The sequence below is a fragment of the Cheilinus undulatus genome, linkage group 16, assembly GCF_018320785.1.
Source record: "Cheilinus undulatus linkage group 16, ASM1832078v1, whole genome shotgun sequence".
Taxonomy (NCBI): domain Eukaryota; kingdom Metazoa; phylum Chordata; class Actinopteri; order Labriformes; family Labridae; genus Cheilinus; species Cheilinus undulatus.
The window spans coordinates 29,652,866-29,724,954 of NC_054880.1; the positions used below are offsets into that span (position 1 = coordinate 29,652,866).

The 72,089-nt window shown below is 39.7% G+C and overlaps 1 long non-coding RNA gene across 1 annotated transcript; it reads left to right on the plus strand.

Moving 5' to 3' along the window:
* The first annotated feature begins 28,848 nt into the window (after positions 1-28,848).
* On the plus strand, positions 28,849-37,360 carry LOC121524528. Its single transcript, XR_005993126.1, has 3 exons — positions 28,849-28,912; positions 29,096-29,169; positions 37,019-37,360. It is a non-coding gene; the product is annotated as an uncharacterized LOC121524528 (long non-coding RNA).
* Positions 37,361-72,089: the final 34,729 nt, after the last annotated feature.

Genomic DNA, 72,089 nt, shown 5'->3' on the forward strand with positions numbered 1-72,089 from the left:
GATGCCCATGCCATCACAGTGCTTGACTGGCCAGCCAACTCACCGGACCGAAACCCCATTAAGAATCTATGGGGTATTCTCAAGAGAGGGGCACCAGACCCAACAACAAAGAAGAGCTGACAGCAAGCATCAAGGAAATCTGGGCTTCCATAACTCCCAGGCAATGCCACGTGCTGATTGCCTCAATGCCATGTCGCATCGAGGCAGTGATTAAGGCAAAGGGATTCCCAACCAAGTATTGAAGATTGACATATCGTTTTGAAAGTACCATATTTTGATTGATTTGATGTGATCCTAATTTCTTTCTTTTTTTTCTGCAAAAACTGAGAAGTAAATGGTGATATCTTCACAGTATTCTAATTTTTTGAAATCCTGTTTTCGTGGGTTTTATGAGCTGGAAGCCCAAATTATGTAAAAATAAACAAATAAATACTTGAAATCGTTTAAATTGTGGGCCCTGAATCTATAATCTATGAAAGTTTAACTTTTTGAATGGAATTGTGGAACTTAAACAACTTTTCTACGATATTCTAATTTTTTGGAATGGGTCTGTATATAGCGTTAGATTAGGTCATAACGTAATGGATTGTCCCGTGGAAGAGCCATAACTACTAGCAAGCTGACTATAAGCGCTGAAGGTGCTAATGTTATCACTGACTTCACTGCACTGTTTGTTAAAATCAGAAGTTTGGATTTATGAAAATCCTGTGGGGACACTGTTGTTTAACCCTCTGAGGCAGACATTGTCATATACAACAATAAGAGACAGAGGTAAAAAAAAAAAGTTGAATAACTTTTGAACCAAAATCATAGCCAGCCTGGAACCTGGGTTGCTTTCAGGGCATTTAAAGATTAAATCCACACCAGTCACTTCAATATTGAACATCTTTTTGATCATTTCTTTGATCATCACTGCTGATGGCCTAGCATTAGCCACCATCTTGAGTTCCCAAAACATACATCACATGGGCTGTGACAACCAATAGCAGGCTGTGGTCACGCCATGCTTTTCCAAACAGCTCTTGTGTGTACACACAGAAACTGAAGAGGGCCTAACTGTAACACAATAAGGAGAAAAAGACACAGAGGTCCTGACATGTGTCTCTGCAGACAGAAACAACCTTGAATAATCAGCCAATACAAAAAAAGCACAAGCAAATGTTTTGAAAATATGTGAATATCTTTAAGACTTTTTGTCACAGAATTATTTTTTTTTTTTCACTTTTTGGTCCCCAAGAGATGGAAAAACAAATTTGTGTCAAAAAAGTCATTATTGTTTACTGTGTGTCACACATATCTTAGTTATAGATTCCATTTAGGGTTGTTTTTTTTTTTCTTTATAGACCTATAACTTTTTAAAAAGTCAAGTGAAATTACTGTGGCACACATATTCTTAAAGCCCTGGTTGTCCTGAATAAAAGGGTGTTTAGAGCTTGACTGTGCACCACAGTGTTGATGTTTTACAAGCTTTATAAGACAGTAAGTCCAAGCCAGACAAAATGGCTAAACACACACACACACCCACCCACACACACACACACACACATATATATATGTATATAATTGTACTAAAAATGTTTAGATTTGGACCCTAACTGATAAGCAATACTACTTAAAACACAAATACACCCGTGTAAAGACCAAAAACATGGTTTTAGGGTTTAGTTACTCATTAAGCAGCAACAGAAAACACAAGACTTATCTTTACCTGCAGCTGGGTTACTCGTTACATTACAAGCTATTATAAAGTAACTCAACATTCTGAGATAAGTCATGAGTAAGAGGGCTTTATCTTAACCTAAAAAGAAAAAGCAGTTGTCATCACAGCCTTGAGCAGGCTCCTACTGATCACTTTACTTATATTGCACTATACATCACTTACAGGACAATAGATGGTAAATGCAGGAAAGAAAGCCGTTTAAAAAGGCTGGTGTTGGATGGTATCACATGGAGTGCTTCCTGGAGGGAAACATCTGCTGTAGCAGCTGATCTGTGTCAGTGAGATGTGGAGTGATTTCATATGCTGTGTTATGTGTTTACTCTAAATGGAAAGATATTTGTGGCCTCAGCACACTTTGTATTTGGTGACAAAATTCTGAAGAAATTAGAAGCATGTTTTTGTGATCACAGCCCTGCAGGAGGATTCCTGTGAACAGTCTTTGTTTCCCTCTGATGTCAGAGCGGTGTATCTTTTACACACTTAAAGAGCACAGAGGCCATTTACTGAGAACAAACACTGTTTCTGCTGATGCCTCTGAAAGCTGCTGAGCTCCATTTCAGTCTTTGCTGGCTATCTGTTTGCAGATTTATTGTGAATTCCTTTGTATGAGAAAAATGAACCTGAAGTGCATCTTTAGCATGATGAATTTTTCAGTCGTAGGGAGAAAATGATACTGACATAGATCCATTGTCAGGTTAGCTGAGAATAAAAGAACTAATGAAACCAAGCCATGCATGTTGCACATTGAGGCCTGATCTATGATCACTCATCTATGAAAAATGATCATGCAGACAGTAACACATGTTGATCTTCCCATAAACCAGTAGTTTCCTAACTTGTTCTGCAGGACAATTGGTGATTTTATGATCAGACTTTAATGGCCTTTTCATACTGGATTTGTACTGGCTGTGTGACTGGAGTGTAGTGTGTTAGCTCCAGCTCATGCCATCATGACTTTCATACCAGGGATGTAGGTGCTGCAGGTTGGCTGTGTCTTCCTGTTGTCACAACCCTGTCTTGCTTAAAGCTCTTCTTTTTTTCTATTTTTTCGTTCACACTACAGTCATTTCTGTGCTTTAAAGTTTTAGTCTACAGCCCCTATTCCAAAAAAGTTGGGGCACTTTGTGAAATGTCAATTAAAAAAAGAATGCAATGACTTGTAAATCTCATAAACCTATATTTTATACACAACAGAACATAAACTACATATCACATGTTGAAACTGAGACACGTTACCATCTCATGAAAAATACTACGTCATTTTGAATTTGACAGCAGCAACACATCTCAAAAAAGGAGGGATGGGGCAACAAAAAGCTGGAAAAGTGAGTTTACAAATAAAAAACAGCTTGAGGAGTATTATAACTGATAAATTAACTGGCATCAGACCACTAACATGACTGGGATAAAAGCAGCCTTTAGAGAGAAGTAAAGATAGGCATAGATTCACCAGTCTGTGAAAAACTATATCTACATATTGTGGAACAATGTCAGAAAAATGTTCCTCAACATAACATGGCAAAGACATTGGATATCCCACCATCTACTAACCTTGCAAAGCAGATGGATTCGCCCATTTCCGTGTTTCTCACTGGCGAATCCATCTTGCAAAGCTCCCGTCTGAATGGTTTGGGCTCAGTTAAAAAGTGACAGGACCAATCACCGTCAAGGGGCAGTACTTGTGGGCACGGCGGAGTCATGATGTAAGCAAGCAACAACAAGAGGCTGGTGCCGTTATGGCAGAAGATTTTAGCGTAGATGCTGCTAACGCCAGTTTTATCAGAGCTTGACAACATTTCTTGGTTAAAAGAAGAACAGAGAACAGAACTGAGTTGTTTTCTTTTCAAAAAAGACAAAAGTCATGTACTGGCATGTCTACAGTCGCTATTATGCAGTTCTATATGGAGTTTACTCCTCGGTAGCGGCTACATCACGTGTTTTGTTTCTCTGGTTGGCCTGTAAAAATGGGACAGACAGAACGTTCATCCAATCACCCTCCAAGTGTTTTTTCAAAGGCTCTGCCCTTTGTCAAACGCTGTCTATGGAAGGTTTTCCAGACGGATGTGTGAAACAAATCCATCTGGCATGTCAGGTTACTACAGTACATAATGTCATCCAAAGATTCTGAGAATCTGGAGAAATCGCTGTGAGCAAGGGACAAGGCCAGTGGTCGAGTTTGGCTGCTGGATTCTCAGGTGTCACTGCATTAAGAACAGGCATGATTCTGTACAGGAAATCACTGCATAAGCTCAGGAGCACTTCCAGAAATTGTTGTCTGTCAACACAGTTCGTTATGCCAGCTGCAAACACAAGTTACGGTTGTATGATGCAAAAAAGAGGCCATATGTGAAAATGATCCAGAAACTCCACAGCCTTCTCTGGGCCAAAGCTTATTAAAATGGACTGAGGCAAAATGGAAAACTGTTCTGTGGTCAGATGACTCCATATTTTAAATTCTTTTTGGAAACCACAGACACTTTGTCCTGCAGATTCAAGAGGAGAGGGACCATCCAGCTTAATATGAGCGTGCAGTTCAAAAGCCTGCATCTCTGATGGTATGGGGTTGCATTCATGCCTATGGTGTGGGCAGCTTACACATCTGGAAAGACTCTATCAATGCTAAAAGTATATATAAAGGTTTTTAGAGCAACATGTGCTCTCATCAAGTCAACATCTCTGCCAGGGAAGGCCTTGCATATTTCAGCAAGATAATGCAAAACCACATACCACATCCATCACAACATCATGGCTTCACAGTAGAGGAGTCCGGTGCTGAACCAGGCAGCCTTCAGTCTAGACCTTTCACCAATAGAAAAATGTAGTGCATCACAAAATGAAAAATCCAGTAAAGAAGACCCAGGACTTTTGAGTGGCTTGAATCACACATAAGACAAGAATAGGACCACATTCCTCTTCCAAAACTCCAGCAACTGGTCTCTTTACTTCCCAGACATTTAGAGAGTGCTGAACATCCCTACAAAGAGAATAAAAACCATAGGGACTTTAAGGACAGTAACAATTAATGATATAATTGTAAAGGTACCTTTCTGTAGTACTTTTATCACTGAGTGCTGTGTGGTGCAAAAACAAAAACATTCGACTCTCTAGACAGCTAATCATGCCAAAGTATTACAGGACTTAAAATCTAAATCCAAAGGCGGAAATTTTGATATCCAGTTTAATTCAAAAGGAGATGAGTGCCATACTGTAGTTTCTGATTCGAACCTGGACCATCTTTGTCCAGCATAAACCTGCCTCTATAGAAATATAAGACCTGAAAACCCAACACTGAGGCTTCACTGGCTGTTACTGCAGATCATCAGAGGAATATTTTACCACGATTTAAAATCATTTATTACTTTGCAAAGCCAACCTAAAGTATATGTATATGTATGCCCCACTGTGAGGGTTACTGCTGAAATCTTTTAACTGTTCTCCTCACCGTCAGACAGCCTTTTTCTTTTAAACTGGTTTTCTTACCAAACTTGCACATTCCTGCACAAAGGCACAGCTGTGCTGCACACTGAACTCCAATCCATATCAGCTGTTTGTTCCAGCGTTTTTCAAAACCAGAGAGAAACAAACAACTACAAGTCTGAGGTCTAAGATGCTGCATATGCACAAAACATGGGCGTTTTCATTAGGGCAGAAGTCAACTGAAGGAAAAATGTGATCAGCTTAAATAGCACTCATACAGCAACTGATTGGTTGGTTGTTTAATAAATCAATTAATTAATAAATAAAAGAAGATAACAAAACTTGCATGCCATCTCTAGATGGTAGATGAACTTGATTAGTGACAGTACCCTGGTAGTTTAAACAAACCTATAAATAAACATTAAGAAATTATTTTAACCTCTCTCCTACATCCCAGCATCTATGTATGAGGAAGTTACACTTTGAGTTCCTGACACCACTGCTCTTAATTTTCTTGAACTTAGACCTGTTAGCCTCCTGGACATGTCTTCTGCCATCATGTAGTCACAAAAGCTCATTACAATTATCAGTGTCCATTCAGGATGGCTGCCATTCTAACCAAAATGTGTTGTAGCCTCTCTCAACACAGAACTGTTCAAGGTACAAAATGCTCAGATTTTACAATTAAAACTTGTGGTTCGTAACGTTTGCAGTTTGATATGACTGCAAATTTGACAAGTTTTACAGTAAAAAGCTTCAACACTGCTAAACAGGAAATACTCATATGAAGACATCTGGTCTATTAAATGGTGTACAAGCAAGGAAATACATAGCTTAGGCACATTTTGGAAAGAAACAAACAGTTTACAAGTAAAGAAGTTTACTGCATGTGGTACAAACTAATGTGAACTGATTATTTTTTTTGTGCAGGGTTCATTTCCAGGGCAGATTTCTTTATCAGGGGCAGAAAAATAGATGAATGCAATAAGAGGAGAAAGTCTGAGGTGTCTCATTCAGGAGACTTTATGTTGAATTGCATGCCATTTTATTTTTACACAGCCATGTTCAAAAGCATGTTCCTGCAGACAATACTAACATTCAGAAGATATGATGTTTTATTTCCAATTTATTTTGTGGCACAGCCTTGATTATTTTAATAAAGTTGTAAATCGGCCATTCTACCAAAATGGTGTAATCTGTGGTCCAATAACTGCCTCAATGCATAAAACAATTTTTAATGAAACATATAAATATATTTCAGATGATTTTCAGCCAAATTTATATGAAATACTCCTTTATAGGATAGTCTGTAGGTGTCCTGAGCTCGAATCTCTAAATGTAATTTCATTAGAATAAAACTGTCACATTTTTGCATTTTTTTTTCTGTCCTGGTTGTCAAAAATACCACTTAGACATATTTAGAAAAGTAGTGAGAAAAACACTTTTTTAAACTGCTGTCTCCACCAAATGAGTTGATTAAAGCTATGAGTCATTAACTTTGAAACCAGTTCAAATAAATGTATTCCTTTTACAACAAAAAATATGATGCTCAATCAGAACCACAGTATTTAAAAACATGTTTCAGGCTTTAAAAAGGCAGCACTACCCTTTAAAGTCTCTCTGCTATCACTGCATCTTAAGCTAATCCTGGTCTACGTTTGCAGGATTCAGGAAGCTCCAGCCCTGTTTGGTGTAAGCCAGAGGAGAGGAGATGGAGCTGTGTCACTGTGTTAATACCTTCTTGTTCTCCTTTCCCAAGACCACTAATCTGACCCTGAGGGGGAAACAGACCCTGATCCAGCTCACTGGCTGAGAGGAGCCTTGTACTTTCTCCTCTCTGCTTGTCATCTTTTCTCCAGTCCACCTTTTTCTTCTTGTTTAATCAGGAAGAACTGATAGTTTTAAGTATGTAAAGTCTATTTGCATGATCTGCTCAGATAATCATTTAGCCTATTTTTGTTGAAGCTCATCATGGATTTAGATAATGCTAATAAAAAGGTTGAATACAGAAACCAACAACAAAGTGGCACAGCAGTGAAAACGGATACAGATTAGGCTAGACACCAGCGTGAACATGGATTACAGGCTGAGGATAAAGTCTTTCTATGTCTGCATGAATGAGGCGTGAATCTTAAGGGTCTAAGGAGACCACTTAAGCTCAGGCAGACCACTACAAGTCACCCAGCATGTCCTCCAGACAGTACAAACAGTTTGTACATTTTGTAAAAGTTTTCGAGCTGCTGGCCTACAAAAGAAAATAATGGATAATGAAGACTTTAGTGGTATTTACTTAATAGTTTAAGTTAAATTTATTAATTGTTATTTAAATGCAGACCAGCCTCATTCAGACGGACATTTCAAGTTTTGATAAACTGCTGCTGTGGCTACATTTGAGCTAATCGCTCCACTAGCAGCCATTGTATGTACAGTGCAGTACATTACAACTAAACCCTGCCTGTATTTATCGCAAATTCATGCTAAAGCAGGTCGGTAGAAGGTTGAAAAAATCTTTTCTTTCACAAAAAGCTTTTTGTGTAGTTCTTTGCTCTTGTTTGAATGAAAATATGTGGCCCAGTTCTGATAAAACTGCCACTATAGCTACATTTTTGCTAATTCCTACACAGGGTCAGCCATTATACCAAGCTTCCAGTAGGACTAAACCCTGCTTGTAGGTACCGCATCGCTCTCCTCAAAGGACCCTGATTGGTCTGGCCTGTTCTTGGACCGGGAACAATCATTTCAGATTGGAGCTTTGTAAGATAGCTTGATCACAGACAGGGTATCTGGCTTAAACATCTGCTTCGCAAGGCTCTAAAAATAGTACACGTCTGTAAAATTAAACACACTTAAAGACCCTGTAAAGTAAAAATAAATCTGTATTTACGTTTGTGGTATGATAGATCACTGTGTTATGAACCCCCAGGTCAAATTTCAGTCAAATAAAGCATCTCCAAGTTTATAAAATTAAGCTTCAAAACATGAAAAATGAGGCAGTAAAATCTGCTCCAGGATGGTGTGGGCGTATCTGTTGAATCACCCACTCAGGAGGAGTATGATCCTCTCAGGTTTTAAAAATGTTATAATCTGAAGGGATTGACTGGCGACCAGTCCAGGGTGTACCCCGCCTCTCGCCCAACGACAGCTGGGATAGGCTTCAGCCCACCCCCGACCCGGAATGGAATAAGGGGTATAGAAAATGGATGGATGGATAATCTGAATGGAGGAAAGCACTTATGCCATTAGCTTGTCTCTTGAACTTAGAATAAGGGACAAAGTATGTTCAAATCTCTGCTATGATGTTTTAAATGATCCATAGACCACTGTAACAACAGACTGTACTGAGATGAACTGCTCTGTGATTTTAGATTGTGGCAAACTGTGATGAGGAGTGGCTCATAGATAAGTTGAATGAGTTTAACAAACCCTCACGCAGTTAGCATGGGCAGCTATCTTTAATCTAGAATCACCGATAAAGACGCATACAGGCAGGGTAATCTGCAGCATTAACCCCCTCACTCATGGTGTCATACTTGGAAAAATACTTTCCCCTAAAAACATGAACCAATAAACAAAACATGCACAACTATAACTTTGCAATGAAACATGAACATTATAGAACGGTACAAGAGTGAATTCCTTTGCACAAAATGAACCCAGAAGTCCCTGCTCCAGGTGACTGCTTTCTTCCACATTATTGTAGTGTTAGAGGGGTGGGGTCATTCCCTACTGTGGGCTCATGACATCGTGAGCCCACATATTGGCCCCGCCCACATGAAACCAAGCCAACATATCTAGAGTGTTAAGACAAAAACTTTGGATTTCACTTCACAGGGTTTTTAAGAGGACAACTTTTAGCAGTTTTCAACACACAGCAGCAGAACTTAATTAAGTTGTATCACTAACAATAGCAGATATTTATAACACATTTTGTCCTTGATTAAAGACCACTGAGGTCTAAAACAGGAAGTTCATCTCCAGGCTATAGATTGTTCTATCATGTCAATCAGGCTCTTCTTTAAATGTAAACATATTGCCAATTACCACACTGGCTGGCCTAATCACAGCCTTATGCTGGCAGGCGTGACAGACATAACCACTGGTACAGCCAATAAAAGCTAACCCCCTCTATCATTAGCATACGATGGTGTTCTGTTCTCTGACTCAACACCAGAGACTGAAATCCCCTTTTCATTTTCACATATGATCCCAAATCGAAGCTGACACTTTATATTTGGTCCGTATTAATCCAGGAAACCAATGAGCAGGAATTTTCCACCATAGTATAACCCCATGTCCCTGTCGTGTGGTGCCAAAGCAGTAAATAAAAGGACTCAGACTGTGAGGTTGTCTTTTGTGGGCTTCCATGCGCTGGCGTATGTAAGCACAGTGACTTCATGCTGGTGTGTAAAAAGGAGCTTAAATCTACATTAACTTAAAAATACTCATGTTTTATTTTCCATGTTCCTGTAATGCTGTTTCCTTCATGTCTCGCTACAGGCCGTCTACAATAAATGGATCATATCAAGTGGAGCATCTTTACCATCTTCATACCACCATCAGCCAGCTGTGCCTAATCAGGGAAAATACAAGAAAAGCTGCTCGGCTAACACGCCTCACGAGAAGTGTGAGAAAAACATCCGGCGGTTTATCCTCATGGCACAGTGTACCATGAGAGAAACTATGATCTGTCATTTTTCTAAGTGCAGCATAGCAGGAAGCGTTAATGTGTTCTCTGGTGTAGAGTCAAGAGAAACAAGCGGATGTATTAAGTTAGACCACCACAGCTCACATATTTCATTTAATGTCACCACAAAGTAAAAACAGAGTAATATCAGTGGGTGATTTGGTTCAAAATAAGCCAATATTTAAGTCTGAGCCTTTGTTTAACCAAGTGAAATATCAAAATATGTGATAATCTGTTCTTACTGTAATGAAACGTTAAAACTGAAAAGGGATGTGTATCTAAGGACAGGTTAAAAAGGGGTAAAATGTTTTGTAATGTGTTTCAAGTTGTCTTTATTGGCTAGAGATACTAGACTGAGCCTGTAGAGCAGGGGTCATTAACTCTATTTTCACAACAGTCAGCTTTTTCTTGACTGAAGCTGGGCCAGACACTGAAATAAACTATAACAAAAATCATTGTTTTTTTTAAATTAACATATTCTTTTAAAACATTTTTTCCTTCCAAAATTGATGGAACTTTAAGACTTCAACAGCGAGTTCAGTCCCTATCACCTTCACTGCAGCCAGCCAAAAGGGGGCAATTAAGATATTTAAGCTCCATACTTCTGAAGCCCTCCTGATGTCTCTCACTAAACTTGATGCTAATATGTTGTGTCGTGACTAGCTAAAACTAGTGAGTAGTAACAGTGCCAAATTACAAAAATAAACCTATAAATGAATAAGCAAATAAAAGTGGAAATATAAAGATGAATAAATATAATTAAAAAAAATAATAATAATGTTGCTATATAACCCATATTAATCAAAAAATAAATCCATAAAGGAAAGGGCTAATAAAAGTAGAAATTTAAGGACAAATAAATACAATTGTTTAAAAATGAAGAAGAAATGTGCTTATAAATAAAATAAAAAATAAATAATGTGGCTATATAAAGCAACGTTAACCAAAAAATGAATCCATAAAAGAAAAGGCTAATAAAAGTAGAAATATAAAGACAAATAAATAAAATAATAAAAAATAAGAAGAAGAAATGTGCTTTTATAAAAATAATTAATTTAATGTTGTGATCAGTACATTGCCATTGCTTTTAAGATGCACTTTATCGTTGGTTTTACTGTGCACATTAAACGCCACATTGTCGTTGCTTTAACTGCGTACATTAAAGGCCACATTACAAGGCACATTATGTTATAATGTCACTTTAAAAGCAAGGGAAATATGCACAGAAACATGAGCACAGCGGGAATTAGCTACATTGGCTTATGTATTAATATTTGATAGTATTATGTTGACCTATGTTAGTTAAAGCTTACATAGCTTATGCTTTGTTAGCTTTAGCTAAAGCTAACAAAGGCATAAAAAGCCACTGTTAGCATAGCTACTTCTCAAACAGGCCCATCCAGGTCTAAACACTTAACTCAGGTGCTTCCCATTTCTCTTACTTGTTGCTGAGATGTGTCTACATTTTGATTGGACTCCACCTGTGGCAAATTGAATTTATTGGACATTATTGGGAAAGACACACTCCTCTTTATAGAAGGATTCACAGCTGACAATGCATACCAGTGCAAAAACCAAGACATGTCGTCAAAGGAACTGCCTGCAGAGCTCAAACTCAGGATTGTTGCAAGGCTCAGACCTGGGGAAGGCCAGAAAAAATTCTACTGCACCGAAGGTTCCCAAGAGTGCAGTGGTTTTATGTGGCCTTATGTTGGTACCAACTGATATTGTTTTTTCCTTGCTCATGTAAAACAGCTGGAAAAAGGACAGTGATGTATAGAGCGATGAAAGAGTGGAATTCACTCCCAAACTATAACGCAAATGACTAATATCACAGCTTTCAAAAGGAAACTTAAAGAGTACTATCTAAAGAAGAATTTCATTACCTAACTTTTCTAAGGTCATTAGTGTCATTGTTAGAACAATTCAGGAGATATAAGCTGATTCAATAATGGAGCTTTGATTTTTTTTTTTTTATGTTTATTTGTCGTGATGTTATTTATACTTATGTGCAGAGATTAACTCAAAATAGAGTAGATACACGTATATTTGCATCTGTAGGCATGTACTGTATGTTTTTTTGCATGTAGTTAGGATGTGTGTGATGTATTTGTACTTAATCATTGTACTGTGTTAATTTATGTGTATATATGTAATATATGTGTTTATACATGTTTGTATGTTTCTGTTTATCTGCTTATATGTATTGTCACATTGAGACTGAGTGGACCCCAGGAATAATAGCTGCTGCTATGCAAAAGCCAATGGGGATCTAAATAAACTAAACTTAACTAAATGTGCTTCTGTGTACGTGATGTTTGCCCAAGGTTTCTGGTAAATGAAAAATTACAATGTTTTGTGATATTGGATAATACTTCTCAAGTTTTAAGGAAAACTAAACAGCATTACAAATTGTTCTACAAAGTGTTGAAAATAATACACCTACTCTGTCCTGTTCCAGATGGATTTCCTTCTGCTAATTATGAATCCAGTGAAGGATAGCATTTGTTTTTTTTTATCTTAAATCCTTTCGAGGAAAACCCTGTTTTTCTGGCATGTGTTCATGAAATTAACCTGACTGTTTTCTTTAGAGAGCGGAAATATTGAAGCGTGTTGAGAGTGAGGTCTGTGGATTATCGTGAAAACCACCACATCTTCTCTGGAAAGTTATCCCAGCGTTTCCAAAGGTCTAAGCACCACATATACAATATTCCATTCACCTCCATTATCAGGGTTCTGGAGAAATCTCTGCGGCTGATATCTAAAACCTGGAAAAACAATCTATACACCACTTTTACAGTAGGAATAAAGAGGGAAAATATGTGTTTTTGTGATTTAGGTGAACTGCCCTTTAAAGTCTGTCAGTCATTTCACCTCGCAATAGTTAGCAGACTGGCAGGAGGGAGCAATAAACGATAACACACGGTGCATATTTCTGCAACGTGACTTGAGTAGCCATCATCTGTTATAAATCATGTCATCAGATCAGATTTACAGCTGTGAGAGAGGAGAGGGAGTCTTTGTAGCTCTATGCTACTCCTTCTCTTCATGGACATAAATGTGACGTACGTGACTCTGACACCAGTGGCTGTTGGTGGCACATATCAGTTAGACACTTTATCTGACTACTGTTCTTGTCCTGATTTAAGAACACCACATGAGAGTTGATCTTTGACTAAAGCATGTTTAACTACTGGACCTTCTTCTGGTTAATCTTTAATATCAGGTACCAATTTGCCATTTTGTGTTTTGCTTTTATCCATTTGTCTCAATAGCCTCAGCTGACATAGCACTGAGGATTGGATTGAGTCTCATCTCTAGGAATTAATATTTCTCGCTCTAGCACTTGATAGTGTTGTTTTTTTTTCCTCATGAACTTTAAATTTATTCACTTCAACTTCCATGTCAAACCTGGCATGGGAATTCTGGACCATAATTTAAGCATCTGCTTTGTGGAAAACTGTTAGACAATGACCCGAGTTTAGTTCGGCTTGCCAGCATCTTATGTTTTATTCAGTCCTAATATGAACATCTGGAAGTCCTGTCTTCTCCTCCTTGAACTAGCAAAATATAAGGCTGCCCACATACTGAATGATTTTCAATTTTCAAACCACTTACAGATAAGGGAGACCACAGACATAAGGACACTTTTAAATGATTTTCACCACATAATCCTCAAAATGCACACACTAGACAGCTTGTACACATTTTACAGTGAAGATCCCCCACACACGAGATATAGCAGAAACCTGTGTGATCAGATGTAACTGATCATAAAAGACCTGTAGGTGGAAATAAACATGGAGGACAATGAAATCCTCAGCTGGCTGTCCTGGCATTCATGATAGACGCAGGTCAAATCCTGGCAGAGTTAAAGATCGAGTTCCAGAGATGCTGACTGGACTCCTTTGTAGGGTTATCAGGTCTGGGTAACAAACCTAGCCCAATGGCGAATAAAAAAACAGCCCCAAACCAAGCCCAATGCTGAAATTCAATATAAGCCAGTAAAACCTCTGCCACACCACTCTCTGCATGCAGGTGTGCTACTTCTGTGTGTTCTATGCTTTCTTGCTTCTTTACTGGTTGATCAAGCTGTACTTGAGGGTAAATAAAGTAGTTCACTCTGCTTTGGATATTAAATCCACACACACAAGACATCAAAATGGGTCCACTCAACCTGCGGACAAAAAAAAAAAAAAAAAAAAACCTAGCTGCGCCAGTACGTAAAAAGTAGCCCAATTCTGCAGGAAAACCACAAGCCTGGCAACCCTGCTCCTTTGTCATGACTTCTCTGGCACCTCTATACTCAAAGATCTTGATGTGCTCAGGAGAACAGGGTTCGGGTCAGCTGCTTGATACGGGAATGGTTGCTGGTGCACTTTCCTAGGCCTAATCCTGACCATTTTCACCACTTTTCCACCAGCTTTTACCCTTTCTATATAATTTTTGCCACTATTAAACACTTTTGACTTCTTCAATGCCTGTTTTTCCCACCCAAACCCTTTTTTCCACTTTCTCCCTATTTTGTTTACCTATGTTAACCCCAGCCTCTTTTGATTCACGTTTGCCACTATTGAATCCTATGTTACCATCTTCATTGCCATTTGTTGCCACTTCATACCAGTTTTTTCTCTTTCCACCAATGTTTTTAGCCTCTCTAAATCCATTTTGCCTCTTGTCAACAATTTTTGCCCCCTTGTAATTTTGTTTTGAGAAAAGAGGTTTACATTTTTAATAAGGCTATATATTACTTCATAAATAAATGTATTTGTTGCTTTGATAAGAGTGGTTAATAGTCAGGTTTAAAAAAACAAAATATGGTAATCACATCTACATTTTACAATTGACCATGATTTTGTTGACCTCCGTGGGCCCCTAGTATGACTGGGCCCTTATAAAGCTCCTTCCTTTATTGCCCCTTATTGTCAACTTTATCCACCTGCTCTACTACCACAATGGATTTCTGTAATTGGTATAACACCAAATGGCGCTCAGCCTTGTGTTATATTTACTGCAGAGGAGCTCAGAATGTGCTAAGTGGCTGACCGTATTCACCTTAGGAAACCACTTCCATGACTGCCTCTAATGTCATCCATATAAGTGTTTTTCCTGTCAGCTGGAGTAAAAGCTTCCAACTTTGGCTCACGTCAAAAAATCCATGGAATGTTAATGAAAGGGCTGCTGGATGAAGGCGAATGGGGAAATACAAAAATGATGGAAACAGTGAGACGTTAATGACGGGTCAGGAGCGTATTTGAGAGGTCACACAGCAGGTGCCATCTTTTTTTTTTCCTTCATTTCAGTCAACCACTTAACAATTACTGTGCATGGCTTAACTTTCTTTTCATGACTGACAGCAAGAATATTAAAGTTTATTTAAGCTGTGGTCATATGGTGATAAAACAGTGCAAGATCTGACCTGTTGTGAAGATATTGCTCATATTTAACATTAAAATGTCAAAGATTTTAAAGAAATTAATAACTAAAATCAGTTATTTGAAAACCTGCCTGCTTAAAAACCTGCTAACCACTCTGGTGCATCTGAGTGACAGAGCAGTGCGTATGCAGACATGAATTATTTCAAAAAACATATGAGATCCAGATGACATTAAGAAGGATCCAGAAATACTCAGAGGATCCTGCTAAGGAGTTTGAAGACAGCTCCTACCAGTCTGAGCACCTTTAACACTTAAAGAGGAGATGAAAAATGCACTTATTCAGTACTTTTGCACATATATTTGGGTAAAGGTGGCATCACGATCTCGCAGTGTTTCACTCACAGCATGAAGGCGCCTTGTTCAAATCCTTGTTGGACAGGGCCTTTCTGTTTGGAGTTTGCATTTTCTCTAGCACAACTATTTCTCTCTGTGTGAAAAAAGCCACCAAAACCTACCTGGTCCTATGTAAAAAAAAAATATATATATATATATATATATATATATATATATTGTCGCCCCTTATTAAATCATGAATTAACTGTGACCAACTACAGTTTTTGGAAAGCTGAGTTGAATTTCATAAGCCATACCCAGGCCTGATTACTGCCAGACCTGTTGAATCAAGAAATCACTTAAATAGAACCATCTCTGACAAAGTGAAATAGTCAAAAGGACTCAAAAGGCAACACATCATGCCCTGAAATTAATAACTTCAAGAACAGATGAGAAAGACTCATTGACATCTATTAGTCTGGAAACGATTACAAAGCCATTTCCAAGGCTTTGTGACTCCAGAGAAACATGATGAGAGCCATTATCCGCAAATGGAATAAACTTGGAACAATGATGAATCTTCCTAGGATTGGCTAACCAATCAAAATTACTCAAAGAGTGCATTGCTGACTCATCCAGGAGGCCAAAACAGAACCCAGATCAACATTTACTGTTTCTGATTCAACAGTATGAAAGAGACTGGGCAAAAATCCCCTTTTTGAAAGAGTTCCAAGGCCAAAACCACTGCTGACCACAAAGATCACAAAGGCTCTTCTCACAAGTGCCAAAAACATCTTGATGACCCCCAAGACGTTTTGAAAAATATTCCGTGGACTGATGAGAAAAAAGCTGAACTTTTTAGAGGGTGTACGCCCCGTCATATCTGGCCTAAAACTACAACATTATCTCATAGAAAGAACATCATACTAACAGACAAATATGGTGGTTTTAGTGTGATGGTCTGGGGTCGACTTGCCATATTTGATGGAACCATGAATTCTGCTCTTTACCAGAAAATCTTGAAGGAGAATGTCCAGCCATCAAGCTCAAACACACACTTGGTTTATTCAGCAGGACAGTGATATTAAACAACACCAGAAGGCTCACTTCTGAATAGCTAAAATAAAGAACCCAAAATGAAAGTTTTGGACTGACCTAGACAAGGTCTGGACTTCATCCAATTGAGATGCTGTGGCATGACCTTATACGAGATGTTCATGCTTCAGAACCTTCCACTGTGGCTGCATTAAAACAATTCGGCAAAGAGGAGTGGGCCAGAATTCCTCCACATGCATGAGAAAGACTCATCACCAGTTATCGCAGATGCTTCTTGCAGTTGCCGACAACAATGGTGGCACAAGCAGTTACTGGGTTTAAAAGGGTAATTTCCAAATCCACATAGGGCCTCGTAGTTTTTTTTTCCCCCCATAAACAAAGTCATCATTTTCAAAAATGCATTTTGTATTAGTCTAATATAATGTGATGATCAGAAACATTTAAGTGTGGTGAATATGCATTAAAAAAGAAATCAGGAAGGGGGCAAATTATAACCTGACATTCCAGATGGATTTGTTTCACACATCCATCTGGGAAAGGTTCAACAGGAAATTTTTGAGAAAAGGCAGAGGATTTGAAAAAAACTCGGAGTGTGATTGGATGAAAGTTCTGTCTGTCACATCTCTACGGGCCAATAAGAGCAGCAAAACGTGACGTAGCTGCTATCGAGCTGCGTGTGCGCAGCTACTGAGGAATAACGCAAAACATGGCAACTATAGACATGTAAGTACTCGACTTCTGTCATTTTTGAAAAGAAAACAACTCACTGCTGTTCTTTGTTCTTTTAAACGAAGAAATGTTGTCAAGTTCTGATAAAACTGGCACTTTAGCAGCATCCACACTAATCTCTTCCTCCATAACTGCACCAGCTCTTGCTGCTACTTATGTCACGACTCTGCTGTGCCTGAAAGTACTGCCCCTTGTCGCTGATTGGTCCTGTCACTTTCTAACCGGGCCACAACGGTTCAGGTGGGTGCTTTGCAAGATGGATTCGCCAGTGAAAAACAAAGGAACAGGCCTATCCATCTGCTTTGCAAGGTTAGGCAAATTAGTGGTGTAAAGATAATCTGATACAGATCGGTTAATTGCGGTGACATCAGCAGTCCGAGTGTATCTCGTACGATCTGCAGTGACCTTTTACCTTTAAACGAGAGTTCCGTTTACCGCAGGTTCCTGCTAGATAGCTGGATGTGTTTCACCGGTCGTTGCCTAACCGTCTTTCAGTTACAGCTTTGCACCTCAGGAAAAGTCATGTGGACTTATGAAGGAAGGACAACTTTTGAAATGTCTGCCCATCTGTATGCTTTGGAGAAAAGCGATTAATTACTATGGCAGCCAATAAATCTCACCTGTTGAGATGGCGGAGCTAAAGTTTAGCTAAGATGCTAACTCTAAACACAGCACAAACAGACCTGAACATAAACACTTTCCTGAGTTAAAACTCAGAGAAGTCTTCAGTTATCATCGTAACTACAGGCCCTTTATTCACAGGGTTTACAACCGTAACGTGTTGTTAGGAGTGATTGATTTTGTCACATAATCAATACATCTGAGCCCATTGATATTAAACAGTGAGGACTTCACTGAGCTGGAGATCAGCTGTTCTCCAGTGTATTAATTCAAGAATGAAAACAATCAGGAGCATTTAGATACACAGAGAAAGGAAATAACAATGTTTTTGCAACATGTAGACTGAATAATCACATTTAGAGGAATTATGAAAGGAAAAAAATGTATAGAAAGCTGTTTTAATTTGACTGTTTTCAATATTATTTTAACCCCTTGTTCTCCTGTACTAGCAGACACACACAGCTCAGTCTATCCAAATCTTCCTGTGACTTTAAATTCGTTTTAATGTGTGCTTTTGGGAAAATTTGATGTTCAGTTTGTACTGTTATTGGGATTAATAATGCTAAGGAAGTTACAAGTACAGAAGTATGAACATGTACTGGTAAAAACTCATTCTGATATTTATCTCCCAATTTCATGTCAAAGTAAGACACCTGGGCAGCTGGGTGTGATGAAAACTTTCTTAAACATAATTACAGGTCTTGTATTAAGTCTGTTTTAAAAATAAAATCAATTAAACTAAGATTATTATGAAATTATCTTGTTTTTTCCTTTTTTTTTTTTTTTTTTGCTAATTTTTGTTAAAGCAAAAAGTTATTTTGATTCAATAATCAGATTGTACTGGATCGAATTGGACCGGATCGGATCGAATCGTTCTGCATTTTAATCGTCAGTGAATCGAATAGTAGTCTGTGAACTGAGATTTGAATCAAATCATCTTGAGAAAGAGAGATTCACACCCCTAGGGCAAATACTTTCACAGCACTGTATGCCACCTTTGGAAGTATAATTTACAAACGTAACATTTAACATGCATCTTAAAAAAATTAAGGCTAACGGCAACCTAATTCATATCACCTTTTACCCAGAGACAGCCCCATCCCCACCTCCAGACCCACAGCTACAATAGGTTAATGATGTTAGCAGGGATTACACTGTATACATTCAGTGTTAAGGTGTACCTATATTCAGTGGCTATGAGCACTGCAGGCTAATCTGTCCTGTACCATGGCTTACTACTAATGCGCTACTTATACACATAAGAGCATTTAGGAGGAGAAATGTAGGCACTACCAACACAAGTGAGAGGTCTAGTGACTGATGGCAAACAGCTAGCAGGTTGAAAGAAAATAAGTGTGTTTTGGGAAAGGGAGATAAAACCAGGGAAGTAAAAGAAAAATGAAAATTAGATTAAGTCCAACCTTGATAAAGGCAGACCACCTCTGTATGCACACACTGAGCTATAGGGTATCAAACAGTTTGCAGGGCACACTGGGAGGCTTCCACACAAAGCATTAAGGATTACCACTTGGTATCCAAATGTTATGTCATTTAGCAGACGCTTTAGTCCAAACATACATCTGGGTGTAACAGGTGTTCCTGGACCTTACTATTAATAACAATTGGGCTTTGAATGTGTTTCCATTGAAAGAAGTTTTGGGCAAGAGCCTCGCAATTCTCGTAAAATCTCATCTGACAAGACTGTCACATGGAATCTGGACGCTCAAAACCTGTTGTGTGTTGTACGGTTATGATTACATCTACCACAGTTGCTTTGGTTATTTCGAACAAAAGACGAAGGCAACAGATGATAGTTCAGAGGCAAAGTCTGTATGTATGGCAAAAGCCATAGATAAGGGTGTAAGTATAATGTTAAGAAAAGTGTCGGTCTCCTTGTCTGTCCACAGTTACCGCATGTACGTACTTCTGTTGTCTTCTTCACATGACCAGTTCTTCAAGTGAACTGGTCATGTGACACTGTACGTCTCGTCCTGTGGCTTGTAATGCTGAAAAAGTGTTTTGATAGCACATTTACAATATATTTCTATATCGAAATATGTGAAAATCCTCCTCATGAGAGTGTAAAAACCTTTTAGCAATATTTGAGAGTTTTTTCAAAACTCAGGTGTTTCCATTACCAATTTTTTGTTGCGCTATTTAGATTCTTACGCATTTCTGAAGGTAATTGAAACACAGCTATTATCTTATTATTTTTTCCTATTGACACCATATGAAAACCATCTGTGAAAACCTGAAAGGGATTTTTGATGTATCTTTTTTAATTTTGACAACCGGACAGAGACCCTGTGGTGAGAGACCGTTTACCTCAGTTGCTTAGCTTGGCTTAAGTGAAGCTTTCTTCAATTTTCCAAGACTTTGAAAACTGATGGATGCTTTTATTACGTCTCACTTGAACTCCTGCAGCCTGTACCTCGGGGTCAGTCAGTTCTTCGCCTCATGTCTGCAGCATGTGCTGAGTCCTGCTGCAGGTTTTTAACAGGTACCTAAAGTATGTTCGCTGTACAATTGTTTCCCATCACTGGCTCCTGGTTGGGTTTAAGCTATATTTGGCTTTATTTTTAAACTCAAATGATATTTTGTTTTATCTTCATCTGCTCTTTCACTTGCCTAAATGGAAAAGAACATGTTTGTCAAAATGTTCTGAAAGTGCGATGTGAAGGAATTTGAGTCAACTTGGCATCAGAGACACTCCTAGACAGATTTTTTTTTTTTTTTTTTTTTTTTAACATTAGAGAAGCCAGTACTTCATGTTTTTAAATATGGTGACCATATTTTCTTCTAAATAGGGACGCTGAAGTTTTAGCTCAAACCCACATGTGAAAGTTCAGGGTCCAGTTGGATTTTTCAACACCATTGAAAGTGCCTCAGCAGATTAAATATGTTGTCCAACATTTTAAAAACTGTGTATAAAAAGGTAACCGAATTCTTACTTACAACCTGTATCCACTTTTGTGTTTTCTAGTGTTAATATGACTCTGTATGTCTGCAGTTCCATCATGGATAACTAAAAGTATACTCTTTTAGTGTGTGCCAAATGTGATGTGCTCTCTGTAGGAAGCTCTACCTCTGCTAAAGCTGTCTGGGGCCAGTGGTCTTAAATGGTCCTCAGTGCTGGAGTTAATTGATGGTGTTCATCCAGTGTCAAGGCCTTGCACAATGGGTCCGATTGTTTCGTCCAAGTCCAAGTCATGTCAATGGGTGAGTGACGATTCAAAACCATAGTTCAAAACAGTGCCTGCTGCTTCCTCTCACTTGCTCAGCCCCATCGGACTCCTCCTCCCTCTCTCTCGCCCTGAAACCTCACTTTAAACACAAAAGTTTGCTCATTTATTATGTGGGTATCAACTATGGAAATATAACAGACAGATGGGTGAATGATGATTCAGATCAGCACCTGTTGCTTTTTTCTCTCTCGCTCACTCACCTCCATCCAAGTCCTCCCTCTCTCCCACTCCCGAAACCTCACTTAAAACACTGAACGCCAGTTTGCAGGTGCGTAATGTGGATATCAGCTATGGAAATATAACAGAAAGGCATACATTTGTAGCTTACACACAGCTCATAACAGAGACAGAATTAATAGTTGCTCTCTATCTCTCCAACTTGGCTCAGCGCTATGACGCCTGAATGGGTGCTGAATGAAGCTCTCTGTCAGGATGGATCTAGAGGGATTTTAAAAGGTCCGAGGGCATGACATTTTTTCAGATTACGGATCTGAAAAAAAACGCATCCGAAAGTAACGGACCCAGTGTGTAAAGACCTTTAGCCATTAATCGTTATTAACTGCACTCTACAATAAGTGCACTAACATTTTTAGTAATGATTAATCACATGCTTTATTTTCCCTTTCAATAAACTTTGGTTAAGCCACTGCAGCATCTCCCTGCAGCCACAGTGATGTAAAATAAGCCTTTTCGATCAACAATAAGTGCCTTGGAAACTCATGGAATGAGTTTGACAAATGACAGAATTCTGTTTACAGGGATCTTTAGTGATCCCTAGCCAACCAAACCTACCCAAAGGTAACCAAGTTAAAGTTTCTGACAAAGTTTCTGCTTAGTATCAGTGTCTAATATCTGGTTTACACTGACTGGCATTATTATCAATAATATTATTAGGTGTTATATTGTGTCTTATTGTACACATCAATATCCTGCTCAAAGTTTAATTTTGTTTTTTTTTTATGTCAGCTTTCTCTCCATACAAACAACATAACCATTCACCAAATAGGGAAGTGTGGGATGCTCTATAGCCAATATATTATTGATAAGTTTATTTTTGCAGCATTTATTTCTGCATTATTAGGGAGCTTTCACAGCCCAGTTTCTTAAGAATTTGGTTTGGTTACAGCTTTAATCTGCTCACGTCAAGTCCATAATCCTCACACACACCTCCCCCAGCTTGTAGACAGTCTCTCCTCCTCTTTCTCTACCTGTGATCTTAAATCTGTTACAGCAGCAGTATGGTTGATCAGCTTCTTCATTAACCACTCGTTACATGTTTCTTACATGCTCTTTGTGATCTGCTTGAGGACGAGCCTCGCTCGCAAGTACAACATGCACGAGAAAAGCACGGAGAAAAGGGAGATTGTGGATGAGTTAACTGATCGCAGAAGGTGGATGTTTCACCTGTATGGGCTAGGTAGCAGCTCACTGCCATCTGTGATAGAAATACTAATCCTATGTTGTCAACCGCTGTTTGCTCACACAACTGCCCAAACCCATGTGTGTGTTTATGTGAATGAGGGAGGGATAGAGCCAGCAGCTGCTCTTATGTTCAAGACTGCTATTGCTCATTGTGCTGTGCCCTGATATCATTTCCTTCATCATTCATCACATTTGCTTTTGTGACATAACGGGGCACTAAAAAATCATTCTAGGTTTATGAATTACGCAGGAGAAATGAACCTAATAAGTGCTTTCAAATCCTCTTCAGGAGGGGGGGACAAAGCAGCTTCCTCATGGGGGAGTAAGGAATCGATAAGTGAATTGTTAAGATTTAATGTAAATTATGTTGATGGACTGAACCAAATGGAGCCAGTTCTCAATTTCCATCACAACTGCTTAGATTCCTTTGATCATGTGTCTGATGCATGACTGTAGAAAGAATTGGACAAACCTCATGTGACGTCAGTCGTCTGCTTACAATAGGCAGACTGAAACGGCTCTTGAAGCCAATCCGTGGAGGTTTCCGTATTGGACTCGCGATCTCAACCGAACTTTGGATCAACCTAACAGCCCGCCCACTAAGCGCGACTTCCTGTCAGCCTGCTAGCAAGCATTCTGGTTGACAGAAATGGAGCCTCTGCCTGCCGAGCTATCTGTCAATCAAATGAGACGCGCCAATCAGCTTTCATCCTAAATATAATCCAAACGATCGTGGTACAAAAAAATTCACCCCTGTACAGTGGGAGCACAATACGACGCTAGCTAATGTGACACATTTGGTGTTTTGAACCAGGCTGTAAACCAGTTTATTCCTAGTGTCAAAACCAGCTGTTTAACAGGTGTCCAGACGGGACTTCCAGTGTTCCTGCAGCCAGCCTCAAGTGGACACCTACGGTATTGCAATTTTTTGTACTTCGGCATTAGCTTCATTTTTCAGGACCGGAGGTTGCTGCTTGGTCTGATGGCTTCTTGTTGTTGTGGTTGTTTCTGTTGTTGTTGTTTTGGATTTTAAAAACTTTTGCGCCATGAGTGGAGCGGTTCACCAAGTTAGTCACTCTCCACCTATGGAATTTAAAGGGTCAATTTACAGACTTGTTCTATATAAATGATCACTTTCTGGCATTGAGATTGGTTCTCTGCCTCATTCTGACATACAGATAGTGAAGCTTACTCTAGTTACCTTTCAAATAAGATAATATGAGGGAAGTATTCAGGGTGCACTGAAATCAATGACAAGTAATGTAAAAGATTCAAATTAACACCTTCACTTCGTATTGTCCTTTATCTTTGTTCTATAACGTTTTGTTCCACCTAAGGTCAAAACTGCAACATTTTCATCTAATAATTTGAGGATTTAACTTTTTTTTCTTAAACTTTGGATCACAATTTCTCATTATGGAGGAAGTGGTGAGTCCTTATCCCCGACCAGCTGAGAACCGCTGCTTTATGTGTTACTTTAGCACTGGAAAACTGTGTGTCACTGAAAAAAAACTCATATTTGCTTCCTCTTTTGTGTCCACACTAAAAAACAGATATTAGCACATAGATGCAATTCTAGCTCATTGAGCTGGTTAGATGACAGAGAGGACTGCATTCAACTGTGGAATTGCCCCCATTTTGTATTTTTGGATGAAAGGGACAAATACATCATTATGGTCAAATCATCATCAGTGCAGCCATTCTGATTACTCACAGTTACTATGCTCAGTCATGTGTATACTGCATGCCTCTGCCCTGTTCTTTGTCAGATTTGAAAGAGATGTAAAGATTTTTTTACATCAGTTATGTTATTATGCTGCAGAGTTAGAATTAATGGGTCATAAACTAGACTGTGGAATGACAGTTAAGTCATTCAAAGACAGATCTGCTGCAGGCTATGTCTGGTTCTAAAAAATGATGAACAGAAGAGATAGTTAAAGGGTTTTAGTTACTGTGAACCCTAACACTTTAGATTTCCCTGTAGTTAATGCAGTTACATAAGTTACTTTTCTCAGTATGTAACACATTCATCTAACAAGTTAGTTTTAAAAGTAAAGCTACCCATCACTGTTTGGAAGCATAAAAAATCCAGATATTTTTACTGTTGCGTGTCTCAAAGGCTGGTCCCTGGAACATTATTGTTAGCACAATGACATTAGTGTGTATGGTTATACTGTAGCCATGAGGCTGGCGCCAATGCCACTGATCCAATATGCTCACATATTAATAGCATTGATATTATTAGCAATGATACCACTGAAAGACATCTGGGGAGTGAGGTATTTCAGGCGCCCAGCCACTTCTGTGGCCTGGACACATGTACAGACAGATCTGAAATTTGAACATTAAACTTTGACACAATGAATTGCTTCCCCCAGGCCAAAATCTCCCATCTCCAAAATCACCACTTCTCACAAAAATGTAAAAAAAATAAATAAAAAGAAAAAAAAAAGTGTTTTTCAAGTAATTTCAACACTGAATAGTGATAATCAGCATCATTTTGACACTTTTATTGTTTCAACCAAGTGACAGGTGTAAAGGGTTACTAGTAGATTTATGAAAAATAAAATTAAAATCATGAAAAATGATCTGAGGTTTTTGCCCAATGCCATGAATATGTCAAGTCTTGGAACCTGGAGCTTGTAAACAAGATGGTCCTGGTCACATCAGGACTTGTAGTTGGCCTACAGTGCCCATAAAAATTATTCATTCCCTTCAATGTTTTACTCTTTTTTTTAAATTTACAGATCAATCATGTCCATATAACTTGGCTTTTTTGACACAAAATAAATCTTTAATGAGCGATTACAGATTTCTGCAAAGTACTGTCAATTAAATAAAATCTGTAATGTAAAATAAGTAACCGCATAAATATGTATCCTCTTTAAAGTGATTGGCCTAATTCAATAGACTCCCAGACAATTGATGCTAGTAGTCTCGAAATTAGTGAAAAGGGGATCACCTGAGAGCAATGAATGTGCCTCAGGTGGTTGAAGTATAACACCTGTGTCTAGAAGGTCCTGTCACTGGTTAATCAGTATTCCTGGCCACCATTACACCATGAAAACAAAAGAGCACTCTGTATAGGTCAGGGGATGGATACGAACTGTTTTCTGAGGCAATGAACATCCTCCAGAGTTTGGATGAATCCATCATCAAGAAATGGAAGAAATATGGCATATACCTAGATTAGGCTGTCCTCACAAACTCCTCAAAAAGGAGACCAGTGAGAGAGGTCACCAAGACATCTGTGACTACTCTGAAGGAGTTACAAGCTTCAGCAGCAGAGATAGGAGGGGCCCTGTATACAACTGTTACCTGGGTTCATCAACAATCAACACTTTATGGGAGAGTGGCAAAGGAGAAAGCCACTGTTGAAGAAATCTCAATAAATGTGGACTACAATTTACCAAAAGGCATGTAGGAGATGTCATTTTCAGATGGAATAAAGTTCTTTGGTCTGATGGCCATAGGACAAGGTTCTATGTTTGGTGGACACCAAACACTGTACATCACAACAAACACACCATCCACTGTGAAGCATCATGCTGTGGGGATGCTTCTCCACATTGGTAAAATGAATTAGAAATATAGAAAAATCCTGGAGGGCAATCTCATTTAATCTGAAAGAGAACTACAGTTTGGAGATTTTTTTCTGAAAACATGACAAGACAACAAGGTGAACGGTCTGGAGTGGCTGATTCAAAGCCCAGACCTCAATCCAATAAAGAATTTCTTGGTGGGGTTTAAAGGGGCTGTTCAGACCCTATCACTGTGAAATCTGACAGAGCTTGAGCAGTTTTGCAAAGAAGACTGGAGTAAAATTGCAGTGTCCACATGTGCAAGCAGGACTGAGACCTATCCACACAGACTCAGTGCTGTGACTGCAGCCAAAGATGCAACTACCAAATACTGTCTTGAAGGTGATGAATGTCAGTGCAGTCACTGATGCAGCCACTGAATGCTTGATGCTTATCTTTAAGCTGAACAAAGTTAGTAGCTTCTTAACTTAAGACTTTGCAGAGGTATAAAAGTGGTACAAGTCATCCCCTTTCAATAACTGTAAACAAGTAAAGTATCTTAAATATAGAGCATCATGAACTTCCAAGGTGCATGGAGGATGAAAGACAGTCTTGAAGAAAACAGATCCAGCAACACCAGAAAGACATAAAACATATAAATAGATATTACAGTATATTTAATCCATCAAATGACTACAGGCCAGTGTGAACAAACATCTCCATCTGTTTTATGTCAGTGGCTCTTCAAAGATCTAATGGGGGAAGCGATTGGTCCCAGTACATCCAGCCTTCTAAAGCTTCAGTGAAGATGACCGGTGTGTACACAGTGTTGATGTGTTTAGAGTTGTTACTCATGCAGATGAATCACAGGTTTCCCTTTGAAAACCATAAAATGGGAAAGACGAGGATATGTTAAACTATTCAGTAGCAGACATAAAGCTTTCAGTCTAACAGGTTTTTTGGACTTCTGCTTCATTTGGCAACATTCAACCTAGATGGAGGAACTTCAGTTTTTTTACAGAAGAACTTTGTAAATTCAACGCCAGAACTGCATTTGTTTTCTTCTAGCCTGGCTGCAAGGACCATTTCAGCCACACTCACAAAGGATTCTGTGTTTCTCATTTTCCAAAAGGATATTTATCATAGCTTTTAAAGGCCAAAGCATTTGCTCCATTAAAGGTTCTCTATGTCCAGAGTGACTGCTTTCTCTCTGTGAAAGCACAGCTTTTCTCCACTCTGTTATAAATAAAAGGAGTCAATATTTAAATAAGGTCTGGGTTGAGTTCCTGGCTGACAATTAAGATAGAAATGGTAAGAAGGAATGAGGTGTATGCAACCTTCCAGGAGCTGATGATGAGATGCTGTCAGGGAAGTTCATTTCTACCCTGCACTTACAGTTCAATAAGACTTCTATGTCCATCAATCATTCTCTGTCACAAATAAAAGTTATCTGCATAGAACAAGGTTGTACACAATCCTGTGCCTCAAACAAAGTTAGAAATCTGATGATTTACTGACGCTGTACAAATCTAAGAGACAGGCTTGTAACCATGCCTGTGGCCTGTTCAAGGCCGGCCAATCAAGGCCATTTTTTAGCTTGCTCCTCCACTGGAATATCTGAATAACTACTGAATGGAACCTCGGTCCAGACATGGATGATAACCTAAAGTACTATTTCCACCAGACTAATGTAACCTTGGGACCTAATGGGATTTGAAATGAGTGTAATTGGAAGGGATAAGTGAAGTCTGTATTTGGATTTACTGACATTATCCCACAGACATTAAATCAGGACCAGACCTAACATTCACTCTCTTATGTTAAAAAAGCCACCACATGGCAACTGTTGAGTCTGTACAGAGAGAAAATGTTCCTCACTGCCATGAGAGTCATCTATGTCATTCCAGCTATGCTTAAGTTTGAATCTAGTTTGAATGTAATTTCTCTCTACAGATTAAAAAAAATGCTCAAATTATCACTACAGTCAAGCAATTTCTGTAACTCTCAATGAGACTTAATCCCCTGTTGGCCGGTATTTTGGCCCTCTCTTTATGAGCAGGGTGTCTTCTTCAGATTGCATGTTTCAGCTCCTTTCACAGATGTTCAAAACGATTTAGATCAGGGTTCATAGAAGTCAATAGTTCAATATTTTGTTCTTAGCCACCCTTGGGTGTTTTTAGCTGTCTTTTTGGTCATTATATAGTTGGAGGATCCATAACCTCCAACTGAGACCAAGCTTTCTGACACTGGGCAGCACATTTGGCTCCACAATCTCATGTACCGGTTTTTGATTTATTATGTCCTGAGTCTTTCAGTGTTTTCCTGTGTTTATTCTGTGTATGTCATGTTTCTAGTTTTATTTGTTATTTTTTTAGTTAGTTTTTCTCCCCCTGTGTTTGCATTTGTTCTTTGTCCCCTGTGTTTCATGTCTAGTTTAACTCCTGTGTTGGTATTTGTTTCCTTGCTCCGCTCCTAGTGTTTCTTATGTTTAGGATATCTTCCCCCTAGTCCAGTGTTCTTGTGCATTGTGAAGTTTCCTGTTTTATTGTGTAGTTTCATTCTTGTGTGTGTGTTTCCAGTTTTCTTCCTGCCTCAGTTTCCCTCCACGTTGATTACCCTATCTAGTTTCACCTGGGTCTTGTTAGTCACACCTGTCTGTCTGTCTGCAATCATTCCCTGTGTATTTAGGTTCTTTGTTTCTCCCTGTCTTTGTCAGTTCATTGTTTGCTGTTTGCTGTCGCTGCCTGTGAAGTCTTCCTAGTGTTCTCCTGGATTTTTGTAACCTGGTTTGTTATTTTTGTGGACTAAAATAAATTTTTTGTTAGAGATTCTCTTGGATTTCTGTTACTTACATTTAAGTTGTTTAATCTGCACTTGGGTCCTCCTTTTGAGTTTTTTTTTGTTTTGTTTTGTTTTGTTTTGTTTTTTGCAACAACAACAGTCTTAAGATTTCATTGTCCCCTGCACAGATTCAAGACACCCTGTGCCAGATGCAGTAAAGCAGCCCCAGGAAAAAACAAGCCTCCTCCATGTTGCACAGTAGGTAAAGTGTTCTTTTCTTTGTATGCTTCAGTTTTGCTTCTATGGACAAACAGCTGATGTGACTTGACTAAAAGCTCCAGTTTTATCTCATCCATACAAAGGACATTCTCCCTGAAGCTTTGTGGCTTGTCAGTATGCTTCATGGCAAACTCCGGTCTTGCTTTTTATGATTCACTTTCAACATAGTCTTCCACAGTCATTTTCCATTAAGTCCACTCTGACTCATACTGTGACAGATGGTGTGTTCTGACTCTGATGTACCTTGACGTTGGAGTTCACCTCTAAACTCTTTGGAAGTTGTCTGGGCTCTTTGGTAACCATTCATATTATCCATCACTTTAATTTGCCATCAGTTTTCCTCTTCAAACCACATCCAGAGAGGTTGAGTACAGTCCTGTGGACCTTAGACTTCTGATTAATATGTGCAGCTGTAGTCACAGGAACATCAAGCTGCTTAGAGATGGTCTTATAGCCTTCCTTTTAACATGCTTGGCAATAATTTTCTTTCTAAACTCCTGGGACAGCTCTCTCCGTAGCTTTCTCTGGTCCATGTTCAGTTTGGTACACACCATGATTCCAAATGTCACAGGGACAACTTTTCCCCCTTTAAACAGGCAGACTGACTAATTACAAGTTTGAAGAAACCTGAGATTCTAATTACAGAACAACACCTTAGTTTAACATGTCCCTGTGGTCAATTTATTTTATACTTTTCCAGGGGTAACGTCAATCAGTTTCATAAGTTTGTATTTTTTTAATGATTCTGTTGAACCACAATTCAAAAGCAATGTCTGATTTTAATTTGTTAAAGATCAATAAATTGTGATTGACTATTACTTTTGTAAGCGTCAAGTTACTTCAGTGACCATTGTGGGGTTTTTTTCCTTGTCTTTAAAGGAAGGATTCCAAAAATTTTGTCCAAGTGTCTATCTTTCTTTCTTTCTTTCTTTATTAGGATCCCCATTAGCACTAGCAGAAGCATTGGCTATTCTTCCTGGGGTCCAACACACATAAGGTCATACACATCAACACACAATAAAACATAAACAAACATGGTCAAAAACAAAAAACAAAAAACAAAACAAAAACAGAAACAGCTCCTCAAAAGTATAAAACATATACATGCAGAAGAGAAACAAAATGGCCATCTATTTAACAAACATGATGCAGAACAATGAGTCATAATCACATTTTAACTCATCAAACTCAATGTCTTTCTACCATCAGATATTACATGCATGCACACACGTAGATTTACATGCCACATTGTAATAATCACATAACTGGATGACCTATCACAGATATGGCCCAATTATCCTGTGATTACACACAATAATTCCAAGGAAAAAAGAGGTAAAAATACATTTCATACCATGCCGACATTCTGAAAGTGCTTGTTTACTCAATAAAATTTATTACTGTTAATTAAATATTATGAGATACTGTTTCAACACAAATTTAAACATCTCTTTGTTATTTTCTTGAATATTATACACTGGCAATGAATTCCAGCCTACCATGGCTCTGTACAGGACTGTTCTTTGTGTTATACCTGTTTTCACTATCGGTAGTATGAACCTTCTTTCATTGCACTTCTTGTTTGGTAATGATGTTTAGCAAACTGAGAGGATAGTCTATCATATAATAACTTTGGAGATTGTGTCACAATTATACTCCTGAAAAAATTTAATAAAACAGAAATGAATCTTTGTCTCACAGTTAGCCAGCCAAGTCTGTCATACATGTCTGTTACATTGGTTCTATATGAGCATTGTAAGGCACATCAAGCCGCTTTATTCTGAGCCACTTGTACATTTTTTTTAAATCCTTCATTAAAGCACTGGACCAAATCATAGAGCCAAAATCAAGCTGGGACAGAACCAAGGCATTCAGAACTAGTTTAATAACATCTGGAGGTAAACTTTTTGACACTCTTCTAACAACTGAAACACCTCTTCCCATTTTACTGACAACATTATCAATATGCTTTGACCATGAGAGATGCTGATCCAAGGCTATACCCAACAGTTTAGTCTCACACACCTGCTCAATAGGTTTTTTGTTAACAGTTAATTTCAGTGCAGGATCAGCTTTTAACTGATATTTTGAACCAAATATAATGGACTTTGTATTACCTACATTAAGAAGCAGTTTATTACTTGTAATCCATTCTATTGCACCAGAAACCATTTTAAGTAATTTGACATCCAAGTTATCTATTCCTGATGGTCTCTCTTTGCAGTTATTAATCAAACATTCAACATCTGAAACTGTTACTTTTTAAATTTTAAATTCACACTTCTTATTTTCCATTAATAAATCTTTAATCATTGTTGTGTAAGTATTAGTTATTGATTGCATGCAGCCTCTTAAATTTTTCACCTTATCATAGGAATAATCATTAAATAATTAGCAATTTGTTTCGGTTTTGTCAAAAATTGTCCTTCCAATTCTCCTTCCACTTCTAAATGTTCAACAAATATTACTTGAAAACTATTCTCTATATTTTCTGTTTGAATTTCTAAATCTTCATATTTTATTTGAGTATGTTTAAAAATCAACAAATCAAAATCATCAGCATCCTCTGACTCAAAAAAGATCATGTAAACCATGCTGACATTGCATCAGGTCTTGGTATGTAAATAGGAATGTCTGAGTGGGTTAATGAACCTGGGGGGTAAGCTTTCAAACCCCTTTAGCTGGATACTTTATTCCTACAGGCTGACCACTCCATATGACTGTGGAAAGCCCTGTTTGACCCTCCACTGTGCTCCCTGTCTGGCATTTATATACCTTACAGAGGCATTTAACCACCAGGAAGTAGTTGTAGTTCAGTGAAAGTCCATGATTACTGATTTGTGTTTATGTCAAATGAGGATCAAATTTATGGTCACAATACACCTTAGTTTCTGGGCAAATGCTTTTAACTTCCTTAAAGTTATGTAATAAAACAGCAACTCTCCCCCAGACAAAACCACCGGGCCTCCACAGTCCAGCTCCCCTCTATGTCTGACTCTTTTTTTCTGAAGTCCAGTAAGCTCAAATATGAAAATATATGGCTGTTTGGTGGTTCCTGTAAGTTATAATATGCATTTCTATATGTCACCACCCACATGCGGTCTAGCCAGACGCTCTAAGAGATATTCCATCATACATTTCAGTTTTCCACTCCCCCCTGACACTGTAAATAGTAATCCGTGAGGCTTCCGTCAGCCTGCAGATTGTGATTCCTGGAGCTTTCCTCTCTGTTTCCGTGCATTCCTCCTTTTGATGGTCGCATTGGCGTTTATGAGCATGGAAAGTTCCTGCCTAATTAGGGGTGCGATGGGGAGAAGTCTTTGGGAAAGAGCAGGCCGGTCCACTTATTCAGAGCAGCCAGTGCACCGAAAAGGATAAAGAAAAAGGAAAGGACGTTTTCTTTAAAGCCGTTGATCCGTATCGCAGCCTACAAATCTGACTTACTGACTGGTGGATGGCTGCGTCTTGTTTTCCCAGGAGGCCCAGACGGTGTGTCATTCAGAGGATGACCTCAGATGTTGGAGGTCTTGCCAGACAACCCCATCACATTGCATCTCTTTGTCTCCTCCAGAAAGGCCAAAAATGTTCAATAAGGTGTAATGTAACTCTCCCTCTCAGTGGACAGTGGCTCTAAAAGTCATTGACAGTGAAAACGCCCTCAACCAAGAGTTCATTAGCCATCGCCTGTGTACAAAGACCCAGCTGGCCTGAATGGAAATGATTAACTTGGCTGGCCCCGGGTGATGCGCACCCATGCGTCCAGTCTCATTAGTTGGCACCATCTTGCTGTCCGACTGGCTGCTGCTTACAGGCACAGTTCAGGATGCTGTTGCTGAGGAACAGTTGCCTCGTTAAACACCTACAGTATGAATTAGGAGTCAGCAAGAGAGAAAAAATGGTGATTTGGATTTAGAATTACAGACTTGGCAAAAAACCCAGCTGTGAATCATGCATGAAAATTGTTGTCCTCTTCTTAAGCCAGGTTCATAATTATTAATAGATTTAACCCACCAGGAGGTTGCAGCAAATTCAAAGGTTGATATAATTTTAACTTTAAAAAATGAACACTAGTTGTGAAAACAAAAGCTAAAGAAGCACCTATAACCTTATATTTAGAGCATGAGATCCTTCTCATGCTGGTCTGTAAAAATTATTATTAATCTCATCACACAGCTTTGGTAAATTCTTATTTTTGATTGGTTAAGAAAGGCATTCTAGTGCCTTCTTTTTATATGCTAGACTGCTACTTTTGCAGCAGTTGCATACTGTTTATGTTGAGGGGTGAACCAACCAAACTTTTACCTTTAGAACCGTAGTTCTCTTGTAGACTGAACTAAGATTGACCTCCATAATTTACCTAATTTTTTTGTATTTTGCCAGAGTCATTTTACCCTCGACCTTGACAAGCCTTCTAGGGTCGGCTGCCCAGAAGCATCCCAACAGCATGATGCTGTCACAACTGTTCTTTACAATGGGGATGGTGATGTGCAGTTTTTGATGTCAACCAAACATACTGTCTTGTCTGTTGGCCAAAAAGCACCATTTAAGTCCCATTAGGCCAAAGAACATTCTTCCACTTGACCATGGAGTCTCCTACATGCCTATTGGAGGACTTCAGATGAGATTTAATTATTTTTCTTCAACAGTGACTTTCTCTTTATCACTCCTATAAGCTTTGACTGGTGAAGAACCCAGGCAGAAGTTGTTGTATTCAGGGTCTCTCCCATCTCAGCTGCTGAAGCTTGTAACTCCTTCAGAGTAGTCATAGGTGTCTTGGTGACCTCTCTCACTAGTCTGATTCTTGCAAGGTCGCTTAGTTTGTGAGGACAGTCTGATCCAGGCAGATTAACATATGTTAAACAGAAAAATGTCTTGCACAATACAGCATACATGCATATTACAGCTATGCAAATGCATCCTTGAAGTTCTAAAGAGTTCTAAACATGTGCACCAGCTCTCACTAGTCCACTGATTCATGCAGTAATGTAGTTTAGTGTAATGTGGGCCTGCATGTGTGCTTAGGTGAGTCACGTGTTTGAACTGCTGCAGCCACTGTGTGATTAATGGATCAGAAAGGTAAACACTGGTGGATCTTAGGGATGGTACTGAACAGGGGAGGTGTTGTTCTCTGGCTCGCAGCTTCCACTGATCTCCCTGGAGATCACTCCACTGCTGTGGGGGGAATTTAACACCACGGTGATGCTCCTCTTTGTACCTCATAATTGATCTTTCTCCTTCTAAACGTTGACAAGCCAGCTGACCATCCCTGCTCTTTCTGATTTTAAATAACCATAGCATGCAAAGTCATAATTTTCCTCAGCCTACATGACAGATGTGTTGTGGCTGCAGGCATCAGAGCTAGGGTGATGTGAAATGTGATCACTAAAATGTGCCCTCTGTAGCCATCCATAACTATCTAAAGACAGCAAGTCCTTCAATTTAACCTTTTCTACATGTAAGTACATAATATTTCCTTATCTTTAGATATGTGTAACAAATGGGGTTGTCTTTATTTCAATCTTCTGTTCATGCATGTCTTCAGAAGGTCAATGCATGAAGACTTGTTTTTTTGTTGAACTCAGACACAGATATTCTGACAAATCTGTGCAAGTTTGCAGCAAACCCTGATTCCCAAATGCATGACTCACAGAATTATTAGAGGGAAATAATGTTTACACAGGCAGTAAAAGGACAGCAGGACTCGCAAGTTCATTCTTCTGAAGGCTTTTTCACAGTGAAAGTGAGTCAGAAGTTATTTTTTACTGTTTGGCAGGCAGGGTTCAAGTTTCTATCTGGCTCAGGGAGGCTGAAGAGCTACAGGGCCTATGAACTGAACTCACCATTTTATCAGTGAAAGAAGTTCAAGAGTAGCATAAGAAATTGTAAGGTAAAACTTCAAGTTAGAGCCCATCTGAATTTAAGGGACTGGCCTCTTTCAAAAGCAGACCAACCCTTGGATTCCAACTACACAGCTTTTCACGTATGGCATGCCATGAGAGACATAATGTTGATATAGTGATAAGAGACAGCTGGGGTCCACACATTTTGTTGTATTTTCGAATTTAACCTGATGTTTGTATTTTCTTTCTCCTGTTTGGATTCATCTGCTCTGAACTAACACCTTTTGGCCACAGTAGGCAATGAAAATAGACTTGGTGCATATCTTGAGAAAAGTGGCTCTTCTACCACAGATGGACAGTATCAAGCACTGTGAAACAGCACTGACTGGTTACACAGAGATGGATTTGTGTGTGATGTGCTGCACAGACGCAGTCAGGGGATTATGCATGTTTACGGAAGTCAATTGATGTCCAGTGATTCTTAAGAATTTCCATAATGTCGTATGTACCAGCAAAACTCCTCCCCATAATGTTTTCATCTGGAACCAGGGCTGTAAGCATTGTTTTAGAAATACTGAGGTCCAAAACCTCTTCTTGCAAGAGTGCTTTGGGCATGCCTCCCTTAAATATTTGAGATTTTTCCTGATTTGAATAAGTCAATTTTTTAGATGTTTAGAGAGCAAAGATTAAATACAAAAACTTTTTTATGGCAGGGGGGCAGAAACATACAGTGCCTTTGGAGTATTAAAGTCCAGCCATAAATTCTCTGTTGGATTGAGGTCTGGGCTTTGACTTGGCCACTCAAGAACATTCACCTTGTTAGCTTTAAACCATTTCTGTGTGGCTTACGCTGTACACTTCGAGTCATTGTCTTGCTATAAACTTTCTCCCAAGTTATTGCAGACTGAATAAGATTGTCCAGGATTTTTCCAATATTTTGCTGCATTCATTTCACCCTCTACCATCACAAGCCTTCAGGGGCTGGCTGCTGAGAAGCATCCCCACAGCATGGTGCTGCCACCATCATGCTTCACAGTGGGGACAGAGTGTTTGTGGTGATGTGGTGTTTACATAACGTCTTGTCTGATTGCCAAAAAGGAACCATTTTGGTCTTATCTGACCAAAGAACTTTCATCCACTTGAACATGGAGTCTCTTACATGCCTTTTGGCAAACCTCTCTTGCCATGAGTGTCTTTCTCTCTCACTAGTCTCCCTCTTGCACAGTCACTCTGTGAGGACGGCCCATGCTAGGCAGATTTACAGATGTGCCTCTTCCGTATTTCTTGATGATTGATCTGACCAAACTCTGTGAGATGTTCATTGCCTTGGAAATGTTTTGTATCCATCCCTTGACCTATACTGAGTGTGCTTTTGTTGTCATGGTGTAATGGTAGCAAGAAGTCCTGATTAACCAGTGACGGGACCTTCCAGACACAGGTGCCTTTATACCACAGTCACTTAAGACACATTCACTGCACTCAGGCAGTCCCATTTTACTAATTGTAAGACTATTAGCACCAGTTGTCTGAACATCTGTTGAATCAGGTCAGTCACTCACTCTAAAGGGGTGAAAATTCATGCAGTCACTTATTTTACATGACAGATTTTGTTTAATCAGTTTTCACTGAAACTGCAAAGGTTAAAAACGAATAAAATGTGACCAAAGGTTCTAAGCATTTTTTTTCCCGTAGATTCAATCTAAAATAGCTGCAGTAATTAACATTCTTATGGGGCAGGTTCTACCATGATGAGGTTTCTGCAGTGAGTTCTGGTCCAACCATATCCATATAATTTGATTAATGATTCTAAATAATGTATTTCAATAGTCCCTGTGGAGGGGTTCCCTTAGGACAACAGCAGGGCAGTGAGCATATAGAAAAAGTGAGAAAGAAAAACAGAGAAGCAAAAACAGAGCGGCTCATCAGGGTCTCATCACTCTGAACTGTAGTGTCTGACATGTGTGAACCATTACTCTCTGGTTTCTTTGACAGGGAAAGTGTTGCTGAAGTGGACTGGGAGAGGAATCCTCACCACCAGTTTCACCACCAGACAGAGTGGAGAAGGCCACACAGATTGATGGACCAGATATCTTCCTCGGTAGAAGGAAGACGATTTCCTCTGTATCCATGCCTCATTGTTTGATTCTGGAAACTCAAAAACACCAGATCAGCATTTTCTTCACCCCAAAGCAAACACAAGAACATGTGAGAAATCAAATGTAGATTATAGGTTATACAGAGGCATTTTTAAATTGCTGTTATTAAGAATATTGATCATAAGGTGGAAAACATGGACTAGAGGAAAGGCAACTGGTTTTGTCCAAATAAAATAATTAAGACGTGTTTTTGGTGTTGGCTTTCTTCATGAACAGAGAAATAATTGTAAGGGAAATTTGTGAGATGAAATTTCAATTCGCTGATTTATTGCCTGCTGTCACTGAAGAACCAATACAGACTCTGAGTTTCCAAAAATAAGATGGCTTCTGTTGGTTGGAAGGATTCAAGGCTACGATTATTTCTGTTCTGAAGCCAGGAAATTATTTCAGGACACTTTCTTGGCGGGAAGCAGATCAGCCAAGGTGAAAACCACCTGCCAGAAAAAATACTCTTTAAAAGCAAAATAAAATTTAAGCACCACACTGTAAAAGTTTGATAAAATGTCTTCCAACCTTTGAATTGGCCCGAGTACTCGGATAACTTAAAGCTGTAATTTTCAACCCAACTGAGCCCTTTATTCTCATGGATTTGCAGCAATGTTTAATCTTTTCCTAATAATCAGCGGTGGTGTGGTGCCTGGAGAAGTGGGTACACTCTTAGTTTAAATCACCCCACCAACCCCCCTTTCTTAAAATGACCAGTCCAGAGCGGATAAATAGCCTGTTTTATACATAGTGACATGTAAGACCACTCTTAAATATTTATCATACATATTTGTCATTCGAAATTTGTCAAATCTTGTCTGACAATGACAAACAGCTTATTTTGCTGTTGCTATTTACTCTTGTTTTGAGCTTCTGGTACCCCCAGGTGCGACAATTAGGTGCCTGATTGGCAGCACCTGTGAGCATGGGCCCTTCATAAGCAGTCAGTAGGTGCCTGCTCCAAGAATTGGCATGTTTGACTGCTCTGGATAAGGCCTGTGTGATAGGGCAACTTCAAGCTGGTCTCAGGAAAACCAAATTGCAACAGTATTTGGAGTGAGCCCTAGTACCATCTCCAAACTGAAGGCCAAGTTCCATATAATGGGGGATGTCAGAGACAGGCTGCGAAGTGGGCGTCCCAAGAAGACGAAACCCCCAGAAGACCGCTTCCTCACCCTGTCAGCACTTAGGAACCATAGGCTGTCTTCTACAGATATGGCCGACGGCTCTCTTCCCAGACAATCCGGAACAGACTGCATGCAGCCAAGCTCCAGTCTCAAAGGGCAGCAAGGAAGCCTCCCATAACTGCCCTTCCCTGTCAGGCCTGTTTACACTGGTGTCAGCAACATTTGCACTGGAACCTTAACATGTGGAGGATTGGATTGTTACATGTAATGATGAGTCCGGATTCTACCTGCGGCAGTTGGATCGTAGGCTCAAAGTGTGGAAAATACACGGAGAATGCTATGCTGATTGCTGAACTGGTTGCAACATGTTTTGGTAGGGCAGCATCCCCCTCACTGGAAAAACTAGGCTTGTCATCATTGAAGGCAATCTCCATGAGGTTAGATATCAAGATGAGATTCTGCAATTTCTGGCGACCCCATATCACCACAGTCTGGGACTGAACTCTGTCCTCCAGGATCACAACACTCAACCCCACAGCGAGGGGTTCATCAGAGACTACCTTCAGAATTTTGGAGTGGAGAGGATGGAATGGCCTGCCAGCAGTCCAGACTCAACCCCACTGAACACTTGTGGGATCAGCTTGGGCGTGCTGTTCGTGCCAGAGTGACTGACACATCCACATTGGCTGTCTTACAACAAATGCTGGTCGTTCTGAAGAGCTCAGTGACTTTGAGTGTGGAACTGTGATAGATGCCACCTTTGCAATAAGATGGCTCGTGAAATTTTATCCTTTCTGGAAATTTCATGGTCAACTGTAAGTGATATTATTAGAAAGTGGAAGTGCTTAGGAACAACAGCAACTAGCCATGAAGCAGAGGACCATGTAAAAAAACAGGGTCAACGACTGCATAGGTGCATGGAGCATAAAAGTCTCTAATGATCTGGTGATTCATAGCTGAAGAGTTCTGAACTTCCATTGTCATTAACGTAAGAGCAAAAACTGCCCAGTAGGCACTTCATGTTGTGGGTTTCCAGGGCTGAGTAGCTGCATGCAAGCCTCATATCATCAAGTCCAATACCAGGTGTCAGATGGAGTGGTGTAAAGCACACTGACACTGGACTGTTTAGCAGTGTAGACATGTACTGATTGGTCCGATCCATTCTCAGACCTGGCACAGTTGTTTCATATTGGAGCTTTGCAAGATAGATTTGCTTAAAGACAGACAAAGAATCTGGCCAATCAATCATCTACACAAGGTTAATAACTAGGGCTGTCAAAATTGATGCATTAATGCAGATTAATCCATCATCATGATTAATCTGATTAAAAATTTTAATGCAATTAACCCATCTACCGCTCAGAATGACTCAAAATCCCTGAAACGTCTCTGGCAATGCATTGCGGGCAGTTTGTCCTAGTAGGGTTACCATCAAGCATGCTGCCGCGCATGCGAAAATGGGCCGTTGATTGGTAGTGACCAACCAACTTGATATGGAAGACGCTAAACAGCACGCTGGCACTCTTGATGGGAAATTTAAGTACAAAAAAACAAGACGGAACAGTCGACCGACAAAAGTATTATGCACATTCTGCAGGAAGCAGTTTTTTTTTTTTATAGAAGCACTTCCAGCTTAAAATACCACATTAACGCGAATTTGTAATTGAATAGCCCTGGCATGTATATTCCCTTCTTTCTTGAGTCTGTTTGCTTATGCAAAATGAAACATGATTAATACAGATTAAAAATGAATGATATTTAATCATGATTAATCGAAATTAGTCCACAGTAACCCTGTGATTAATCTGATTAAAAATTTAATCGTTTGACAGCACTATTAATAACACTTCCTGCCATTACCAGACCTTTGTGTATCATTGGGATCAAGTGACTGCTGTTTTGACAGTAATACTAGTTAGATTATTTGAGTCACTTGTCACAGCTTTAAAAAGATATCCTATCATAAAATGATCAACTCATATGTTAGAAAATGATGTCTATCTAGGGCAGTGCATACCCTTTGCTCCCATGTTAGATTACCTTAATTCACTAAGTGTGTATGTCAACATCAACATGGATGAAAAGCCTATACGTTTAACTCCATGTCCACCTCAACAGCAGTTTAAAAGCAGCCTTGATGTAAAAGTCCCACTTTACTGTGCTGTTGTTATGACTTGTGGACAGCCAGCTTAAACCCTGGTGTTGGGTTAACCATCCAAAGCAGAAACAATTTTCCAGTGTAAACACTGCCTCCCAACAGCTTGGCAAAGAAGCAAGAAGATAAGCGGTAGTAATGATAAAATGTCCTAAAACTCTTTGTTTATGCTGGGATTGTAAGCATACAGGTCACAGCGTGCAGTTTACAGAGAGCTTGAGTCTAATTTTTTTTTTAAAAAGGCAACCATAAATCCTTTGGCAAACTTGGGTCATGAAACATAGATTAGGATGTTAATCAGCCATTATCCTGCTAAAGACAGATTATTATAACCAAAACTCAATAAAGGCTCTTAAGAAGGCTGAAACAAAATGGTTATTGTTCCATATTTAGCAGCTTTAAGCCCAAAACTGGAGGAACTATGTTTCTAATGTTCACTTCAAAAGGCTGTCCCAGCATGCAGGACACGCTCACTCCACACTTTTTAAATTAAACTCCAGATAAAGTGACTATTAAGCACCATTACCTAAAGCTAAGGGGTAATTATCACTTTCACTTCCCCCTCAGGCTGCCTACAACTTGTCCCACTTGTGGCCTCTTGCTCTGCAAACACTTTAAAGAGAAAAAAAGATGATGTACAGCTGGATCCACAGCTGTAAGCCCCTCCTTTTGGTTTCCCCCAGAGCCTTTCCGACCCTCACTCTTGACCCCAGTAGGGAGCTCAGAGCACCGCTGGTAGGATTGGGCATGAAGGGGGATTTAACAGCCACACGCCTGGAAGGCAAAGAGGTGTTTCATATAAAATTGTCCCACATGGCCATTATACGTCTCCCCCCCGGTGGGTGCTGGGAACTCAGGGGAGCTGACAGCCTGGCAGGGAGGCCTAAAAAGTGCTTGTGGACAAAAATCTCTCCTCCACAATAGCTCTGAATGTTTGCACAGAGTGGAAGCTATATCACAGGTCTTATAACAACAACGGGGGGAGGATTTAGATTTGACAAAGAGGCCTTCTGTACTGTATTTAGCCGTAACCGATGCCATAGAGCTCAGCACGTGCTGTACATAGACATCCTCCCTGCTAATCTTCAACAACAAACCATGCAGCTAAATTCATGCTTGGTATGGGGTGCCATACCATACTGGCTCACTGAGGTCATCAGAACCCAAAGGGCAGGGCTCAGAGCGGCAGAGAGAAAATGGCGTAAATCCAAACAAACCACTGACTTGAGTGCTTATCAGCAAAAACTGTCCTGTTTTACCTCTGCTCTAAAATCTGCTAAGAGGGCGTTCTATCAATCAAAGATCTGTGCTGCCACTGATGCACGCAAACTCTTCTCTGCTTTTAACTCGCTCCTCTCTCCTTCAAACCCACAACCCTCCAGTATGTTGACTCCAGACATGTTCGCCTCCTACTTCACTGACAAGGTTTCTGCCATCAGCAACCAATTCTCTGAGCCTGTCCAACTCAGTTTTCTGCCACCAGCTAGTGATGCATCACTTAGCTCATTCTCTCCACTAAGTGAGAGCGAGGTCACCAGGCTTCTGCTTGACTCTAAGCCCACAACCTGTCCCCTCGATCCGATACCATCACATCTCTTGCAGGCGATTGAGCCCACAATCAGCCCTGCTGTGAGTTGTATCATTAACTCCTCTCTGTCCACAGGTGTTTTCCCAGCTGCTTTCAAGCAAGCGGGTTACACCACTGCTCAAAAAACCCACTCTCAACCCAGCCCTGGTTGAAAATTACAGGCCGGTCTCACTTCTCCCATTCCTATCAAAAATACTGGAGCGCACAGTCTTCAACCAGCTCTCAGAACACTTGCAGAACAATGATCTACTTGATCAGAATCAGTCTGGCTTTAGGCGGGGCCACTCTACTGAAACTGCACTTTTGTCGGTAACGGAATCACTTCGCTTGGCCAGAGCAGCTGGTCAGTCCTCAGTTCTCTTACTGCTGGATCTGTCTGCTGCCTTTGACACAGTAAACCACCAAATCCTCCTCTCCACACTCTCTTCACTTGGTATCTCAGGATCTGCCCTACAGTGGTTTAAGTCCTACCTCACAGGGAGATCTTTTAGAGTATCATGGAAGGGAGGAGTGTCTAAACTGCATGGCTTATCAACAGGGGTGCCTCAAGGGTCTGTGCTTGGTCCCCTACTTTTCTCAATATACACCACCTCACTTGGTGCAATCATCCGCTCCCATGGCTTTTCTTATCACTGCTATGCAGACGACACACAGCTATTCCTGTCCTTTCCACCAGATGACACAACTGTCTCAGCTCGGATCTCATCCTGCCTTGCTGATATTTCTAAATGGATGAGGAACGTCACCTTCAGCTCAACCTGCCCAAAACTGAGCTCATTATCATCCCAGCCAGTCCCACTATTGAACCGCAGATCAGTATCCAGCTTGGATCAAATAATCTCTTGCCCACTAAGTCAGCCCGGAATCTGGGTGTCATGATTGATGACCAGCTAACCTTCAAGCTCCATGTGGCCTCGATTGCTCGGTCCTGCCGTTTCGCCCTCTACAACATCAAGAGGATCAGACCCTACTTGACAGAGCATGCTACACAACTCCTAGTACAGGCTCTTATAATATCACGTATTGACTACTGTAACTCATTACTGGCAGGCCTACCTGCATGCACAGTTATACCTCTGCAGTTGATCCAGAACGCAGCAGCACGCCTGGTCTTCAACCAACCCAAGAGAGCTCATGTCACGCCTCTTTTAATCTCTCTACACTGGCTTCCAGTTGCAGCTCGCATTAAATTCAAAACTCTAATCATTGCTTACAAAGCAGTAACTAAAACTGCTCCTGTTTACCTGGAGTCCCTCATCCAGGTCTACACCCCTTCTCGCCCACTACGCTCAGCCAGCGAAAGGCGCCTGGTACTTCCAGCACATCATGCTCCTAAGTCACTAGCTCGACTCTTCTCCTCTGTTGTCCCTAAATGGTGGAATGAATTACCCAACTACATTCGATCTACAGACTCCCTGTCTACTTTCAAGAGAAGGCTAAAGACCCAGCTCTTCAGAGAACACTTTGCACTTAGCTAGGCAATTCTCTACTGTTGTCCCCAGTAGTAGATTGAGTCTCAGCCAGACTATTCTCCACTGCTGTCCCCAGTGGTTGAATGAGTTTCCCAACTATAGTTAGCTCGCACTGTCCTGCTCTACTTCTGGGATTTCTTTGCCCAGCTCTTTGGGAATGATCCAGCACTTGGTACTTGGTAAATAGTTGTTGTGAAGCCTAATGAATGGCAATTAGTGATCCCACATTTTCCTTGATTCATTGTTGCTGTCTAAAAACAAAAAAAACAAAAAAAACAAACAAAAAAAAAAAAAAAAACTACATAAACAACGTATATTTTAGGTACTCTGCCTTAAACTCTACACGGCAGCACTTGCGTCCAATTGAACCTGAAGCACTTGATGGCACTTACTGATGTTGTTTCTTCTTGTCTAGATCATTGCTTGTGTTGTTCTTGCTCTCAAATGTACGTCGCTTTGGAGAAAAGCGTCTGCTAAATGACATTGTAACATTGTAACATTGTATGATCCAAGTAGCAGCCACAGATAGTGAAAAGTGAAATAAATGCAGAAAAACTTAAACCTGCGGGACCTTGAGTGTCAACTTGAGCCTTGTACCGCTGGAAGTATCTTTACAGCCTGGTTTATTTTAATTCAATAGTTATGTGAATTTGTGGCCTTCATTTTGTTATAGTTCAAATGTGTGCTATAGGTAGAGGCATTTTTTGTCTCATTTCCTTAACTGAAGGAACTTTGCAAAGCCTATGGATTGGCCAGATTCCTTGTCTGTCAGCAAGCGGATACATCTTGCAAAGCATTTTAACAGAAAGAGCTAGTGGCTCCAGGTATGGTTTAGTTGAAGTGACTGCAAATCTGTAAAAAATGGCGACTGGGGAAGAGATTAGTGTGGATGCAGCTTAGGCAGCAGTTCTAACAGAAATGGGCAACATTTCTTTATTAAAAGAAGAGTAAAGAACTACTCTGAAAGCTTGTAAAAGATGTTTTTGCTCTTCTTTCAACCGGCTTCAGCAAGAGTTTAACTCACCAACTGGCTCCACTGATAGTGAAGAATCATGTGTCATGTCTGGATTGTTTACTCCCTGGCTGCAGAATATGCTGATTACATATGTTTTGTTGCTCTGACTGGCTCGTAATGAACATTACAGAGAGAGCATACCAGGGCCGCCCCTGGCCAAAGTGAGGCCCTGAGCAGATCCTGATATGGTCCCCCAACACTGCGACACAAAATCACAGTTAAATCATCATAAAATACAAAAATACGTAACATATAAAATACATAAAAATACATTGGCTTTATTTGTTTATACCCACAAGCTCATTTTAAAACAGCTGATCTGCGCGAGGAAGTTGGACAATAAATTCCTGATCAGAACCAGCACGGGAACTTTATGATGTTTTATCATAAATTCACAAACTAAACAATGTTAGAAGTTAATGTTTGACAAGAGAGGGTAAAGAATAACGGGTGACGGACATGCTGACAGTTTCTGAGATGCAAATAGAAGCAAGAGAGAGAAGGGGAGAGCGATCGGGCACTGCGAGCACTTAATTGATCAAGGATGGCACCAATCTCCAAAAAAGATATCTTTAGGGTGAATTTTCTAATGTGCGATGGCCAGGTAGAGTTTATGTTTGGTCAACGTCGTATATAAACTACCTGGACCATATGTATCATGCAAACACCGGACTAATGCTCAGAGAGAAAGAAAGAAGAAAAAAATGCTCAAAATGAGGCCCCCCACAGCGATGAGGCCCTACGTGCTAGGATGGATGTGAAATGTAGCCCATGCCATTAAAGTGTGAAACAGACTATCTGGAGTTTCAGGTTAAAACAGAGTCAAATTGTAATTACTTAATTGCAAATGACTTTTGACTTGTACACTGAGCTGTCTGTTATTATTTTTTAAGTGGGGCATTAAAGAGCAGTGGTTGACTTATTTTACATATTTTACACTGTGGCTGCAGGAAGATGCTGACATGGCTTAACCAAAGTATGTTGAAAGGGACAAAGAAGCATCCACTTAATGCAACTAAAAAACAATTAAAAAATGCACTATAAAGGGACCTTAATTGCTCCACAATTCATGCATTATTGATGACATCCCCACTGACAATATATAATATTCTGGTAATATCAAGTAGCTTGAATGTTACCTTATAGCAAACTTAATGGCATTATTTTGCTTGTGACATTAGCTTAATGGTTAAAGTTATTATCTCTGACATTATCAAAGAGGTGGTAACATCAACTTACAACTTAACATTCAAAGTGGAGGGAGGACAGATCAAAAGGTAAAACACATCCACTTATCTCCATTTGTTATAAAAACAAGGAAAGCTAATGTGAAGGCCTCGGTAGCTTCCAATGCTAGCTATCCAACAAGGTGGATCTAAATATAAATCAACACAGCATTAGCCTATTAGCTATCTGGCGCTTGCATATTAGCTTATCTGTTAGCTGCAACTATAATTGGCTTTAGATAAATTTCAGAAACTTTCACAACATAGCAGATAAGTCGACACATACTTAGACATTATATATACTCACAGACGTCGCTCTATTATGATAAATTTTACAATTTCAATGACATTTAAGAGGTTTTGAGTTATCCTCACACCCTACCCCATGTCTATCTTTAGTGTCTCATTGAGGCTAATGATGTCAAAAAACAAAAAAAAAATCCAATCAATTTAATATAAATAGCCTAAAAGTTTACACACTTTTTGAGTATTTATAATTGTTTTGAATAAAAAGGATCTCTATGCCAAGAGACTTTGTCCAACCAAGTAACATTAATCAAGGAAGGCTCAGCTTGACAAAGGGTCAGTAATATTTAAGGCTTACTTCTGCTTCCCCACTTTACCCGGTGCAAAATGGGCCAATAGTCAGCTGAAGATGGTATTTGCAATACGATGACCTCAATCTTTGAGCTTCAAAACATTTCTTCAGAAACTCATTATGGACTTTAATTAGACTTATCCATGTTATCTGCAACCTGTACCCCAGCATCTAATGACATTTTCCACAGTTAAAGCCCTCATGACTATCTTAATGTAGTCACATAACAGCCTTTAGGTCTGAACCTGATTGCAGTGAATATTCTCCAAAGCACACTGATGTCCACTGGCTATTCCCACTGTGTAATTTTCTCAAATTTATGCTTTACTCACCAAGTGTTGGACCTTGAAAAGTAATCGTTTTCAGGTATTTCAAATAGCTCTGTGTTTGCCAGAATGAAGTAAATGTGGTCATGCGTGGTATAGTTTGATACATATCCATCTATTTTAAATGTGTGGGAAGTTTGCCTCTGAGTCCGATGAGGGCTCTGTACTCTTGCCGGGGACAGTCAAGGATCTTGTCCCTGTTAGGAAGCGTTGGGTGATGAAATCTCTCACTGTGATAATTCTGTCAATGCTTTCAGACATGTGTTCTCTCTGACCTCCTGTCATCACCCGTCTGCCCTCTCTTTTCCACCTAAGCAGGCCCTGCCACACGGAAACACCTTCTCTTTTCTGATGTGTGCTGTTATTTCACATGGAGCCTGAAATGTGTTCGGAAAAAGAAAAAGAGCGAGGAAGAAGTGAGGGCAGTGCTACAAAGGCCTCATTGTTTAAGAAGTCTAATTGTCTTTTCAAGTGTTGCCACAGTGAATCTCCGAGACGGACGGCTCACCTGTTCTTTCCATCTGGGCGCTGTCCTTGGATCTTCACAGCGCTGCAGCTCTGAGCTGGGTGGAGGATATGGAAACAGAAGATTCTGGAAGGTCGCTCCGCTTTCAAAGTATTTCCTAAAGCTCCATTTTAAACCGGTACATGCTGCATTTACTACACTCCAATGTTTGTATAATCCATCAGAAATACTGAATCATAAAAAGTATGACAAACTAGCTGAAAAGTTACAAAACTGTCTTTGTCCCTGTTTAAAGATGCAATCTGGAGAAAGCTTTCTGGGGCCCAGCCACATGGGGGAGCCCATGAGGCCTGGCAACAACATGGTCCATCCTGAATTTCAGCAATAAAAACAATATTTTGTTGTTAAAATTGAAATTTTTAACCAAAAATACTCAAAATTACTAAATGCCCCCCCCTCCCCCCAACATAGATTTTGCACGAGATGCTATAGACACACATTAACACAGTTCAAAGGGGAAGGGGCTGCCCCAGATGGTGAGACCTGGCAACCCACAAGCAACCAGTTTCCATACTTTTTTTGGTCAATACCAGGACTTCCTGTTCCCAACTGTCAGGACTTGACAAGTGAATATTTTGCCACATTGTCTTAAAAAATGTGATAAAACAGCTCAGTGATTGACTAGCTGCCAGTCCAGGGAATAACCAAGCGGCAACCTCTGGTCCTGAAAAATGAAGCAATGTGGAAGTGCAAAAAATTGCAATACAGCGAGTGTCCACTGCTGGCTGCAGAAACTCCAGAAGTTCCTTCTGAACACGTTAAAAAGCCAGTTTTTACACAAGAAATAAACTGGTTTACAGCCTGGTTCAAAAAAATAAACGTGTCTCATTTGCTAATGTCTTCATGTGCTCTCACTGTACGGGGATTGAATTTTTTGTTTTACCGCAATTGTTAAGATTATATTTAGGAAAAACCTCACCTTGAGCACCCATTGGTGTATCTCATTTGATTGACAGATAGCTTAACAGGCAGAAACTAAGTACCTGTCAACCAGAATGCTAGCTAGCTAGCTGACAGGATGCCGAGCTTAGAGGGCGGGCCATTAGGTTGATCCAAAGTTTGGATGAGACCTCGATTTCAATACGAAGCCTGCCACGGATTGGCTTCCAAAGCAGTTTGAGTCTGCCTATTGTAAGCAGACGGCTGACGTCACACAGGGTTTGTCCAATTCTTTCTAGAGTCCATGGGAATAAACCACTCTCACTCAATGACAAGAAAAAATTGTAGAATTGGATGGCCAAATGGAGGGATGGATGGACGGAGGCATGGATGAAAGGATGGATGGATGGATATAAATAGAGCACTTGACCGTGCAAATATCATATTTCACTCTCAACGTTTCGTTAGGTAGCAGGGGATTGAATGCTAGCTTTGACTGTTTGGTTTACATGATTAGTTTGTTTTTCACCTTTCCTACATCATTGTGGAGATGTGTACACTCTTGGCCAGTCCACCAAATTTTGAGAGCTCTGTTTCTGTCTATACTTTTATTAAACCCAGTCAGCAGTCATCACAAATTGAATTTTAGGCACATCTTTTACGTAGAAATTTAGGCTCTGTCCCAAACACCCTTTGTCCCTACTTCTTAGCCCCACCACCATATTTTACATGTTGAAGTCTAGAGAAAGGACGTCTCAGTTCTTTTGGAATAAAGAGACTGGGTGAAGTGTTATGGGTACATGGTCCTTCAAACTGAGATTTTCCACTGGCATACTCCAGAAGGAGTGTTGTTTTTCTCCCAGAATGTCTTGCAAATCATGGACAAGATTTGGGAATTTCAAGAACAAACTGCTATTATAGTTTAATTTTGTTTTAACTCATTTTGTCATATTGTATTATGTTGTTGGTGAGTCTGTTTGCGTAAATGCCAACAATTACTACTGATAACATCTCAGGAATTTTAAGGGTTGTCCCACTTAGTCAGAGAAGATATCACCCCTACCCTTCATAACTCTGTTTCGAGAGGCAAAGGAGTTGGGGGGAAAGTTAGGTATCTGAACCGAGTCATAGTCTCATCTGGTCCCAAGACATTATCAAGACAATGGTAGAAAGCTCCATGTAAGGCCTCAAATCTAAAACTGTTTTACAAACCTTGGGTGTCATTACAACTGTAACATTTAAAACTACAATCAGTGATGTATATGCATCATAATGTCCCTGTACCAAGATGACTTGTCCTAATTTAACATGCAAACTAGTTCTGAGTTGACAAATCCATACAGCTCTTTCTCCAAAGAAAATTAAAGTAAGACACATTCCCTTTAGGAAACTGAACTTTGTTATTTTAGTTTCCTTTTTTCTTATCAAACATATTGACTAAAACTTTCACTGTCTCTCTTCAGTGTTTTTTCCACAGTAAAGTGTTGGATTATTCCCTGTCAAAAAGGTGAAAATGATTACAAATGTGTGAAACAAATTAGCACTTCAGCTCCAGACCTGAAGGGCTCTCATTGTAACATCCTTCAGCAGCAACAAAACCACAGATTAAATTGGACGGAGTTTGAAACTTCTTGGTGCTGAACTCCTTTTCTAATTTGTGAAGCTTTTCAAAGTTTGGCTCTTTCTTTGTCAAAGAGGCCAAGTATGACAGTGTTTAGTGCTGAAAAATCAAGAGAAGGAAGGGCTGTACAGACACGCTTTAAATCATACCAATACCTGGCTTAAAGACCATGGAATCCCTGTGTTTGATCTGCTGGCAAACATGCCTGATCTACATCCAATAGAGAATCTATGGGGTATTGCGAAGACTTAAGACCCAACAACGTAGAAGAGCTAAAGGCCGCTGTCAGAGCAACCTGGGCTTCTATGACCCCTCAGCAGTGCCACAGACTGGTCGCCTCCATGTCATGCCTCATTAATGCAGTCATTCATGCAAAAGGAGCCCCAACCAAGTATTGATATCTGTGCAAGTTTTTACTTTTTAGTAGTCCAGTATTTCTGTGTTAAGAAATTTGTATTGGTTTTAAATAATATTAAAATTTTCTGAGATACTGAATTTTTTTATTTATTTTATTTATTTTTTTGTTAGCTGTAAGCAATAATCATCAAAATTAAAAGAAACAAACACTTGAAATATATCAGTTTGTGTGAAATCAATCTATATAATAGTTTCACTTTTTAAATGGAATTACTGTAAAAAAAAAATCAACTTTTAATGATGCTCTTGATAATTTCAATGATACTACTTATTGAGATGCCCATATATATATATTTATAATAGTCCTTTTGATTTCCTTTGATGCAATTGATGTAAAAAGATTCTGTGTTTATCTCTGTTAAGCAAATTAAATTGCTCTGTCAATGAATGGTGCTCTATTAGCTTTGCCTCACCTTTACAACATTAAAACCAGCTCCTTTGAACACTGGCATTTCAGCTTAAAGCCATCACTCTTTGACTGTTTGGAGTGGCTTCCTGCTGTCTATATTTGTAATCTCTACTCTTCAGACCGCCAAGGAATGTGCCAGTATCAACATGCTTAAATTCCGCTAAAAATTCCAGCTAAATGGCCCATTCACAAACAAATCCAGCCTGTTCTGGCCTGATGTGAGCCTCCCGCTTGGCCCTGGAGCTAATGCAGCAGCACGTTGACTTCCTCAGGTGGCTGGCTACCTTGTTTTGTAACTGTATCCACTTGGCACTTGGTAGTGTGTTTAGTGGTGGTCATGGTGCCATAAAGGAGCTTGTTTCCTGGTGGCACTCTGACTAAGACGGACAATGGAGAAGCCTGGGAACTGAAACACAGTAGGCAGCCACTAGTGGAAACCCAAGACCTGTGATCTGCTCCCAAGTCACTGCCTTGTTTTCATCGTTATAGTACCCTATAATGTAGATGTGCCTTCCCACTAAGAGTACTATATGATCTCGCTGTGGAGGGCAAAAACAGGACACAGCTTTTTCTCTGTGGTTAACTTCAACATGAGTGACTGACAGAATGAAGCTTTATGGAAGAGCAAGCCAGGGTTTAGATATCAGAAAGTGTTTTTTCTTTAGCCAAAAGGAGGGTGAAACATGGTCTTATTTTGGAGGAATTCACAGACAGTATTTTGTCAGTTGTCAGTTGAAAGGCGCTTCATTTCAAGCATGTCTGTTCCATATGTGTTCACTTATTCAGGTCTTACTTCATTTAAAACAATTCAAGTGAATCAGCCCAACACAACAGATAGTCCAAACTCACAGACTGCATTACAGCTAAAGCCCAAATATTTGTTTGAACCATTCATTTAACAAGTTCCCTATTATCTTAATAAAGCATTATGATTTAATAAGGGCTATCATGGTGAGAGGGATGGTCACAATATAATTAAGGTCCAAAATAAATGCATTAATGGTGGTCTTTTTTTGTCCTGTCAGAGGTCTTGTAAACCCTAATTTCTTCCTCTTCTCACAGTGTAAAATAAGTACCCAGCTGTGTCTTTTGAATGTCTCCTTTCACTGCACCTTGAGTTTTTTAAACATTTCCCTTTTTACAATTACCTTTAGCAATTTTCAATACTTTTCTATCCATGGCAAGTTCACTTTATTCTGTGGTTATGCTAATGCCAGAATATTCAGTCTATCATAAATTTGTTATATTTTGTTAAGGTAAAGCAGTTTTTTCTGTCCATACAGGAAGTAAATGATAAAACCTCTAAGCATTATTGTTTATTAACTAGGTTATTACACAGAGGAAACTATTAGTGTAAATGCTGTCATTTATTAGGGATATTTGGGAGTCATTTTGTACATGCAGTCCTGCATATTCCTTGACCGTTCAAGCCCTAAGCTATTTCTAAACAATTTGGTCTCGCCTGGACTTATTGTCTTAAAAAACTTGTAAAACACCAACCCTGACTATTCACAGTCACAGTCATGAATTCTTCAAAAGCTATGGGACTATAAAGACAAAAATAAAAGAACTTAACTGAAATTAAAACTCAAAGTTTTTTTTATGTGCAGTATACAGTAAAAATGACTAAGACTGTTTTATTTTTCTTATTTATTTTTTCACAAACTTGTTCTTCCATCTCTTAGGGACTACAATGTGACAACATAATCATTCTGTGACCAAAAGTATCCCCAAAATATACATATTTACCCTCTTTTTTGTGTTTTGGTTGTATTAGAGCCATTTTTCCGGCCTGCAGTGGCACAGAGGGCCACATCACTGGCTCTCTGTTTCTCTTTCTCTCTATTGAGCTATTCAGGCCGTCTCCACCATGATCTGCCCAGTCAGACATGCACAGTTTGACAAAGCATCACACAGTGATGGAACAGCCTGCCATTGGTTGCCCAGGCCTCATCACAAAGCTTTCTGGGAAAGTAATATGGTGGTTAACATTAGCTGCTAGGAGCAGAAATGGACAAAAAGGGATTTAAAAATGGATTAAAAGAAGCTCTGATTTACTAATGTGGATTTAATCTTTACATACCACAGAGAGTCACCCAAGTTCCAGGTTGGCTAGAAAAGTGTCCATAAGGGCTATGAAGGCATGTAAAGTGTTATTAGAATGGCAGACTGGCTAGCTCAAACAGCAAAAAAAAATAAAAAGCATGTGGCTGTGATTTATGGTTCAAAAGTTATTAAACTTTTCACAACATGTGCCACTTTTTGTTGTATGACAACATCAGTCTCTAAGGGTTAACTTATAACACTATTAAACACTGTTTTAGACAGAATGAGCACTATAAAGCTGTCTCCATCTGTAAGGCTCAGTCCTGTTCCTGACTTTTACACCTTCTCTTTAATTTTGAGTGGTGAAATCTTCACGTACCGTTAAAAGTCATTGGCAAAACCTTTCCTATATGACATGTATCGGGACACCCTACTCCTATGTGCAAAATGTAGAGGTTGGGCTACAAGGTAGAGGCAATGACTACAGGTATTGAGCCTAAGTTGTGATTTCAGACCACATTGGTGTAGCAGTGCGGCGCTCTTTTGAGTATTAAACCTACTGCCATTTTATACAGGCATCCCTTGCAATAATTTCAGATTAACTTCCCCAGAAAAATTCCTGACGTGATTGTTCATACTTGTCCCTCAAAGTAGGCCGTTTTTCTGCAGTTCACTGGTTACTCAGTCTTTACTCATTTATCACCACCTCACTTTTATGTAGGTAACCAAGTAGTTAGTTACTCGTCTGATTCTTACAGATTGTAAAAACAATGTGTAAAGTTCTGTGGGTTGAAAAGACTCAACAATGATCTGACAGTTTAAGTAGTCCTCAGGTGCTCATCATGTGCTCATGCACAGGTGAAGATCATATTCACCTTTGGCTGAATGAACGTGGCTAAGTGGACCTAAGGTGTTTGGATGCTTAAAAGCTTTGAAGTTATTCAGATCCATGTTTAGAGCCAAGTCCCTTATGTTCTTGTAAGCCAGTATTAGGATTTCACAATCTATCCTTTGACATTTTGGAACAATATACACTGATTTAATGATTTAATGACTGCTTGGCTTGAGAAAGATTTTTTTTTTTTTTTTTTGAAGATGTTTGGCAGCAGCTTTCTGATTGATAAGAAACATGTTAATCTGAAGACGTGCTCTGTGATGTTGAGGGATAGCCAAGGGCAGATTTTTGTACGTTTATCAAATCAATCAGAAATGTCAGTAAAATCATCAATACTTCATATTTATTTTCTTGTTGTTAATCGTCTTCCATCTGTTTCTTTTGACTCTGATCACTTAACGTCTTATCCACATAAACAGGGAGTAAAGGTCCATTTGCCAATTTTCCAAGTGTAACTGATACAACTGTTGCTTTCCTGGTTTTTATGCAGACCAAAAGACAGGCAAAAATCATGTGTTGATTGATACAAAGTGTCTGACTTTTTTACAAAAGACACATTGTTAATGCATAGTGTGGATGTGTATACTGAAGTACAGTCCCTTGGCATTTGAATGCCTGAAACACATCAATAAAGGAGCTGGAGGAAAAACACATGCATGCAAGGTGAGAACATGCAAATGTCACAATAAAGGCCCTATCTGTCTGGGATATAACTTCTTGGTGTGAGGTGACATTGCTGACCCCTGCACCAATGCATAGCCCCCCTTCTTTAATATCTGACTTAAGAGCTTATGAAGAAAAAGATCCAGTAATAACTAACTGAAATGAGGCATATCGCCACCTAATGTAGCATGGTCAGACAAACTCTCCCCAATTAATACGTTTTTATTCCTGACTTGTATAACAGGACATGGACAGTAGTCCAGCTAAATTAAGCTATAACCAGAGCTCATATTGACCATGCATGTAAAAATGCTCAGTGAGAATTGATTTGGGACAGTCTTACCCAGGTTTATTGACTATTGCTGCCATTTATTAACAAAAGATGTCTATAACTTGTTGAAGTCTGCAGCCTGTTTACTTAGCAAGCAGAAACTGCCGACATCGGCTGTTTGCAGAGCTAAGTAGAGAACAGCCTCAGCTAAAAACAACGCTGCATTAAATCATAATAGATGCAAAGTTTCACAACAGTCTGTTCTGTGTCGAGCCTGCACAGTGGCACAAATGGCAGGACCTTGGCAGGAAGTAGACTGGAGGGTTAAGTTAGGGTGGCGGCTGGCGCTGCAACTGATTTCGCTGGGTTTGGATGAAAACTGACAGGCTTTTTATAGCGCAGCGGCCGGGCGGGGTCACAGGGTATGTGTGGCTCACAGCATTCACTGTGTGGGAGTGTGGCAGTCGTTCAGATGGAGCTCAAAGACAGACAGTACAGGAGGAAAAGAGACCCTGAGGTGATGGGAAGGAAAGTGTGCCAAGACTGAGATGGAGAATCAACAAAGAAGAGAAATGCCATTTCATGAGGCGTTTGAGTTTAATCTCCTCCAGAGATCTCTTCTCTGTCGTTCTGGAAAGGGGTCAGAAAAGAGGGAGTTCAGCTAATGGATGGAGACGAGCGGACAGGGAACTGCCAAGCAGAGACAAGCCAGGCCCCTCCTCCATCACAGCCTCAGGAAATACCCCGGTCTCAGTCCCAGATCTTCAATCACACAGCTTGTCTCTGTGTTCTTCATGTGTGTATGTGCACATCTCCTTGCGCATGTTTGTTATCTTCAGACAAGTCAAACAGTGAGAGTGATTTACACTGGAGGGAAGTCTGGTCTGCAGTTCTCTGACTGAGTCTGTTTATTCCTGAGCCAATATCAGCGGTATGACAGATGACGGAGAGCTCGGAGGGACAGAGAGCTGAATGGACAAACACAGAGTGTCACTGTGTCATACCACGGATTCCACCCTGCTCAGCAGCTGGATGACCAAAACCACAGCACCGGGTGGGCCCTGTCATCCAGACAAACATTATTGCTGCTTGTTTGCAAAGTGATAAATAGATCAGTTTTTCATCACTAATAAGGTTATTTATATGGCAGAGAACAAACGAGTTAATCATTAATTTTTTTATTCATTGTTTTAGGGGGGTTAGAGTTAGGTACAAAAAATGCACTGATACATTAAAAAGCATATTTACAGCAGGAAGCTCAAGAACACAATTACAAAAATGTGTTTATCAAGGTCGAACCAGGAAGGTGATGGATGTAAAATGTTTCAAGCCATTTCACAAGTTTTATAACCTGAGGAGTTTGTTCAAACACCAGTCTAAACACACGCCATCACAACTAACCATGGACAATCAGCTGAGTAGTAGCATGAACATTCAGCATGTCAGAAGTTTGCTCGTGCTAAACATTTAATATTTTAATCTCTATGGACCTGCATGGACCAGGTATCATCAGATTTTTAAACACACTTTTTACAGAGGAGTGATTTTTTCCCACGTGTTGACACATTTGCTCAGTGTGGAGGTGACTGACAAATTACTTACCTTACCCTCAGCCGGACCCAGACTGGCATTCAGAACATCCTCCACAGTTCCCACACCAGGATGTCAAACAGCATAAAAGGTAGCCTGTTGTTTGTTATGAGAAATACAGGGTGAACCTGAAGAAGATCCAAGCATACCAAGCTGAAATGGTGAAAGAGCTGAAGTCACCGTCTACCTTAAAGGACTCTGAGGTACTTTTGTCACTGAATGGATTTTTCCTGTTGCTTGTGTACCAGGAGGCTTCATTTCCAATTTTGCACTAATGGTGCATTTATGCATTCAGATTCCAAGTAACTGCTCTACACTAAAACTACCAATTTTTTTCCAATCAAATGCAAATTAATAATGAATATTCTCCTGATCCCTCGTGTATTTCACATGCTTTCATTTATCACTTTTCATCTATCTGTGGCTCCCAAAACTTCACTGCCTATAGTATAACTGGCTCTTTAACAACTGGCAATTCAGTTACACCTCACTATTCATTTTCTTTAAAGAAGATCCAGCCTATTGATGTATTTCATGCAAATTGTGAGCTAAAAGAAAATAGCAGTGCTGGTCCAGATGGTCTGAAAGCTACATTTATCAAACTTGCTGCTCATGTTATAATGTACCCCCTTGCTGATGTATTTAATTTGTCTCTACCAACATGCTCAGTTCTTTCTATCTGGAAGTCTTCAAAAGTTACCCCTCTTTTCAAATCAGGGGATCCAGCAGTCATGAATAATTACCGTCCCATTTCTATCATTTGTTCCACTGAGAAACTTAATTTCATCCAGTTATCTGAATATATCAATCAATTCAATATTCTGTCTCCATTTCACTCTGGCTTTTGACCTTATTTCTCCACCACAGCTCTTCTTAAATTTATTAAAGATGTGTTCTCATTTGATAAAGGCCAACTCACTGGTGCAATCTTTATCAGTCTCCCCAAAGTTTTTGATATGGTTAATCATGACCTTCTCCGTTACAAGTTATATTCCATTGGTTTAAATCCTCATGCTCTGTTCTGGTTTAATGCTAACCTCCATTACAGACATCTGTGTTTCATTTATGGCTGTCAGTCATATTATCAAATTATTGAAAAGGGTGTTCCACAAGGCTCTACTTTGGGCCCCCTCCTTTTTCTCTTTTCATCAGTGATCTTCCAGGTTCATTGTCTAATTCTCTTCTCCATCTCTATGCTGATGACACAGTTTTAAACACGTCCCGCTCTAACATATCCCATATCCAAAGAGTTTTACAATCTGATTCAATTCTGTTCAAAATTATTTAATGACAATAGACTGGTTTTAAAGAAAAAGACGTCCTGCAGCATGGTTTTTGGTACACAATTCATCCAACCTCATCCTCTTAGTCTCCCCATCACCTTCTATGCGGCTCACCCCTTGACAGTGTTGATTTCATTTAAATATCTTGGACTTTTGTTGGATCCAGAACTCTCATTCAAGCCCCACATCAGTTTCACAACTCAAACAACTTGTGCTCATCTCTGCTCACTTTACAGGTCCATCAATTGCTTCACATTTGCAGTTAGGAAAACAACAGTCACTCAGCTGTTACTCCCAATTATTAATTATGCAGACAGTGTCTACCAGAACACCTCACCTCAAACCACTTCATTCTTTGTGCAGATGTATTTAACATTGTCCCTTTAAAACCAATCACTGTCATCTGTACAATTTCCTCAACTGGCTACAACCCAAATCAAGACGTAGCTTTCACTTTATCTTCAAATATGATCACTTTAATTGTCCCCACTATTTACAAGAATCACTGGTTCCATGCATATCTGTTTATTCCCTCTGACATTTATGGTATCCCTCTTTTTCCATCCCCACAGTTTTCAAAGAAATTGGTCACAGATCATTCCATTACAAAGCTCCATCTGACTGCAATAATCTCCCCTGCTCGTTGAAATCAATGACCTCTCTTCACTGTTTCAGTATTTCTTTATTTTCATATCTTAAAACAACATGCCCATGCTTTTAATTTGTGTATGATGCGCCTTCAGCTTATTTGCAAAGCAACCAACTGATTATAAAAAATTAAAATGTTTTTACTGCAGGTAGAGGAAGTGGGTGGCATTGGGTGAGGGAGCCATTCTGTTTATACTGTTTATGTTGTATTTGTGTTTTTGGGACCCCCTCGAAAATGAGACGCTGCATCTCAAGGAGTTATCCTTTAATAAACACAAATCAAACTCAAATCATTACATACACTAAAGGTAAGGCATGGCTGTACATCTTCAGTGGTCCAGTATCAGAACTGCCTTAACCGCCTCTTGTGCAAACAATACTCCATAAATCCTATCTGTGGCTCTCTTTCTGTGGCTTGGTAAGAGATGCCGAGACCACATCACTCCAGTACTGGCTTCTCTCCACTGGCTTCCTGTCAGCTTCATGTTCCAGTTCAAGATTTTATTACTTGTTTTTAAAACACTGCAAGGATTGGCACCTTCTATGTCTGTCTGAGTTATTATGTTAACATGCTCCAGTCAGAGCTCTGCAGCCAACACAACAGATGCTTTTAGATGTTGCATGATGTAGTCTGAATTTCTGAGGTGACAGAGCGTTTTTTTTGGTCCGGTTTACCTCTCAACATTAGATCTGCTTGAAACACAGAAAACTTCAAATCCTTGCTAAAGATATTGTGTTTCTATTATAATATTTATTGTACGCAAGATTCAACTGACAAATAGATGAGGATGAACTAGCCAATAGCTAAAAGGCTAGTGGCTCATTTTTAACAGCTTTTCTCCCTCATGCTGTCTTTAACATGCAGTTACATGGCCAGAAAGTACAAAATGGAAAACGAATCTCATAGAACCTTTTTACGAATCACACCTATATCAACAAGCGTTTTTTTACACTTACTGTATAAATAATTCCTTCAGGCATTGCCTATTGGGAGAAGAAATACAAACTTTTTATCAAACACACAACAGAAACTGTCACTAAAATTCATCTCCATCTCATTTGGTATTCCAGTGCATAAAATGGACATGATTCCTATTTCAGGAGATCAAAAGTCATATTTTCATTATTTTGGCCATAAAGGATGATTTGTTCTTACCTTTCAAACTTGTAGATAACTGTTTTGTCTGTTTTTGATCTTTGGCTGGCCCTGATTGGTCGCGATAACCAAGAAATCAAAAGAAAAAGTAATTGAAGCATCTTTATTGGCTGACAGGAAGTTGTATTTTACTTCCAGTGTCAAAATCGAGGACAAAAAGCCTGACTGCTAAGTTTTTCATTTCAAAAACACAGTGAGCTGTCATAATATAATGGATGCAGAAATGTGGATTTGTAGTATCAAAGCTGTAAATCAACACTGCTTTTTGCACCTGGATTTTAACTGTTCTCACGGGGATTTATATGCCAGGAGCTGTCTGTAGATCAGCAAAAAGGTGATATTCCAATCAAAATTTTCTCCATGGAGATCTATCTTACATAGATATTGTAAATGCCACAGTTTGTAATCGATGGCAATCCAGCAGGATTCTGAGTTAAACAGCTGACATCTGACTAATAGCTACAAAGGCAGCAGCTATTGGATACCCTGCAAACCCTACCTGTAATAATCGCAAACTCATGCAAAAGCAGGATGGGAGAAGAGCGAAAACATCTTTACAGTCATGAAAAGCTTTCAGTGTGGATCTTTGCTCTTGTTTTGATAAAGAAATGTCCCACCCTGACAAAACTGCCACTGTGTCTACATCCATGCTAATCACTCTATCGACAGCCATTGTATAGAACCACTCTACAAATAATCCCTTCGACCCTGTAACTATCACAAACCCATGCTGAGGTAAACAGAAATGTGAAAACACCTTTTCTGTCACAGAAAGCTCTCAGTGTTGTTTTTTTGCCCTCTATTTCACGCAGAAATGTGATCCAGTTCTGCTAAAACTGCCATTATACTATACTGTAGCTACAGCTGAGTTAAACACTGCACCAGCTATCCATTCAGCAACCATTGCTATCAGCTTTCAGTAGAACTAAACCCTGCCTGTAGCTACTGCCTCTTTCTCCTCAAATGAAGCTGATTGTTTTGTGTTTGGGTTAGCACAAATGTTGTATAGATAAGAGCTTTTCATGATGGATTTGCCTGGTGTCAGACATAGAATCTAGCCAACCCATCTCCTTTGCAAGGTTAGAAGAATCATCAAAAAGGTATCAAATAAAGGGCCATTTGGGAAACAAAAGATCGGATCTGTATACAGAGCTGAGACAAAAAAAGAGTTGGAATTCACCAACCTTACAAAGCAGATGGATCGGCTAGATTCCTTGTCTGTTGTCAGGTTTATTGATGTCATAGAAAACGATCAGGGCAATGAGCATCATTTGAGAAGAACAAAGTGGTAGATACGTCTTGATTAGCTGAAGTGACTGCAAGCCTGTAAACAATGGCGACCACTGAAGAGATTAGCGTGGATTTAGCAATAATGGTGGCTTAATTAGCAGCAGTACTGAAAGCTATTCTTGGTGGAAGATATTTTTTCTGTTCTCCCAACTGCCTTCAGCAAGAGTTTAATTTACCAACTGCCTCTACTGATAGTGAACAGCTGCCTGTCAAAACGTGCATTATATAGTTTACTTCAAGGTGCACGCCTACGTCAAATGTTTTGTTGCTCTAATTGGCCCGTGATGAATGGGATGGACAGAGCATTCATCCAATCATCTTCAAAGATATTTTTTAAAAGGTTCTGCCCTTCTCAAACACCCACTTCATTCCGACATAAATAAAGCCATGTTTTATGTTTACTAGCAGAATACAACAGATCACCTCAGGTATCCCAGACCACCTATGTAAGCAGTCTGTTTTAAAATGCGTCCACACAAAGCATTGGGGTTTGACTCCCTGATCAGACATACTGTACATCTCAAGCTCTGTCAAAATGGGTTGGAAGACAGAAGTCTAATTAAATGTCCTAACCCAGCTTCACCTATAGCTTGGCCTCACTGTAAATGCAAATATATTGAAAGAATTTTCTGCAGTTACTGCCATGCAGAGCTTAATATACTGCAGCCCTAGCAAATTAAGTTATGTCTGAAGGCAAAGACTTATTGAGGCAAAGTATGGAAACCAGAGAGTAAAGGAGACATCAGCGAAAAATTACTTTTGGAATCGAAAGAAGACAGCATATGAGCTGGCCTGGTCTTATATTTCTGTCTGCAGGAGGACGGTTATTGCTGGCTGCACCTCCAAGGAGAAAAATATGGAGAGCTGTGGATGTCTCTGCCTTGATCACCTGATCTGACCTTTAGGGGAAAGAGAAGCTTGATGGAGTCAGCCTACAATTAACAAAAAAAGGGGGGTAACCTCTGAAGAGAAAGGGCCCGAGGCTGAGTTGCTAATTAAACTGTGCAAAGAGAACATAAACACTCACATGAAATGTCATCATTAAAGAAAGGTTTGGGCTGTGATGTGGTCAAAAACGGTCAAGCTTTGAACAGGAGGGATGATGGATGGAGTGGTGGTGGTTGAGGGCGTGGAGGTCATGAAGTTGAGCGGTGAACCAAAGGCCTGAGTAGGGATTGTTTATCCTCTCTCCTTTCATTTGAATCGATGGTTGGCCAGAACTGAAGCATAGGTATACTCTAATTCACACAAAGAGGGCCATAATTATTCCAATCTTAAAATATTTTCATCCATGTGAGGCAGAAAACTTTATTCCCTGAGTGAAAGGACAAAAATGTCATATTTTGTAGCAAGATGAAAAAAGGGTAATTCAATCTGAAGAGTTAAAAGTGGGTCTTGTGAGCGCTCTCAAAGCCAAACTCATGGAAGAATGTCTCCTCTTTCCCTCTGCTGGCACGTGAACATCTCATCCAACTCTGCTAAGTATCACTTTTGAGAGTAATGACAGCGTTTCTCAGCTAGCTGTGAGCATTTTATATCACGGTGGAAAGACTCCATACTGTGAGAGTCAGTGCTGAAAGCTAGAACACACCATCTAGTCTTTCCTCTGTACCCATCCACAGAAAATGTCTGGTCACGCTTCTTGCATTTAGTCGCTCTCTGGGTGAGCGTGCGGGCAGGTTTATTCACAAACGTGTGCATTTATGGAGGAATTTGCAGTTAACTGTCAGAAAGAGTTCCTTTGACATGTCAGGGGATGTGTCAGGATGTTTTTTTTTTTCTTTTACTGACTCTGCCTTTTTCTACCATTCAGGTCATTCTGGCTTGGATAGCAAAGAGGAAAATAGCAGCAGAGTGTCAGGATTATAATTTTGGATCGGCCAAAACAATATTGAAATTTATCAGATAGTGATCTTCATAAGGGTTGATGTTTTTACATATTGTCTTAATTGACACAGATACAGTACCTGTATAAAGTATTCACCTCCTTAGATGTTGGATTCTTTTGTTTATTTAATAAATCAGTCATAAGCAATATAATTTTGCCTTTATTGATGCCAAAAAGTTATAATAAAACCTCTTTAATGTCAAAGTGAAAACAGATTTCTCTAAAGTAATGTCAATTGAGTAAAAATATGTACTTTAATATAAACTACTGTATAAATATTCAACCCCTTCAAGTCAGAATTTGGTAGATGCACCTTTGGCTGCAATCACAGCATGTATCACAGTATGAGGTCTTTTTTTTTTTACATTACATATTTTTATTTGATTGAAACTACTTGAGGTTTTTATTTTTACAAAACCACCAAGTTTAACTGACCATTAATGATTCATAAAATTGATTAAAGGGTAAACCATCCAAAGGGGTGAATACTTTTTTATAGGCACTGTATCACTGAGCCCTACAGTCAGTCCGCTTTGAGCATTGTCCTCTGGTATCAACAAATTTTACCTTTCTATTTCCTCACACCATAAAAAATGATCTGGTTTGTAATGTCTACCTTTAACCTAATAAATATAGCACTCCAGACAACAAAGCAGATGATGGTGAATCTTGTACAATGTTGGTTTTAATTAGTGCCACTGGTGGTTATTTTCTCCCATTGTCTGCACAGACTCCTGGAAAGAATAGCTTCCATTATAGTTTCTAAATAAGACACTTGTTTCACTAGATTGTTGTGATTTTCTGTCCGTAGTTTAACATGGAAATGCTGTGTACTCACTGTGACAAGAGCATTTTTCCTTGTTAACGGCTGAAATCATTTGGCTGTAAACAACATTACCATGAGTGGTGAGTCCAAATCAAATCCGTGAAGTTGTAGGCCGAGACACCAAACACAATGAGCTGAAAGCAGAGTTTCTTCCTGAGATTCAGCCAGGTGAAACCAGACAGCAATACTAATCGTGTTTCCTCTCCAACTAGAACTCGATCCACATAAATTGAAGGAAGTCCCTTCTCGTCTCACATAGCCTTTTTAAAGCTATTTGGTAACCAAACCAGGCAGCATTTCTGACCTCCCAGGATGATGCCAGGTTTTTATTTCCTCTTGCTGCTACTTTCTCGGAAACCTTGAACAGTCCGTGATTTCTGACCAGTCTCTGCAGTTATTTCGTCCTTCTATCTAAAATATAAACGGAGTATTTGTATTATATAATTACATATTTTGAGCCTTTCTTTGAGTGATATCCATCAGGTTCCACTTGGAAAGATCTCAGGACTCAAATGACTCTTTTGTGAAGGTCTTTTCAGCTGAAATTCACACACAGCTTGTGACATAATCAGATATGTATCAAAGTTATATAATCATTCACTCCTACCAGGAACTTTCTCAGGGACATTGTAGGAGGAGCCGTTGAGGTTTCACCTCAAGGATCTCCCCTGGCATGTGGACACACAGAAAGCAGAATTTCACAGGAGGTTGACAACAGCCAAAGAGGAACTGATCGACGGTTTGCTTGTGGGAGTTTGTTTCCTTGAAAGTTTGACTAAGTTCATATGGGAAATAATCAACTTTTAAGAGTGTTCCTGCAGGGAAGTCAGATTTATCTGATAGAACGTAAGCTGTTTTAGATTGTACAGCTCTTTTCTGTTTTCCCTCTCCACTTGGCGCCTTGATGCTTTCATGCATTTAGTGACATGTCAGGAAATAATCTGAACCCCCTGCACTTCTATAATTCAATAAAATAGGAGCGTATCTATGGTTTGACCAGCCTGTGTGACCACACCTGCTGTTTCTGGTAATGATTTTGCAGTTGCAATGTTACAGACACAAAATTTTCACCGAAGCTTTATAGGGAGTGACTTCAAAAGAAAAACAAACAAGGAAGAGAATGAGCATCATCAGCTGGCATCAATTCTTTTTTGCAGTGAAAATAAAAAACAGGAAAAAAAAAGTTGAAATCCTAGCTGAGAGAATGGTATTGCTGTTCACTGCCATGGTCACATGTTGTCAACAACGACATAACACAATTGTTTTTTAAAAAGTTGGGACTATGTATAAAATGTGAAAAAAAAGAATATTACAAACCCTTTTCGAGCTGAATTCAAATGAATAGAACACAAAGACACGCCATTTAATGTTAAATAGATTTTTTTTTTTTTTTTTGTCTTTGGAAATGTATGCACATTTTAAGTTTGATGCCTGCAACATGTTCCAAAATTCTTGGGACAGGGACATTTTAAACACTGACTTATATCATCTGTTTTTCTAACACTCTGGAAGCACTGAAGTCACTTATTATTGAAGTGTTGAAAATGAAATTCTTTCCCCTTCTTGCCTGATGTGCATCTTAAGTTGCTTAATGGTGCAGGGGTTCCATTGTCCAGTTTTGCTATTCATAGTGGGGGGTCGGGGTTGGGGGGCTGGTGCCTATCCCAGCTTTCATTAGGTGAGAGGCGGGTACACCCTGGACTGGTCGCCAGTGAATCACAGGGCTGACATATAGAGACAGACAACCAGGCATGCTCACATTCACACCTACGGCCAATTTTAGAGTCACCACTTAACCTAATGAGCATGTTTTTGGTGGTGGGAGGAAGCCGCAGTACCTGGAGAGAACCCATTCATGCACAGGGAGAATATGCAAACTCCGCACAGAAAGGCCCTGACCGGGGACCTTCTTTGAGGCAACAGCGCTAACCCCTGTGCCGCTGTGCAGCCCCTCATAGTGCACCATACATTTTCAATGGGAGACAGGTCATGCAGGCCAGTCTTGTGTCTAGACTCTATTACTGTGAAGCCATGCTGTTGGAATTCATGCAGAATGTGGCTTGGCAAGGACTCACTGAAAAAGAAATATATGGATAAATAATCCATATATGGATAAAGTTTATGTTGCTCCAAAGCCTGTAAATACCTCTCAGGTGCCTTTACAGATGTGCAAGTTACCCAGGTCAAGGGCACTAATTCAACCCATGCCATTACAGATGCTGACTTTTGAAATTTAGATTGACAACAGTCAGTACGGCCCTTTTCCTCTTTAGTCCAGAGGATCCAACAGCCGTTACTTCCAAAAACAGTATTAAATGAGGACTTCTCAGACCACAGCACATGTTTTTTTACTTCTGCAGGCTATCTCAGAAATTCAGCTCCAGAAAACATGTATCGCTTCTGGGGGTTGTTGATGTTTACTTTTGTAGATGCAGTGACATACTGTGTAAATTGAAAATGCATTTTCTGGAGGGTTCTCAAGCCCACATTATGGTTATATCCATCAGAGAATGATGCTGGGTTTTAATGCAGTGCTGCCTGAGGGATTGAAGGTCTCGGGCATTCAGTGTTGCTTTTAACCCCCCTCCAGGCCTCTTTGCCAGTCACAAGACCAAAAGCTTTGAATCCCTGGAATTTTCTCAGAGATGCCAGATTTGTATTTATGAATGTCAGACATGATCGATGTCTGTAATTTGATGTCAGGAGGCTCCAACTTGATCAAGGGCAATGAAATAAGCTAATTAAGACCACACACTCGAAGAAAACTTGCAAAAATAATCAGTTGTGACAAGATTTGAATTGGGCAACATTACTGACCCAATATTGAGCCAAAGCTTTGAGTGTGTTATCAGCCCAAGACTGCAAATCTCCCAACCCATAGACAGATGCTTACTATGGCTAGAAGTGATGCATAAGAAACATGTAGTGCTAATAAATAGAGTGTTGGTGACAGAAAGGGTTCTTACAATTGCAAAAATAGATTAAATGCTAAATATGTCTTGCCTGATGGATGAGTCACATTTTGTCTTTTTAGTTGATTTTTTTTGTGTGCTTATTTCTATTTTTCTGTTTTTAGATTATTTGTATCCACATTATTCTTTAGGCGCCTGTACTGTAGATATAATGGAGTGAACTTTCAGTGGTAAAGCTGATATATATGAAATCTCCCAGTGTCTAACTTTACAGGCTAATCACAACTATTAAAAGTTATTCCCCCTTACTTTAGCAAATTGTAGCAAAATTAATTCAAAGTATCATAGAGGCTAGGAGTGAGGTGTATAATATCATGAAAAGATTAAATAACTGGAATTTGCATGTGATTATAAATATGAAGTGGCATGAAAGAAAACATCTGCTGTTCAACAGTGGAGGCAATGATAAAAAATGAATCAAAAATCCCCTCATAGGGCTCTCAATCAAAAGTAACAAGCCTGTTTCTGAACTTAAACAGGTTTTAAGTGCCTTAAGTGAAGTAACAGCATTTTCACACTTAATTGCTTCCCACTTCTGCTCCCTGGAAGTAAATATTCACTAATGAAAATACCTTTTCCACATGATATTTGCACCACTGCATGTCTCAGTGGTGTTAAGTGCTGACCAATTTCTCCTTTTCAACATCTCTAGATTTACAGTCCCTTGTCTGATGACTCTTGGAGTGTGCTTCATTTCCTCTCTGACCTGCAGCTCTTATTACATTTACAGTGAGCAGAGGCTAAGATGTTAAGTGGACACACAGTCATGCACAGCCAAGGATGAGATTGGACGGATAAGATCTGCAGGGACGGCGAGGTCCACACGCCTCGGTGATGATCGTGGTTTTGCATACGGCTTAACTGTTTAAGCTGTGAAAGATCATCTCCCACTCTGTTCACTGAGGCACATGGAAGTGATTATTTTTACTTATGCAGGATCATCACAAACATCTGAAGGAGCAAAAATTTTGCCACTGAGCAGCTGCATATGTCAGAGTGTCTTAATGGTATCAGATGTTATGGTAAAATGCGAGACACAAACTTTTTAAGTATTTTTAAATTATATTTGAATATTCAGGGTATTTTCCAACCCCCCAAAAATGTGAGTTAAGCCAGCCTAGTCCTTTGTTAAATTACACCCTCTGTGTGACATCACAATGAGTCATTGCAACAATAGCCAGCCCTTCACCTGGTATCTCCACTCATGGCTTCTAAACTTATGCAAAAGTCCACCATCATTATTTTCTATCAAAGGCAGGAGCCAACAGAGTAATGTTGACACAGTGGCTACAAAAGTGAAGTAGCTAGACTTGATCTTTAATGGAAATGTCTCATCTATAGTTGGGAGAAAGGCTCTTAAAAGCTGGTGCATACAGTGTCAAAAACCTCCTCTAGTACATTATCCATGCTGACCAAGCATGGCACAGATGTTCACTAAGACCACAGGGGGGCTGTGTTAAAAGGTGGAATTCGGGATTAAAACATCAACTTTAACTCAAAGTAAAAAGTTGTTAAAAATAGATTTTATGGAAGCTAGACTTGTTTAGCACATTTCCAGCTGTTTGCATGGCTTTAAACTCCAAATAAATGTTTATGACCGAAGGTAGAATTGAAGATGGAGCAGGTATGTGTACATACCGTTATAACTTTCTGTTTTTTCTTCACTATAACCATGAATGAGCCACCAGGGATGTGGGACTGGGTCAGGAAATACCGATGTGGAAAGCAGTAGCTCTCCTTAGGATTCCTCTGGCTGGGAGGCCCTCTCACCGGCCCGTCTGGAATCTGCAGAAAAGAGGAAACAGGTCGACTAATGCACCTAGTGATCTCTCTCATCAGGCTGCTGCAACCTTTCAAAGACAGCGAGGGAGAGAGAGAGACAGAGAACCAAATACCATTTCTTCCCAGAGAGGAACTCAGGCTCAGCATTCCTGGCATTGCCACCAGCCTGCAAACAATCCATACTCTATCCTGTGTGTGCTGGGAGAGTGAATGGCCTCAGTGTGTGAGGCTCACAGGCCCAGTTTGCCCAGCAAAGGGAGAGCGGCCAACACTGCCAGTGCACTCAGAGCCCCAGACCAGGGCCGGCCTCTGTCCCCAGCTGCTTAGCCAAACACTTGCACGTCTGAGACGGCACTGTTGAGCCACCACACAGTCCTGACCGCTGCTGAAAACGCACTCCAGAAAATAAACAGGCCGGGGCCCGAGAAGAGCAAATATTTGATCAATCTGAGAAAGGAGAGAGGATGAATGTGCAGAGGAGAGAGGAGAGTGGACACAGGGATGGCCAGAGATGAAAGAAGCTACCATTGAATAAACTGATTTATTTAAAGTCAGATGGCGCGTTCAGAGTTTGGTCATTAGTTAGGGACGTTTCAGAACTTCCCAAAGGGGTTTAGGTTCCACAAGTTCATCCATCAAACCATCACTGACTATGAAAACTGAAGACTGAAAACACTGGACTCCAAGCACCTTGTATTCTGTGTCTCCCTTATCTTCCTCCAGACTCAGGAACCTTGATTTCCAATTGAAATGCAAATTTACTTTCATGTGAGGACACTGAGCAATGGTCCATTTCTTTTTTCTCTTAGCTCAAGTGAGATGCTGATGACATCCGTGATTCAGGATTGGCTTGGCACTTGGAACATGTCACTTGAAACCCATTTACTGGCCCCTTCTGTGTGTGCTGGCTCTTGATCCACCGCACTCTCCTTGTGAAATTCCCCTAAAGGCCGGCTCAGTCTGCACAATTTTTTTGGTTGTTCACGACAGCACCATGTCAGGCTTTGAAACTAAATTCTTGCTTAGTCTTGGCCAACATACTGGCCTCACAACAAGAGTGATCTTGGCCACCCATCATATGTTGACATCCCCATTGTCTCCGTGACTGAGTTCACAGGTTGTCTGGACGCAGGTCAAAGAATGTCAGTCACTCTACAACAGAAGCACGCTATATGATTGTAGCAGTCTTATGCTAAAAGAAGAAAACAAGAAAAAAAAAAAACAATCATGGGCTGGATTGTGGATAACAATTATGGAGGTATCAAGAGGAGGACAATATGGACTGGCTCTCCTTCAGATAGAAATTAAGGTATGCATGTGATAAATGAAATTAAATAAATTGCGCAAATTAGTTCCCCTGAGGAAAACATAGGGATTCTTGTAAATGATCATGCAAAGATAAGGAGCAATGCTCTCCTGTTGGTAGGCATCAGGATTCACATCGCTGATGTCAGGTCAGAGTGTGAAACTAAGAGATGATGTAAGAAAAATTCTGACATGCTAGTCTTGTCGAGTTGTGGTTGCAGGGCATCTTGGATACATCTTTAATTATGTCACACTACAAGAGTGTTTGTCGTTCCTGACATGCAAAATCGGGCCCGAGATTTGACAATGAGCCGCAGTCAGGCCAAAATCTGTCTGAATTCATGCAGTCTGAGCCAGCCGTGAGTTCTTAAATGTGCTTTTTTTAGCAATTCTGAATGCTGAGCTCATCCCTGTTGCTCGTACACAGCTTCTTAATATACTTTTCCCCTCCAGTCACCTTTCCATGAATATGCTCTGATACTAACCTGACACGCCAGATGGATTGTTTCACACATCCATCTAGGAAAGCTTCAATAGGAAACATTTGGGAAAAGGCAGAGGCTTTGAAAAAAACCTCAGAGTGTGATTGGATGAACGTTCTGTCTGTCACATCTCTATGGACCAATCAGAGCAACAAAACACATGATATAGCCGCTAATGAGCTGTGCGTGCACAGCTACTGAGGAATAATGTGAAACATGGTGACTAAAAACATGTAAGTACTGGACTTTTGTCATTTTTTGAAAAGAAAATAACTCACTGCTGTTCTTTGTTCTTCTTTTAACTCATTGAGTGCCACTGATGTATATACACGTCATTTAAAAACCAACGCTTGGGTGCCATTGACGTATATATACGTCAAAGTATTTTTTCGGTGGCTGGCACAAGGGGGCGCTCTCACACTCCCTGTGAGTAATTTTGGGGCTTCTGGGATACGTAGTCAGAACACTACAGTCAGAAGTGACGGTAGATCAAACGTCAGAGGTGGAGACCCTGGGGTCAAAGAGCAGAGCGATCGTTACAGAGGTAATCTAAGCTAAAAGTTCTGACTGAGACGCTGGAAGAAACTTTAAACTTTTGCCTGAGAAATTGCTTACTTACTGAACCAACACTGAACTTATTGACAGCAAATCCAGGGATCGGCGCTTTTATTCATCTGTCTATGTGGTCAAGAGGCTAAAGAATGCTGTGAGGTCTCCCCGTGTGTCGGAAAAATGAGGCAGCCTCTCGCCAGCTGGATGCATGCAGCGACAAGCAGGAGAGGATGTGGGCGTATAGGGAAGTCCCGTGGAGGCCGTCCAGTTCCAGAGTGTGAATGGCATGACAGCGACTGTAAGCATTGTTATTTATTTTACAACAAAATAACATTTGTAATACAATTTTCAGGTGTCTTTTATGTCATTGAAGGCAAAATTATAACATTCAAATCACTGTTTTGCTTGACAGACTCTCTTTCACAAAAATGCATTTTTCTCAGCTTTCTAGAAAAAAAGTGGTCTTTTTGGTGAAACTAGCCTCTATTCAACTTCAGATAAATCAAGAATGGAACAAGCTACAAACGTTTTTTTCCATGATGAAATAGAGAGTTTCTTCTTTTATTTGAGCTATTTGGTGTTTTCAGAATCATAGTAAAAAATATTCTGTGGGTCTTGAAAGATGACTCAAAATTCGCACAAGGCACTAAAAGGGCTGGCACTCAATGAGTTAACGAAGAAATGTCGTCAAGTTCTTTTAACACTGGTGCTTTAGCAGCATCCACACTAAGCTCTTCTGCCAATCGCTCCGGCCTCTTGCTGTTGCCTGTTTACGTCAAGACTCCACCGCGCCTGAAAGTACTGCCCATTGCTGATTGGTCCTGTCACTTTCTAACCAGGCCCAAACGGTTCAGATGGGAGCTTTGCGAGATGGATTCGACAGTGAGAAACAAGGAAACGGCCGTATCCATCTGCTTTGCAAGGCTACTCTGTTAAAGCTTCTACCCTGTCAGCTATGACCATCTGTGGCTTACCCTCCATGTGGGGGGTGTTATTTGTCCTCTGGGCATTTGACAAGTCAGCAGTCTTTACCCTGATTGTGGTTTTGTGTACTGAACTAGAGTAAGAGAAAAAAGGTTCAGGAAACCTTTGCAAATTGGACTTTTCCACAATATTCCTTTTTTTAAGAGTGGATCTTTTATTTGGGAGTTGTTAGCCATAATCATCAAGGTTGAAACGAAACAAAAAACTAACAGGAATATTTTACTTTGAGATAAATTAAAATTTGTTAAAGTTTAATTTTTTGAAGTTCTTCAAGGAAAATGAACATTTCCATGATATTCTATTTTTTTTTTTTTTTTACACCTGTAGTGTCTCTTTAAGTCATTGGCAAACATGTGAGAGGAAGATCATGAACATGAATAAAAAACACAAACACAAGGAAAAAGAGATACCGTTTTTTTTTTTGTTTTGTTTTGTTTTGTTTTTTTTTTTGTTTTGTTTTTTTACAAGGAACTCGAGGCTCTTCTAAAAGATATCCTATCAGATGACCTTAGTTTTACCTTACGGTGATGTGAGATATGAGACAATCACATCATTGCAACAGGAAAATATGTTTCTTTTTTCTTCCAAAACACATGATTTTGTCTAGTTGTTACTCTAAACCTATGTTATAAAAATTTAGTTTATCACTGATATCGTCCAAAGTATTTCTAACAATTGTAAAAGCCAGGGAAATTATTCTTTTTACACCATGCACTCACAGGATATGAGTGTCAGATACCATGTTGCATTGCACTGCACACTCGATGTCCACAATGCAATCATTAATATTTAGGTCTTTGGCCTGTGAATTCAGGTTTCTCTTCCTGAAACATATGACATCCAGCACTTTCAATTTGGCATGAGCTGCTTTGCACTGTTGAGCCTTTAATGACTGTGAGCCATGTGGTTTGCCTCTGTGTTGACACAAAT